The 72,089-nt window shown below is 42.6% G+C and overlaps 2 protein-coding genes across 3 annotated transcripts in view; both read left to right on the top strand.

The window, feature by feature from the left end:
* ndp (norrin cystine knot growth factor NDP) overlaps positions 1–1,204 on the top strand; it is a 35,312-nt gene extending 34,108 nt beyond the window's left edge. Inside the window, exon 3 of the mRNA XM_084083951.1 lies at positions 1–1,204. This exon is cut by the window's left edge and continues 1,456 nt beyond it. The gene's annotated coding sequence lies outside the window, so the exon portion shown is untranslated.
* A 24,254-nt stretch (positions 1,205–25,458) lies between these two features.
* mao (monoamine oxidase) lies at positions 25,459–57,713 on the top strand. 2 transcript variants are annotated; one of them, XM_084084654.1, is made up of 15 exons: positions 25,459–25,585; positions 36,427–36,521; positions 36,666–36,803; positions 43,846–43,950; positions 44,947–45,038; positions 45,416–45,557; positions 48,715–48,864; positions 49,408–49,567; positions 50,286–50,382; positions 50,545–50,598; positions 50,700–50,757; positions 51,033–51,130; positions 51,351–51,462; positions 54,378–54,440; positions 54,850–57,713. In XM_084084654.1, the coding sequence occupies exons 1-15, from the start codon at positions 25,531–25,533 to the stop codon at positions 55,003–55,005; spliced, it is 1,575 nt and encodes a 524-aa protein (XP_083940780.1). In that variant the 5' UTR covers positions 25,459–25,530; the 3' UTR covers positions 55,006–57,713. The 2 variants fall into 2 exon arrangements, with proteins under 2 accessions (XP_083940780.1, XP_083940781.1); XM_084084655.1 differs by lacking the exons at positions 36,427–36,521; positions 36,666–36,803 and having other exon boundaries at positions 25,576–25,585.
* The last annotated feature ends 14,376 nt before the right edge of the window (positions 57,714–72,089 follow it).

The raw sequence follows: 72,089 nt of genomic DNA, 5'->3' as shown, positions 1-72,089 counted from the left end.
TAGTGCTCTGGTTCATACTGTAAGCTCTGTAACCAGCCTCTTCAAACATCATTCTATTAGCCAACTGTATTACAGTCCACTATAATAAGTACAGTTCTTGAGATTGGTTCATAATGCAGTCTCTTTGCATGTTCAGCTTTAATGTTCTACACTAGGCCATTAGCCCAAAGGCCAGCAAGACTTAAGTGAATGGTTCATTGGAATTTTTAAATGTCATATAGAGAAAAACAAATCTGCCTGTTTGAGCTTGTTTTGAAATCTGACTCATTTCAGTTTCAAACCCAATGTAAAGGTATTCACAACGGATCGTTTTGGAATAGAAATGAATTTGTTAAAGTTATACTGTCGCTTTCAGCAGAAATCTTGTATCCACATTTTCACAAATTAATGCCCTATTTTCTATTGGAACGCAGGTTATTTTTTCCAATTCCTGAAAAGTAATGGTTTTGGACATGCAAGTTTTCTGCCCGACAGCGACAATATATAGAACAATTCCGAAATGCGCAGGGAATGCTTGAGACAATAAAGCCCTATAGGCCGACTGATCACAAATACAAATATTAATAACTTGATTATTTGGTCCTGATCTTTTTGCAGTACTTGCTGCCACTGAGGGTTTTTCCTAGGCATCATGATGATGATCGGGATGATTGCATCCTGACAGCCCAACAGGGTAAAACACCACATTGTGACATTGTGGTTTTTTTTCTCATAAACTTTTCCACATATCTTACCGTCTCTTTCTTTCATCCCTTATGTCACTCATCTCTGTGTGCTCTGACAACAAAGGAGACATCTCATGAAAGGATTTGTTTTAGAAATGTAAATGGGTGGTATTGTCAAACAAATGGGAAATCCCTAAGTAACAAATCTGCTGATTACTCTGCTGCAGTATTTTGAGCTTATATCGATCACAGAGATTCTGTTCAAACACACACGCACGCACGCACGCACTCACACACGCGCACACACGCACACACACGCACGCACGCACGCACGCACACACACACACACACACACACACACACACACACACACACACACACACACACACACACACAGTGTACAGATGCCTTTGTTCTGTTCAGGGCTGAAATATTACCCTCCGGTGTGAAATGGCACAATTTCTGGTTTGAGGACATTTCAATTCAGAATACAACTGACAGCATGGCTGGCTGCTTCACACGTGAACCTAATAAACGGTTTTCGCCCCGACTCTGGAGATTAATCTGCTTTTCTCCGCTGTCTCCTTTTACTGTGTCGCTCCTTCATCAACACACACACACACGCATGCACGCACACACGCACGCACGCACACACACACACACACACACACACACACACACACACACACACACACACACACACACACACACACACACACACACACACACACAGAGAGAGCAGAGAAGAGGCATTTTGTGACATGCAGCAAGGGGTATAATTATCTGCGGGACCAGTGTGACAGAATGATAGAGGAGCAGTATAATGGCTGTCAGATTGATGCTAACTGTGCTCTCTTATGACTGTCCTAACACTGAATGATAAAGGAGTCATGGTACATTTCATCGCCATTTCTCTTTCTCTCTCACTCATTCAAATTGAAGAATTGCACTTATGTCGACATCAAATATTCATTCCTTATCCCCTGTCTGTCTGTCTGTCTGTCTGTGTGTGCGTGAGTGAGTGCGTGCGTGCGTGCGTGCGTGCGTGCGTGTGTGTGTGTGTGTGTGTGTGTGTGTGTGTGTGTTTCACTGTAAGAATTTTCCAGGTGTGAGGCAGGCACATGTGGTCTTTGCAAAACTCTTCTCATGATCCATATTACTAAACATCACATGCATTTCCTCGCCCTCACTCATAATCATAACCATTCAGTATGGGTCGTAGAAAAGAAACAATGTTGTTGAACTATACCACATGTGCTCTGACAAAGGGAAGTGTTTTGCATGTTTCTCATCTCAATGGTTACAACCATACTTTTCTCAGCTAATCATATATATATATATATATATATATATATATATATATATATATATATATATATATATATATATATATATATATATATATATATATATATATTTATTTATTTATTTATTTATTTATTTTATATATAAATTTGCTGAAATTGTGAGTGAGGTCATCCACTAAGGTAATTTGGAGTGTAAACTTTGTCCATGTTTATGGTGGTCAATTAGCATACATTATGCATATTATGCACATTCAGACACTACACAGTTCACCATTAATTATAAAATGTAGACCTTAAAAAATGTACCTTAAAAAAACATCTTAACAACAGAGAAGCAAAATCCGATGCTGTCCTTCAAGCAACACATAGAAGAAATATGGCCACGGTGACACCAAGGGTCTCGCTTATCTGACATCACAACATCTGGAACCCAGGAGATGGCGTAAAAGGTGAAAACCTGCCACGCTGGAAATGGACCCTGCTGAGCATTGGACATACTGGGGTCAGCCGCTTCAAATCATCTATGAAGAAGTGGGGCTTGGCAGTCAACGCCGCATGCGAGTGCTACGAAACATAATTACCACCTTCCCCTAAACAGACCACCTTCAGAAGCCGGCCTCTTCGACCTAGGACCAGAGACGAGGGCATTGCGACACAACACTGAGCTGGCCATCTGATGATACAAGAAAGAATCACTAGTACAGTTTATAGTGAGTAGGGAGTGATTTCTGATATGGTCATGGTAATTGTAGTTTCCAAGTTGTTGTTGTTGTTATAACAAATATTTCCTGTACAACTAATCACTAGAGGCAGTATAAATACCTCAAAATGTGATTTTATTCCCCCCATGTAATAAGATTATATGGCCGTAAAATAATAAAATATAAATATGCCTGGCAAGGAAGGGAGACAGAAATGTATGTTCTACTTTCCTTAAAACTAATGAATATCAAAATAGATACGTAACACTAGAACAAACATGTCAAATACTTTTATGTTACTACTATATTTAACCTGTTTAGAAGTGTTTGGAGTGTGTATGGAACAAATTGCTGCTGCCAGCCATTGTCCTCTGGTGTGCAAAAATCTGGCTTAAGACATTGTTTCCAGATGTAGGTTAGACCTCTTCAAATGTTCCTGCCAGCTATGTTTGTTTGTTTGTTTGAAGAAGACCCTAACTTAATTTGACCTTCTGTTGACACAGCGATACAGCAATCCATTCATTGCAATGAGACAGGCCCACTGTAAACCACTCTGAGCACTATCCCGGGGTTGATCCAACCTGGTTGAAGACCACATCACTGTTGAATTGAATTGAATAATTTATTGATAATTCTGTCCTGTTCTCGCTCGTTGTAGGTTGTGTGGGTCGAGGGGTTCAGGGGATATCGCAATTCCCATCCGTCACTGTAACTGCATTGCCATTGCTGCAAAGTCCTGCACGAACTGGCGATAATAAGATAACAGGCCCAGGAAGCTGCAAGGCTCCCCAATTTTCCAGGCGACTGACCTGTCTTTTACGACTTTGGTTACACACTATGTGCCTCGATTCTCCACACCGGAAGAACCCTGAGCGTTGGCCTTTCCTTTGTGTTTTTGGCATCTATTGTGACTGGCTAGACTAGAGACTAAAGACATCCACTGTACTGGCTCTTCACTGTCCCCGTCATCGTCCTCCCACTTTGCTTGTCTAATGTAGGCATGGTCAGTCCAAGCCTGGTTGGTGACACATACAGCAGTGTGAGTTCAACGCATTCTGCTTCTTTGAGGGCATTGTGGGCTGGACACGCAGATATATTCTCTATTGGTCAGGAGGGGTTCTTGAACAAAGGCTTGTAGCACCAAAAGCTCCTTGATATGACCCAGTAAGGTGTGATAGCTGCGTTGGATTAGTCCATGCAGCTTGGTGGGATAGGCTGCTATGCTTTCCTTTTCTTCTTTCCATCTGGTGGACAATTGTTTCCTTGCTTCATCCTCGAGGGCAGACTGGCCAAATTTCTGCTCCAGCACGCCTATATATAAGAACATTAGCTCTGGTCTGTGGCTCCTCAGTGGCTGTAGCGCCTGTACTTCCCATGCCAATGCAAGGTGGGCAGCTGTTTCACTGTCAGACCAGCCATTGAGTTGAGCCACTATTTCAACCTTGACGTCAATAGGTCCATCACCATTGTACCACCTCTTCTACAGTATATGTGTTGCACTACCTGTGGAAACCAGCAACAGGTAGTGGTGGCTGTTGGAGACCCCTGATTGTGGCGGAAATAAATGGAACCTTGTCGGTGAAGCTGAGCAGTGAGGCCTGGGGAAGGCCAATAACCGGTATTGAGGAATACGCTTAGTGTTTCCCCAGTACCAAGACTTTGAAGTTGAGGGTCTGCATTGCTGCCTATAGGCCGTTCTTGCCTGTGTGCTTGGGCTGCATGGCACCTTCTGTACAGTAGAAGTGTGACGGTGGCCAGGTTGTCACATGTAACTTGCCACTTCTTTTTAGAATGCTGACACTCTTTACTTTGTCTCAATAATAAATAAATAACAATACACATTAAACTCACAACAATAAAATATCAGTTGCACGGTAAAGTGCGGGGTGCGTAATTACTGTGAGAATAATACTGTTTGTTAGGTACTGCAAGACTACGCCACCTTTTTATTTAAGAGGTAGGGTCCTCTGTAACACTCTTTCTTAGGCTATTCACAGGTTCGAGTTTACCCAGGTAAGTACAATACTTTTAAATGAGAACAACACTTCAACACATATCCCTTGGAGAAAGCTGGACGGAAACAGGTTTGTATAAAAAGGTAATCTATTTTATTAAGCTAATACAGTGGCGTCTATAAGCCATAAAATATTGAAAAGCATAAACAAAATATAACACTAATTCTAAAACCTCAACCTCCTAATGCGCCCACTAACTAACTAAAATACAGGAATACAGACAGTCACCAAACACTAAAAACAGACAGGGCTTGTGCAAACTATAGCAAATAAATAATGAATTTAGCGTTAAAGTGCCAACTATTACTGAAGCAGTAAAGTGCCAAGTGCCAATTCAATTGCTATATGTCATATACTCATCACGGTTCAATGCAAAAGGTGGGAATGTCCTTATATGGGGTTTAACTGGAGCGGGGGTTTAGGCCAGGAATCACTGTCTCTTCTTGTCTTCGTGCGTATTGCCTGCAATCATAGAAACTAGAACCAGTTCATCTGTTCAGGTATATTTCACATATGAGGTTTAGGACCGTGGGTTTATAAAGGTAACGTTGCATAGAAGGACACTTACTCGCCCGCCAGACTGTACGTCTGGCTTTGAGGGTGTGAAGCGCGCAACGTTATCGCCACTGGACCTCTCCTCCGTTCCTTGGTTCGTCTGTCTGTCCTCCCCGTCTCTGCTGCTACTGCGCCGTCTGCTCACCGTCCGCTGCTGGTGGCTTGGTACGTGCCGCGATCACTGTATTCCCCACCTCTGCTCCGTGGTATGTCTGCTCCTCCTGTGCACAACCGTCCCTTCTGGCTGTCACTTCCACACTGCCCTGTATGCCTGTCTCTCTCCTGTCCAAGTGGCTCGCGCTCACTTTTGAATAAGGTGGGCCACACCCTACTCCGCCCTCATTCGCTCTGCCACCAGCGTGACCTGGGGACATTGGCCGTCCGCTGTCACAAGGCCAATGTCACACAGCCTATAGGGGAGTCCAATGTCAAGTGGCTCGGGGACCGGGGGGAAATACATTGTCAACCATAAAACATGCAGTGCAGAAATATAGTTAAGAGAATGATGTTTTTAAGTGCGTAATACAGGTTTTTCATCATCAATAAAAAATGTTACAATTTGGTTTCACCCCCCTGCTTTGACCCTGTCACATCCCCCCCCACTTTTCCGTTGCCAGTCCCTGCAACTGTCCCTAATCATGTCCATACCTCTGGGGTGGCTGGCCTATATTTGCTCTTCCCGAGCGCCGTGGCTCATCTGGTGCTCTCGGGACGGAGAGAAACCCATAATACTGCGGCGTTGTTGCTTCTACCTGCTCGGGCTGCACTACAGCTGGGGGGTCCTCGTGGGGCGACCTGGGGGCTACACACACTTTCAACGCATTTCTATGTATGGTCTTTTCTCGCCCCCCCTTCTCGGGTCTGACTCGGTACACCAACCCCGTAGCTCCCACCTGTTCCATCACTGCGTAAGGCTCGGGGTCCCACCACGTACTCAATTTCCCCTGGCCATCTCTCTTCCTATTTCGAATCCACACTCTCTCTCCTGGTAATAGGGGTGTAATACCGGCCCTACGGTCATAAACCTGCTTTCTCCTCTTGGCCGTTTCTCCCATCCTCTCCCCTGCGGTCCTATAAGCTGTCGCCATTCTCTGTTGGTGGTCCTGTACCCAGCCACCCACTCCCATGCGCTCTTGCGCTGACTGCACTCCTAACTGGACATCTATAGGGCGCCTCAAATGTCGGCCAAACATTAAGTAGGCGGGGGCATAACCCGTAGCACTATGGATCGTGTTGTTATAAGCATGAACTAACTCGGGTAAGTGCTCATTCCATCTTCCTTGTTTATCAGTGTCTAGTGATCGCAACATGTTCAGTAATGTCTGATTAAATCGTTCCACTCCACCGTTCCCAGCCGGGTGGTACGGAGTGGTGCGACTTTTTGCAATACCATAAGTCTGACATAAATGGTGCATTAACTCGGACTCGAAGTTGGGGCCTCGATCTGAGTGGAACCGGGCCGGACAGCCGAACGGCTGGATAATATGCGTCCATAACGCACGGACAGTGGTGTGCGCAGTCTGGTCTCGGGTGGCAATAGCCCAACTATAACGGGTGAATAAGTCAGTAGCTACCAGAATGTTTTGCCACGCATCAGCAGGCCTACCTAATGTGAGGAAATCAATGGCTATTACTTCTAGTGGATATGAGACTTCAAAGGGTTGTAAGGGGGCCCGAGGCTCTGACCTGTTCCTCTGCAGGCTGCAGGCGACACAACCCTGTTGTAACTGACGCACCGCTCCCTCCATGCCTGGCCAATAGAACCGACGTCGCAGCTGGGCCAAGGTCCTCTCCAACCCAGCATGCGCCGCGGCCGTGTGGATTCCTCTCCATACCTCCTCTCTGCGTGAACCTGGACAAATGATCTGTGAGTATTGTTCTTTGGTATAAGGATCGGTCACCTTCCTATATAACACATGATTTCGTATAATCAGTTTGTTCCACTGGCGTAACAGTTGCCGCGCTCCCCGAGTCCAATTCTTCCTCTCCACCATATTAGGGGCTCTCCCCCGTTCCACGCACCTCTTCACCACCTGCACATCTGGATCCCGATCCTGCGTCTCTCTCCACTCATCCTCCCGGGCTGCTGGCGTCGATTGTACAGCCGCCACATCTACAGGCTGCACTGGGAACCGCGATAGGGCATCAGCGTTGGCGTTGTTTTTGCCCGGTCGATACTTGATGTCGAAAGTAAACGACGCAAGTTGAGCAGCCCACCGTTGTTCCACAGCTCCCAATCTAGCCGTTTGGAGATGCGCAACAGGGTTATTGTCCGTGAATATTGTGAATCGAGCGCCAGTGAGATAATCTTTAAACTTCTCGGTCACGGCCCATTTAAGGGCCAAAAGCTCCAATTTGAACGAGCTATAATTTGCGTCATTCTGCTCGGTCGGGTGGAGACTGCGGCTTGCATAAGCTATTACACGTTCGTGACCGTCTTGGACCTGGGCTAGAACCGCTCCCAACCCACGGCCACTCGCATCAGTGTAAACCACAAAAGGCTGTGTATAATCCGCATACGCTAACACCGGGGCTTGTGTGAGGGCACTCTTTAACGCATCAAACGCCCGCTGGCACTCCGAAGTCCACTCGACTTTACACTGGTGGGATTTTACGTCATTTGGGATTCCTATCAATAAGTTGTTTAAGGGTCGTGCTATAGCAGCAAAAGAGGACACGAAACGCCTATAGTAACCCGCTAGACCTAGAAACGCGCGGACCTCGCGGACCGTTGAGGGTGGTGTCCAGTCCCGCACTGCCACCACTTTCTCCGGATCGGGCCGCACTCCCTCTTTGTCCACGACATGGCCCAGAAATTGCACTTCCCTCCGCAGAAGGTTGCATTTGTCTAACCGCAGCTTCAGTCCATGTCTCCACAGGCGTTGGAAGACGAGCTCGAGGTGCTGTAGATGAGAGGAGAAGTCAGGTGAATATACTATAATGTCATCAAGATATACCAGCAAGGATTCTGTCACCTGACCACTCAGACACTGCTGCATCAGCCTCTGGAACGTCGCGGGCGCATTACAAAGCCCGAACGGCATGCGTTGAAACTCGAACAGGCCCAGCGGGGTCGTAAAGGCGGTCTTCTCCCGGTCCCGGGGATCCATTCCTACTTGCCGATACCCGCTGGCCAGGTCTAACGTGGAGAACCATTGCGCCTTCGTCAGGCTGGTGAGCGTCTCTTCTATCCTGGGTAGGGGGAAGGCGTCCTTGTGCGTCACGGCGTTAAGTTTCCTGTAGTCGACGCAGAACCTCCAGCTGCCATCTTTCTTCTTGACCAGTACGATAGGTGCCGCCCACGGACTGCAACTCTCCTTGATGACTCCCTTCTCCAGCATCTCATTCAGGAGGGTCTTCATCTCCCGGTACATGGAGGGCGGCAACGGCCGGTGTCGCTCTCGTATGGGTGCCGCGTCTCCGGTCGGTATCTGGTGTTGCACGACGTCCGTCCGTCCGAAATCCTCGTCATGGATGGCGAACACCTTCTTCCACCGACACAACATCTCGTGTAACTCTCTCTTCTGCGCCTCCGGCAGGTCATCACGCTCCGTCAACACTTCCATCTCTTCGGGCAGGGTCTTCAGTGGTCCATCATCTTCCACACTGATTACGGCCACTTCCACCTCTCCGTCGGTCCCCAGGGACAGGCTCAGGTCCCTGCCGCCTCGGACATCCGCTTCTTCCACCGGGTACAGCCTCCCCAGCTTCTGGTGGCGGTCCAGGACCAGACTATATGCGTGTGGGTTGCACACTCGTATGGGAACACGTCCGTGGCGCACCGTGACGAGGGCACGGGCCACTCCCAAATCTTTTCCATCCGGCAAGGCTTCCATCAAGGCCTCGTAGTCCGCTCCATTTGGTCCTCTCCAAGCGCGGCCCCAGATCATCACTTCACTCTGCGCGGGGATTCGAATCTTCCGCCGGCCGACCGGCCACACATAACCGATGGACCCATCTTCGTTCGTCACTGCCTCCACCCTCCTACAGGTGGCGAATGCGTCCTTCCACAGCGTCCTTCCCTGCTGACATGGAAACACAGGCCTCCCAGGCCATTTAAAGAGGGCATGCCATACAGCGTTCACGACATTCATCCCAATAATCAGCGGTTGAGTACAATGTTCATCTTTCACGATTACAACTCCTCTCCCTGGGATCTTCATTCCCTCCAGCTCTAGGTCCAATATGGCATAGCCAGTGTACGGTAAGTCAAGACCATTAGCGGCGCGTAATTTAAAAACAAGGGGCCCATTTCCCAACGTTAGGTGTGAGAATTTTTCCTCAAATAAGCTTTGCTGCATTAATGTGACTTGTGACCCAGTATCCAGTAACCCCCTTAAGTGGACTCCTCCCATAGTGATCCCAATAGTCGGACAGTCCCCAATAAACACTTCATTAGCCCTTGATCTGGCGAGTGCGCGCTGCACCCCTGTCTCCCGGACCTCGGCGACAGGGCGTACTAGTTTAAATGATTGGGGTCAGATTTACAAAAGCGAGCAATGTGCCCAGACTGCCTACAGCTCCTACAGATCGGCCTACCTCCCTCATCCCACTCGTTGCGTTGGTACGGCTCCCGGCGTCGTTCAGATGGAGGCGAACCGCGAGGTCGTGTATCGGTGGTGTTGGGTCGAAGGAGCGGTCTGATCTCTTTCATGAGCTCCTGCGTAAACCCCTGCATTTGCGATTTGACGTCTTCCATAATCTCCTGTTTCAGTTTCTCTCTCCATTCAGATTCCTGTGAGGGTGTTGGGATAGAGACAGGTTTAACAGCATGGCACAAGATTTCAGCAGTCCCTTCTCTTCTATGTTCAGTGTCTAGTAGGAAGGCCTCATTTTTTAGGGCGGCGAAGTCTTCTGTGGGGTTTCGACGGGCATATATTCTTAAGGCTTGACCCAGAGGGCCTTCAGACAGTCCTACAAGTAACTGCTCTCGCAGAATGGCATCGGAGGGAGCGGTGTCTGGGTCGAGCCGCCGCAGCCCGCAGAACAACTCTCTAAGCCTCAAAATATAAGCCTGCACACTTTCGCCTGCGCGTTGCGCACAGCCATAGAACAAGGCACGAGCTTGGGAAGCAGAAACAGATGTTTTATACAACGTGTCTAAACATTTAAAGACTTTGGCCACTGTATTGCGATCTTCCTTGTCAATTACACTAATTTGTCGCTTAGCTTCCTCAGTAAGGGTCTGTACTACAAAAGCAACTTTTTTCTCCTCTGTTAAATCCTGAGTGCCCAATAATCCTTTAATCTGTTCTCTCCATTCCCTGTATTTCTCCTCACCTTCTATGCCCGAAAACTTAGGTAGCCACGGTGCCCCTGGATACACTGGCATCATCATCATTACTTTCTTGATTCAACCAAACAAAACAAAACAAAAAGCAGCAAAACAGCAAAATTTCAATACAGTTTCTCTTAGGGATTTTGTGTTGTTCTCTACCCAGTCCTGCCGCGCTACGCCAAATATGTGACGGTGGCCAGGTTGTCACATGTAACTTGCCACTTCTTTTTAGAATGCTGACACTCTTTACTTTGTCTCAATAATAAATAAATAACAATACACATTAAACTCACAACAATAAAATATCAGTTGCACGGTAAAGTGCGGGGTGCGTAATTACTGTGAGAATAATACTGTTTGTTAGGTACTGCAAGACTACGCCACCTTTTTATTTAAGAGGTAGGGTCCTCTGTAACACTCTTTCTTAGGCTATTCACAGGTTCGAGTTTACCCAGGTAAGTACAATACTTTTAAATGAGAACAACACTTCAACACATATCCCTTGGAGAAAGCTGGACGGAAACAGGTTTGTATAAAAAGGTAATCTATTTTATTAAGCTAATACAGTGGCGTCTATAAGCCATAAAATATTGAAAAGCATAAACAAAATATAACACTAATTCTAAAACCTCAACCTCCTAATGCGCCCACTAACTAACTAAAATACAGGAATACAGACAGTCACCAAACACTAAAAACAGACAGGGCTTGTGCAAACTATAGCAAATAAATAATGAATTTAGCGTTAAAGTGCCAACTATTACTGAAGCAGTAAAGTGCCAAGTGCCAATTCAATTGCTATATGTCATATACTCATCACGGTTCAATGCAAAAGGTGGGAATGTCCTTATATGGGGTTTAACTGGAGCGGGGGTTTAGGCCAGGAATCACTGTCTCTTCTTGTCTTCGTGCGTATTGCCTGCAATCATAGAAACTAGAACCAGTTCATCTGTTCAGGTATATTTCACATATGAGGTTTAGGACCGTGGGTTTATAAAGGTAACGTTGCATAGAAGGACACTTACTCGCCCGCCAGACTGTACGTCTGGCTTTGAGGGTGTGAAGCGCGCAACGTTATCGCCACTGGACCTCTCCTCCGTTCCTTGGTTCGTCTGTCTGTCCTCCCCGTCTCTGCTGCTACTGCGCCGTCTGCTCACCGTCCGCTGCTGGTGGCTTGGTACGTGCCGCGATCACTGTATTCCCCACCTCTGCTCCGTGGTATGTCTGCTCCTCCTGTGCACAACCGTCCCTTCTGGCTGTCACTTCCACACTGCCCTGTATGCCTGTCTCTCTCCTGTCCAAGTGGCTCGCGCTCACTTTTGAATAAGGTGGGCCACACCCTACTCCGCCCTCATTCGCTCTGCCACCAGCGTGACCTGGGGACATTGGCCGTCCGCTGTCACAAGGCCAATGTCACACAGCCTATAGGGGAGTCCAATGTCAAGTGGCTCGGGGACCGGGGGGAAATACATTGTCAACCATAAAACATGCAGTGCAGAAATATAGTTAAGAGAATGATGTTTTTAAGTGCGTAATACAGGTTTTTCATCATCAATAAAAAATGTTACAATTTGGTTTCACCCCCCTGCTTTGACCCTGTCACAGAAGCATCTTCTGTGATATAATCCCGTACCGTCACCCGGCTGTGAGTGTCTGCTCCTCTCTCTCTCAACCTCTTCCCCGAGACTTTAGCCCTGATGAAGACCGCTTGTGGTCGAAACATGTTGGTTTAATAAAGGCTGCTCCCTCTTTTAACTCTGCCCGGAGCTCCCATTTTTTATCTGATGTCTTATCCCGTCTGATCCAGGAGCACCTTTTACTATTTTATCTTTGTTGAATTTTGTGTCTCCAGTGAGCACCTGGTTGTCTCGTTCTCTCACTTTTCCCGGAGACGTTGGCCAAGACGTTTGAGGACAACAGTGATTTCTTTCATCAATGACTTCCCACTGCTGACAATGTAATGGCCAATGGAACACTCTCATAGGAACACTCTTTTATGTGTGGTGCACACAGGTCCCCGATGTCACAACCCCTGTCACTAAGGGTATCTCCCTGCACTCACATATACATAAAATAAATGTTGAATATATGATACAACATACCACAACAGAACAATAGACATGTGTGCGCCAAGGCATTCTGAGAAGTCCCTCTTCTGTCCAATGCACACCCTGGGACGCTACGATATTTAGGCTAATTTAGTAAAAACAACGTTTTCTGGGGAAACCCGATAGCCTAGTCATCAGTGAGTCTCCGGCTCAATTGCCGGCCGACAGGACCATTTGCTGAATGTCACACCCCTGCTAAGTCTAGTCTCTACTGTCACTGTCAATAGAGGCAAAACAATTCAAGAAATGTCTTTAAAAAAACAACATTCGCTTTGCTATGATGTTCTTATAAAGAAGAACTCATGCATTAATAATAAACAAAAACATGTACCTAATTTGTATAATTTCTCTGCTAAATCTAATCAAAAAAACTAATTTATAATTAACACATATTTAATAACAATTTGAATATGTTGTGCGAATTTGTGCCCTAAAGACATTACTCTGTCTACCTACAGCCAATTGTCAACATGTATTTATTATATAAGTGCCACTAATCTGTTCACTAATAATCTGTCCACTAATATACAAATCATCTCATTAAATATGCACAATACAAAAATGTCCCTGGCATAAATGTATTCTATTGCAAAAATTACCTTAAAAGCCTACCTAGAATTAACTTTTCAGAAAAATCATAAATTATAATACAGAAATTAGGATTTTGTATGGGGGTAGGTTTGTTTATAGCGTTAATATACTGTGTATGTATGTATGTATGTATGTATGTATGTATGTATGTATGTATGTATGTATGTATGTATGTATGTATGTATGTATGTATGTATGTATGTATGTATGTATGTATGTATGTATGTATGTATGTATGTATGCATGCATGCATGCATGTATGTATGTATGTATGTATGTATGTATGTATGTATGTATGTATGTATGTATGTATGTATCTCTATGTACTGTATGTATGTATGTATGTATGTATGTATGTATGTATGTATGTAATGTAATGTAACTGGCCAGTTAGCCCTTCACTCAGCCCCTGCTGAATGAAGGTAAGATCAGGCTTTTAGAGTATTGCTGCCCTCTGTTGGTTAGTTGAAATACACACACTTGTTGCTCATCTACAATCAATAGGCTACTATACTGTACCATAGAAAAATAAATACAAAATAAAAGAACTGAGTAGCCCAGGGCTAATGTTGAAAACAGAAACCTCTGCGGAAACAAATGTATAAGACATTGCCCCCTCCAGTACATGATTGATTGATTGATTGATTGAATACTTTATGTAGAAGTTTGCAGAAAAAAGCACATGAAAGTACAGTTTGAATTCAAGGTCAACTAAACAGGATTAAAAAGCAAATTAAAGCCTAATGGCTTGTTTCAAATGGGGTCCCAGTTTGTACTCAATTCATAGTGAACATGAGTTCTCATTATGGTTTGTAGCTATGGTGTCTGTTTCTAGGTTAACAGCAACTTGCATCTACATTGCCCTTGCATTTAGACAGTATATCATACAGTATGCAGGACATACTTTATAAGCTCATTTGTCTAACTACTAACTAACTACTAGGAGCAGTGGGGGCCATTGAGCAGTGCCTGTGGACCAGATGTAGCTCTAAAATGCCAACTTTTGCCAACCATATTACCAGCCTGTTGCAGTCTGTTGTAGTCTGAAGTAGTGTGAAGTAGTCTGTTTGGTGGAGAGTCACCTTTAGGCCAGTGTCTCGGTCAAACATCAGGGGTGAAAAGTAACTGCTTTACATAAGTACTCTTGTTAGTGTAATTGAGCAGCTTTTCAAGGCATGGCTCTACAGGAGGCCAAGCCATCTAGGGTTGGTCTGTCTTATATTTTCTGAAATATGTAACAATAGTTTTATAATGGAAGTCAATGCAGCTCGGGTCAAGGTTGAAACCGGGTCAAGGTTGCTCAAATTTGGTCACAGCCTGGCTGCAGGCTGTGGAAGTCTGAGATCCACAATCTATCCAAGCTGTTTCCATGTGGATCCAGAGATCTACAATTACATTTGTCATGTACTTGTAGCCTACTCTGCAGGAGGCTAAGTCTATAAGAGTGCTCACAAACTCCTGCACCATTCAGTGCCAAACTTCATATGTACTCTGCCAGTAGGCCAGTTTAGTAGCTTGATGCATTTTTTCAGCATATGTTTTATATTTTCTGAATTAAGCAACTTTAATGTAATGTAATGGAAGTCAAAGGGGGTCAGATCGGGCTACAATCATGCCATACATTATATGACATAGATACCTCATAGATGATACGGCTGGCCACATTAAGTCCAGGATCCACATTGGAGCCATGTCGTTCCCATGTGGATCCAGAAATCCATGTGATTTGATTATTGTTTTTGGTACATTTTAAAACCAATAGCCTAACTCTACCGTTGTGATAATGTTTTGAACTCAACTTTTTTGGAAAGGCAAGAATTGTAGACTAGCCTACAGTTATGACACAATCAGAAGGATATTTCATTGAAGTTTGCTTTGAACCTCTTTTCCCTCATGAGGGTGGGTGGTCATATAGCTGAATTGTCAGCAGAAGGTCCCAGGTTTGATTCCCGGTGCTGAGGTGTCCCCGAGTAAGACACTTAACACCTAACTCTGCTCCCCTCTGTGCTCACTTGAGAAGCACTCTGGGTGAAGCTGAAAACGTAATTTCCTCTGTGGGATGAAATAGGTCTAATTGTTATTATTAGGAAGCTTTCTGGTAAAGAAAACGTACTCACCGCTTTGGAGAGCATAATTGCAATGGAGAGGGATTGTTTGGTAGAATGTATTCATATTGAAATGGGTACAGTCATGATGCCACATTGGCCATTTCACAGTGACATAGGCTTCTATACTGTATACAAGTAGCTTGAGGGTAATGTGTAACACATTAAATAATATTACTTTTGTGTGTAACATTGCTATATGAAGCAATGGTTTTAGATACAAACGAATTCATGCACACTAACAGATTGTCTACCATTCACCATTCAGAATTGTATAAAACTTTATAAATATGCATAGAAATATGCATATCCATGCACTGATAGAGGGTGCTACAACTTCTGGGTTGTGTTTCATTTAGGCTTCTATAATAACATTTTAATACAATAACATCACTGTGGCATTCTTCTCTATTACATTTAGCCAACCCTCTTCCGTTTAATATTATAGAACTTTTTAATTTGAGGATGTTTTGTGAAAGTAATGCAAAAGTAACACAAAGGTAACAAAAAGTACAAAAGTATTGGCATCAAAATATACTTAAAGCACCAAAAGAAAAAGCATTGCTCATTGTGCAGAATGTCCATTTCACAAGTTCAAAATGTATGCAAACCTTTTGAAAATAGCAGATCTACAAGCTCACAATGCGTCGCATTGCGACACATCGTTTTTTGTTTTGCCCACTCTTTCGATAATGAAATCTTGTCTGGCTCATGGACTACTTTTGGTGAGATTCACTCACAATTACCTGCAGATCCAAATGTGTGTTTGGACAGCCCCACCCCCACCCCATGGCAATTACAGCCAGGTGGGCACTCCTACTAATCAGGAGGGATCAGTTAGACAGGAGGGATTTCAGAAAAAAATAGGTATTTGGGGGTATACGTTGGGAGGTTGAACAAAAAAACATGGCACAAACACTGGTCAGGGATCTGCCATGACAATAGTCACACAAAAATGTAAATCATTTGCACACATATGTGGCACTACACTGCAGCAGTGTTATAGCAGTGTCAAACATTTCAAATGGCCATAACTCTGTGACCATTGCTCTGATCAGCGCGATAGGACTCGATTTGAGCGCCACAAAGCAGGGTGAAAATCGAGTCATCTATATTTTCCAATCCTGAATGGTTTGGTAAAGCGCTGACATTTTTTTTTACCATTGAGCTAATATAGCCTGCCGGCTTGCTCAGGGGATAAATTTAATCTTGACTAGCAGGTCAAAATTCGTGTCTAGGTGAGCCATGACCTTTTGTCTCAATAGAAGAGCAGGGAGACAAAATACAACCACCCCAATTGTATAAGTTATATTGTATTAACATACTCTACCATACAGATTGGACAGAATTGCATTCTATTCATTAAAAAAAGTTACATAGTGCCGCTTTAACATACAAACTGCTAGCCAGATACCTAGATAGTAATAAAAATTGTAAAAAATAAATACATCTGGCCACAGGAGCTTTGCAAATAGACATCACAACCTTACTAATATCTATGAAATCCACAATTTTACAGTGTTACGTTAGAAAACGTGCAACATCATTTTTGTTCATGCAAGAGACTTGAATAATATCACCCCCTCCAACCCCCCAAAATAAAGCTGTAATCCCACGTTTTATGTCCTCTCCTGATGTGGAAACAACTTAAACCATATCCTTATTTGACCAATTCCCCAGGGCTCTATAATTGGCCCTCCTGTTTTCTCTGAACACCAAATAACCGAAAATGGACGATCTACAAGCTCACAACATGCATGATAACGTTACTTGTGACACGTTGAGACACGTTGTGAACTTGTAGATCAGATGTTCACTATTTGCTCCTGAATAGGAATGCTAAGATTCAAGTGGTTATTACAACTGTAAGACCCAGGATTTGAACCTGGGTCTTCCGCATGGGAGCCAAGAGGGAATCCCCACTTGGCAGGGGAGATATTGGGCGTAGGAGCTTCAGGAAAGGCTACTTGTCAACCTGTTAGTTGTCCTACCTAACACCAGGGAAAAAACACTATTATAAAGCCCCAAGGGCCTCCGGTCAACCATGTAGAGTTTAAGTGGTTAAACATAGTTCACTTTATATAGAATATCCGTTCCCATTATGTGTCAAAAGACATGGCTTTCAGATCAGTCTTTCAACCCTGCTTCCCTTAACCTTGGGTACCTTGGATCCCTTATGGCAAATCCCAGGCCAGGGCAGGTGATAATGGTCTCCATGTCTGCCTATTAGGCCTACTATACGATGGTCAAAGAAGAGAAGAATTAATAGGAAAGAGTAAAGCACAGCGGGGATCATAAACCTTGCTTATAAGCTTACAATAATGAAGAATGAATCAAATCACTTTACTGAATAATGCTGTGTGAGTAAAGCTCCCCAAACATCTTGGGGACAGGATGTTACTGCAATACAACACACAAAAAGTTACTGGTTACTGGACGCGAAAGTTACCTCATATGACACAGGAGATGTCTACAGTACTGGTCACTCAGTGGCAAACAGGATGAAGAAATGAAGAAATAGATGAGTACAGTACATACTGTACATTGGGCTGGAGAAAGCAGATTACAACACACACAGGCATACGCACACACAAAGATTGCTTTGGGTGTGGGGGCACGACGCTGCTGCAATACACACAGGCACACGCACACACATAGATTGGGTGTGAGGCACGAATGCTGTGATACAGACACACACGCATATGGGAAAAGTACTGGGCCATTACAAAACCACAGGGGGGTCAAGAAAGAGGATCTTGACTGAAATGAAGCAGAGTGGCAGATCTAATGCTGGACATGATGACAATTATGATTATTTGAATAATGTAATTTAATCAACAGTATCGATCATGCTGAAGTATCTGAACTAACTAAAAGATATGTATGTGAACAACATCTGATAATTAAATGGAGGAAATCTGATGCTTATAATATGAGTGATGGAATTAATTGTTTATTATAATAGAAACAAATCCACTGTGAGGCCTTTTAGGAGTAACCTGACTCCGCCAGAAAGAAGAAGCCTGCGTCACATACTTTCCCCATCTGGCGGAGTCAGGTTATTTTAGCAGTTGCATCCATTTGATGTATTCTTTATAGAAATGTGGAATTAATCATGACTGATTGTTTTATGTTAACAAAGGACATCTGCATTTCAGTTTGGTTGAAACATTACCCTTTAGTTTAGAGTGATGATGGGAGATAACTAGACTAAAGGTCACCTGGACATGGGGTCAGCTCAAAAAGATTGACAAACAACAATTGAGGAACCAAGCTCATATTGATTTGTAACTTATGTATTAGTGAGCAGACACACCCTATTACATGGGCACATTTCCTAATAATGATAACTAAGGCAATCTGCTACTACACTTGCGATTCTATTCCCTTTTCTGTGGAAGTTCTTTACCTCCTACTTCCCAGTAACTGCTGTCAACTACATCGACGTGTCATCTTAGGTCACCAAGTCATTGAGTGAACTGTTTTTCATACTCCTAAATATTTGCATATTTAGGAGTAGGCTTACCACTAATTACATTACAAATACCGTACACACATTGTCTGACCGTCAGAACATAGATATAGACACTTTATTTTTCAGTTTTGCTTGCCTTGTTGAAATTGTTCAACATTGGCAGCCATTTTTATGCAAATTGGAAGAATAAAAAAATAATAATTTGTATGGGAACCATATTATTCAGATTCAGCAGCCTTGAATTATGTAAAATAGTCAGCTTCCCAACTTTTACCCCCAAATAAAAAAAAATCTGAAATCCCTCCTGTCTAACTGATCAGTGGCAGTGCCCACCTGGCTGTAATTGCCATGGAGTGGGGGTGGGGCAGTACAAGCAGGTGTGGATCTGCAGGTATGTGTGAGTGAATCTCACCAAAAGAGAGTGAAGCTTGTCTCAAAACTGAATACGCGTGATGGTGTACTCACAAATGCATATTCAACAATTCACACGCAGAATTGATGATACAGATGATATTTTATGATGCGCCTGCAAGTATAAATTATTAGTCATATATTTGTACAAATCATAGCACATGTATTTAAATGCCAAGTTACAAGTTACAAGTAAGTTTGCAGATAGGAAAATACATTTGTAAAAATGTTCTTAAAAAGCGTGACGTTTGTCTCAAAATGATGTAATAGGGAAAAGAAATGCATGCGTGTGTTGGTCTACTCACAAATGCGGACTCAACAATTGACACGCAGAATTGATGATTTGTAAATGATATTTTATGATAAATGCACACACAAGTATAATACATTTGTGTAAAAATTACAAATTCATATTTACAAAAGTCACAAATAAATAATTTGTGTTTGCATATTTCAAAACACATTTGTGAATCATGGAAACACATTTGTAAATCATGGAATATTTGTGCATCTTGACAAATCTCTCCCCATACTTTACACCACTGCACATAGGTTGTGTGCCCCCTTAATAGGGAATAACCGATTACTTGGCACAGAAAGTAATATTGTAGCATAACATACTTTTAAATTTTTTGGGGGGGCTTTTATGCCTTTATTGACAGGACAGTAGGCTGACAGGAAATGGGGAGAGAGAGATGGGAAGTGACATGCAGCAAAGGCCGTTAGGAACGGGACTTGAACCCGCAAAACACGCGGTCAGGCTACACTTAGCCCAGGTGCCTGGGCCGCTACGCCAGCGGTCCAGTCCGTAACAAATTACTTTTAATTGAAAGTTGTAAGTAATACTAGAACTGGGCCTTTTGGGAATTGGGTCTGGGTTAGAACTGGGCATTTTTATATATCTGTAGTAGGCCTATGTATTGTTAGCCAGGTAAACCATCCCGGTCACGTGAATTCACATTATCTTGAGTCCAGTCTGGTCCCAAGCGCTAGGTGGACGTTTTGTAGTAACCAAAAAGTGGAAGAGCCAACAAGCGTCTGCGCCCTGGGCCCTGTGATTGACAGACGCTGATTGGCTGTTGTGAATTCCCGCAATCGGGGTGGTTTACCAGGCTAATGTATTATTGTCTTAAAGATTACATTTAATTATTGAATTAAAGTCTAATTGCATCCAATTCTCAAGGCCTCACTGTAAATACTTTTCATAGGACTGAGGCAACTTGGCCTGTTGGTTGTATGTTTTTCATAGATGCCATATAATTAAAGACTTATTGGTGATTAATAGACAAGCCGTAGTCAGGTTAAAACCCAGGAACTTCTTGCTTTAAGTCAATCTCTTATGTCATAAATGTAAAACTCTGAAATGCTGTCCTAGCAGGAAACTTAAAGTAGGTCAACACCATTCCAGCATTCATTCCCAATAAACATGATTGGAGACTACCTTGGTATGTTGTAATTATGACCAAATGAAATTTGTAGGCATATCAGGATGCAATGTAATGTGAAGCGATGCAAGAGTGCTGACTAGCCGACATCATCTTGGGACTCCTGGCTCGCTGCCCTCCACTCCCTCCTATCCAGCATTAGGTCTGGAGCACGCTGCAGTGTGTCTACATAACATCACCCCTCCTAGCTGTGCCTTGGGTCGGCTCCAACAGTGTCAGTTTACTCACCACCAGTTCCGGGTGCTTGACACAGTGCCCAGCCAGCCTCATCCTTCTCTCCCTGACCTTGTCTGTGACCCGGGGAGGCCTCCATAGAGGTCCACGTTCTTATGGCCGACGGTCGACCCATGTGACATCAATCAAGTGCCGTTCATAGCATTCTTGTGTAGACGAGAAGGGACTTTTCCTGCTGTACTGTGAACATCCATGTCTCTGCCCTGTACAGTAGTACTGGTTCTACTGTAGCCGCGAACAGCTGCCTCTTGAGCTCATCTACCATGTCAGATTTCCACACTCTCTTCGTGGCTAGGCCTATCGTAGATTCACTGCCAACAATAACCATATCTGCACTGAAGACAGATATATGGCCTTCAATCAGTACAGACTACCCACTCCAGCCCCCACCCGTCCATTTCCTCAGTTTTTTTCAGTCAGAGAAGACAAGAGTGTGCTACTATCATGGACTTTATTAGCTTACCTAATAAATTAGATCAAAGCAGGATTATTATTACTACTGTGCGTATGTATTGTTGTGACACATTTGCAAGTTATCACTATTTCATTGAAATACTCCCTAAACTGGTGATGTCTAGTAGTAAGAACACAGTTCTTATACACATTACACTCTGCCCAAGCCTATTATTTTTTTTGCTGTTTCTCACCATCCACAAGGGGGCAACAGAAACTGCAAAATGCTTATTGGAATTATATATGTCTTTTAGGTAACCCATTCATAATGCACGCCTGTTTAATTTGTAGACCTTGTCAATTCTGCATAGACTATAAACCTGACACCGTCATTACCAACATTATGCTGGAGAGTTGATTGATTGATTTGTTTTTATTGACCTATCTGTTAAAAGGATACAACACAAAAAGCTCAAGAGCTTATTTCCATTGTGGTTCTTTAAAGCAGAGCTGGCCTGTTTTCTGTGGTAATGTTTGGTGTTCGTTTGATATGTAGCCTGGTAGTGAAGACTTTTTTTATTGACAAGAGAAAGGCTCGAGGTCTTTAAGTGGTGTATTGTAATGTGTAGCTAATCTAACAGTGGAGCCTTTGGAGGTCGTACATCCTTGTGACAATAATCTCTTGAATATCTGAGCGGTAAGAATGATTAAGAATAATATATGGCACATTAACGGCTGGACTTCTACGTCCAGACTTTGATGTAGTACCATTCTTCAAGCCAAATAGGTACAAAGTCCAATAAAAAGTAGACCAGTCACGGTGTCATGTTGATTATATTTTATAAGCCCCCATGACCAAGAAATTCTATAGGCGGAGTCTAGAGGACAGTCAATAGGGGCCTAGACAGATCCCATTGCCCGGATCGACGGATGTGCTGTGATTGGCTATAGGTTGTCAGGCAACCGCTGGTTTTCGTTTCACACATAAAGTGGTGGTGGAGTTATTACTGCAAAATGAGCAGTTAATTGCATATGCACAAATTTGATATATGATATGCCTACATTAGGGCCTCGTAGAAACAAACATTATCAGGTTGGCAATAGTTGGCTTGTGCAAACATCTATGTGCAATCTATGTTTTTTTATAGAAGATTCTATAGATTTTATAGAAGGACACCCAAAAGTCGAAATCCCAGTTGACTCATTTTAGTACAAATGTGCTTACTTCAGGCAGAACACATATATAAGAATATCTGGCAACAGCTGACATAGAGGTTTACTGTACATTTGCACTATTGATATATTTGAGAAAATATAATATTGATGCAATCAAAAATTCATAACAATTCATAATACAAAGAAGCTACAGAATTGACACCACAACAAGAGAGAAATAAAGAAGGCTAGAAAGAAACTTTCTCATGACATAGTATCTCAAAATAATTATACACTTTTTATGATCAGCCTCCAGAACAACATTTGTTTGACTGTATGTAAGCTAGGCTGTGTGTGTTCCAACAAACATAGACTACACCAATCACAGTCACCACAAAAGTAGCTTGGTTTATTTAAGCAAACAATCTCTTTTTTTCCGCATATAGAAAACAATTGAACTTTTACGGATTTCGAAGAGACCATATGCATCATGGCGTAAGAGCCACCAGGGATCTCCATATATATGAGCATAATTGGGACACAGGCAGACAGACAGACGGGTACAAAAGATAAGATATAGATAATAAGATAAATCCACACATCTCCATAGTATGGAGTACCCTGATGTCCTCAATATGACTACTATCATAATACTGGCCTGGAATATTGGCCTGGACTCTATTTGGGCATGCCTGACATGGAACTCCATATAGTCCTATGGGCATAAAAGGGACACAGACAGACAGATGCAGAAATATCCATATATGGGCATAAAAGAGGCACAGACAAACAGACGGGTACTCTGACAACGGGTATTGCATAACTGGTTGGAGGCTGCATTTCCAACTTTAATCGTTCTCGACTTGCATCGTTCCCAAGTAGGCCGGTGCCTAGTATCATGAATGCAACATTTCATACCCAAGTTGGATTTGCATGTTATGGGGCTTCTAGCGTACCTCCAAAACCGCTTCCACTTCAAACACGACCAGTTGCACCGTCTGTTGTACAAACTCTATTTCCCCTGCAGCTTCCTCGTGTCCAGACAGCTGCATCCCACAACTGACACAGCCCTGGGTTGGTAACCTGTCCGGGTGGGGATTTGCGCTCTCAGAAGCGCGCTTTTCTAATTGGACCCTGAGCTGGGTGTGGCAGGAACACCATAGACATATAAAGGTAGACGCCTCCTCTGGCTCTGAAGCGCCTGTATGACGGGCACGCTTCCGGTTCCGGGGGGGCAGCTGGAAATTTCCGTGTGCGTCACAGAAGGGGCGTTCAGTAGGCCAATCAGAGGCAGGTGGGGGCGGGACAACTAGATTCTGACAAGTCCTGGAAAAGACGCGCTGTGATTGGCCAGTAGTCAACATGTTGTGATTGGCCAGTGCCCGTGCCCCCCGGAAATATGGCGGCCACCATACGAAACAGGTCGCTCCAATGAACTGCAGAGGCCAATGAGGTATCTAGGTTTCTATATCTATGAGGAACACACCTGTTGTGCATCAAACTAATCAATGCACACACAGGATAAGGGCATGGTCATACAATTGACTTGAGCACAGTAAGAACGGGCCACACATGCGTGACAGATGCATCCTGTTCACTTCCATTCTATGCGAGTGAAGGAGTGTAGCTTCTGGTTGCAGCGCGTTGACATGTCATGTGCCGTCCCGTGGAGTTAAACAATGTTGAAGTTGAAGTCAACGCAGCAGTGTGACATATGCCTTGACCTGTGTTGACTACTCCCCTCAGTCCAGCATGTGTGACCGTACCCTAAATCAGCCATCGCCATAGTATACAGTCACACCCAGAGCCTCTGCCATGACAGATTGTTTCATCTGTTTGTTTGCATCTTATTTGGGCGTGACAACTACTATCGATATTACTACCCAAGGCATGGCAAGCATGGTGAATGTATGTTTCTGGTGCAGTACAGACATAAAGAGATCTTTGAAGGAAAACCTGCAATCATCCTTCCCCTGCTATTGAGACTGTTACATAGACCAATCACTGTGAACTACACAGTTCAGCTGACACAACATTGACACTGTTACACCAATCATTCAATCACAGCTCAGCAACATAAATGTCTTTTAGGCAGAGGCTTAATAAAGGGACAGAATCGGACAGATCGCTGACACAAAATGGTGTGGAAGTGGCTGTAAGAATATACTTGACAGCAGGTAGTGAAGTAGAACAAAACCGAGAAAGGAGAGACAGAAAACTAGGTGCAGTCCAATCAATGGAATTTAAGCCTATAGATTTATTGATCCCACAAGGGAAATGTTGTTGTCACGGCAGTACTGTTGTATGAAACACAGGACAGAAAGCCCCCACAGAAAAAAGAGATACAATACAACTAAAATAATAATAATTATTATTATTATCATACGAGGAGTAAACAGGTTAAGTAACATATGGGATTAGGAATAAAGTACTAAAAACCAAAGGAGATTTAGGGTTCCTGCTTGGCTCTCCACACTTGGACCACCTGGGATTCGCATGTTATGAGCTTATTTAATATAAATGTGTAGTAATATACTACAGTAGTATAGATGTACAGTAAATGTAAATAGGTTTATGAATGTATACGTGTGTACATAAACAATCAGATCAGCCAGATTATTGTATATGGTAGCTATCCACACAGGTCTGTCTGTGTGTGTGTGTGTGTGTGTGTGTGTGTGTGTGTGTGTGTGTGTGTGTGTGTGTGTGTGTGTGTGCGTGCGTGCTTGCGCGCACGTGCGTGTGTTGCATAAATAGCCTACGGACATTAAAGCTACTGTGAGTAAATTAATTGTACAAATAAAATGATAACCAGTCAAGTCACTCACATATGCCCTGACATGACACTCGCTCTGATGTACGTTGTACCACACCTGTGTGTACAGGTATATTATGTGAAATATGCTGTCAATCACCAGCGGTTGCCTGACAGCCAACTAACCAATCACACTCCGCTCGTCCTTTCCGCCTATGGGATATATTGTCTATCTTTTGGTACCAGATGAGACCCTGTGCGTTGCGTTGCGTTCAGCGGCAAGTGAAGCTAGGCGAGCGGACAGGACAGCAGCCAGGGAAGACCCGAGAGCAACACCATGACAGACCTCAACAACACGTACGACGTGATAGTGGTCGGGGGAGGAATATCAGGTAGGTACATTTGCAAAACACCCATATATATATTTATTTTAATATGTTAGTGCCAAAGGGCTATTCTCCCAGAAGCCAATACAAAAAAACTTAAATTAGGGGTGCAGTGCCGTTGCCAAAGCATTTAAATGCTTCACACAGGGCTGAGGCAAATTATTGAAGTGAATATTGCTATTGTGAGGATTTATAGTGGCCTGTCAGTGCTGCTGCTACAGTGAGCACTAGCAGCTGATGCTCTTTATATAAGGTGACAACTGTTGCCCGGTGTGCACGATATTTGTAACATTGTTGCTCGCAAATGATACACATACGCTCTGTATCATTTGCGCGCCACAATGTTACTATCAGACAGACTTCTGCATGAAATGGAAGAGGTTTATTATTGTTATGTCCCATGAGACTAAATAAGTATTTTACTTAACGAAGGAGGTTACGCCTGCCTTCCCCACGCTGTGTTTGCGTTGCACGTCCCTTCCGTGAAACCATATCTCACGAGAAGCCTGTAAGTCACGAGTGTCAGTCAGTGTAACTAACATCTGACTTCTGTCAGGCGATAATTTTATTTGTCGCACCTGTAGGTGACTGACTGATGTTGACCTTTTACAAAAAAAAACTATTATGTCATAATATATATAATTATATATCCTTCCTCAAACTTGTAATGCTAGACAATAAGATCTGGCCTATTATGAGAGGTGGTGGCCAGTTCCTAATGAGTGAACATTGTGGAACAGGTCAAATATTTTTGCACTGTTTCTCTCAATATATAGATGTATATAGATATATAAATATGATGGCTGCAATGTCTTCCAATTTGTTGCAAAATAGTGGGTGCATTCGTTTTTCATTTATTGCTTAGTGTTTACCTATCATACCTATCATATTTCCTTCAATCACATAAATAGACTGCACAGAAAAATAGACAGACACATTTAACATGACCATTTGACTGCTACCTCCTGGTTGCTATGGAATGGCATATGGCATCAAGGTGAAAGCATAGACTTAAAGGGATAGTTCACCCAAAAAAAAAACGTTTTCTATCGATTAGTCACTCCATGGATGGAGACTTGAATTCATGGATATTGTTTTGGTTTTGTCGCATTCCTAAGCCAATAAATTGATGACCAGCAGACCGGTAGGCAGCAGTTCCGGTATCAAAGGAGACTCTTTGTGTCTCCTACCGGCAGTGTTGCTATGCTCATTTGGGAAGTGGTTGCACTGTATTTTAATGACGTGACGTGCATGTCGCTTAACACCTACAGTACAGGCCACACAATGGACAATTGATATGCATATAGGCTAATTCCTATGTTAATGTACCTGGTGTGAGTCGGGAGCCTTTGTAAACTTTGATGAAGTGTGAATTTAAAGTAGTTTTAAATCTATGCGTGTGCCTGTGGGTCCCCCTTGTCAAATAAGTGGTTGCAACCCCGTCCACTGAGCATTGCACCCCTGCCTACCGGAACAGCTGCCGGTCATCAAATTATTGGTTAGGAATGCGACACAAACAAAAAAATATCCATGATTTCAAGTCTCCATGGGGTGACTAATCGATAGGAAAAAAAGTCATTTTGGGGCTGAACTATCCCTTTAATGTTGGTTAAAACGCTTCCTGGGCCGAGGGAAGTACAGCATTCCTGGAAAGGGAGAAGTAAACAGACTGAGCACTGAGAACATATATCTGACCTCTGTACCCAGGAAGACTGTTTATATCTCACAGCGCGTCCCTCGAAAGACCTCACATTCAAGTAATCTCAGTTAGTCTTGCGTTGCAAGACGATCGGAGATCTCTGTCTACTCTATACTGAGCCTAATGGTTCTGCAATCTTTTTTTTATACTCTGTAACTGTTTCCATCTAGTTTTAACAACACAAGCTGGGAGATTGTCCTCAGTCTCTAGTTGAGCGAAGCGTTTAGAGACTGACTTGTGAGTCTCATAGAGTACTGACTTATATGACTATTGTAAAGAACAAAGTGTACATTTTGGAAAGAACACATGATTATACATATCAAATATAAGAGGAGAATATGCAAATCCCTTGGCAAGTGATGGGGTACATGAACTACATGAACTAATCCACTGAACTATTTTTGGCAACCAAAGACCAAAGACGAATGCAAAGATTACGGTGAAGTTGCACTCTGGTGAGAAAGAAAAGTCACTGTATGCATAGTACAGCCTTTTCTTTACCTTGACCCTGTAATATTACAGTTTCCACATAGACAAGTTGGCTACCAGTATGACGCTTTTTATACATGAAGGGATGGGCGTTCAGGTGAAAGGTGTGTAGAATGAATGTAGGTGCCTTTCAGGGTTGACTGCTATTCTTTCACCTTATGTGATGCCTGACAGCGGTTGAACTCCTGGGACGCAGCCCTAAGACAAGACACTTCCATTGACCCTCTGGTTGTCTGCCTGTCACACAGTCAGTAAAATAGGTCAGTGCCAGCTTGAATTTCAGTCAGATGGCCAAACACATGATGTTACCCAATAAATGATAATTCTATATATAATGTCCTGAAAACACGCATCACCCCCTGCCTTGTCCCCGCCCCGTCCCACACCGTCCTATGTCCTGCCATGAGTGTCACATTAGGACGTTGTAATTACACCATTTGACCAAACAGGTGCCCTTTACTGGGTGACGATGAGGTCCACATATTACATTTACTGTCGTCCAATCAAATGACAGATGAGAAACGTTGGCAGGGATGAGGGGGGTCTATCTCTCCCTTCCTTTCTCTGTTACTCTGTTATTCTCTCTCTCTCTCTCTCTCTCTCTCTCTCTCTCTCTCTCTCTCTCTCTCTCTCTCTCTCTCTCTCTCTCGCTCGCTCTCTCTCTCTGTCCCTCTCTCTCTTTTCTGCAGAGAGATGTTGCTCTATTCTTGTTTGCTAATGCAATTGTCAACTCAGCCAGTCACCAGCCAGTAGGGCTGCCATGGCCTTAAGGGCGAGCCACCACTTTCCCAGAACACTAAACACTTCTGACAGCCCGTTACCAAACACCGGCAGGGAAGAAGGAGGGATGCTGAAGGAGGAGGGGGTAGTAGAGGAAAAAGGGAGAAGAGTGCAAAACAAGATATAATAAGAAGTGGAACGGCAGTGGAGTGGAGGAGAAACCCTATCTTCCTGTTCTGTCTCAATAACTGTGACGGTGGAAACTCTTCAGAGAAATGGTGTATGTGTTGGGGAGCTGAGAATGGAGAAGTGAGAAGTGAGGGAGGGAAATAAGTGGTTGGAGTGATATTGAATGGTGAGTCAGCAGAGGCTGTGGAAAGAGAAGGGAAGAGATAGTAATAACAAACACAAGTAGGGAGGTTACACTTCCATCACTTGACTTGTGGGAAGGTCTCCCCCCCCCCCCCCCCCACACACACACACACACACACACACACACACACACACACACACACACACACACACACACACACACACACACACACACACACACACACACACACACACACACACACACACACACACACACACACACACACACACACACACACACACACACACACACACACACACACACACACACACACACACACACAATTGTTTGTGATACATTTCCCCCCCTTGCCTTGGTGCCGAGTTAAACGGCAAAACACAGAAGTTGAATTTAATAAGGAAGGCTCGCAACTCTTGTTGAATGCTCCGTACAAATTAGATTTAAACATAACCAGGTTTGATCCCTCTTGGATCTTCGTCAGGTTTTTTTTGCCTCATGAAGATGTGAGAGGGATCGGTACGTGGTTATGTTTAAATCAAATTTGCATGGAGTATTCAGCAAGAGTTGCGAGCCCTCCTTTCTGCACTCAGAAACACACTTTTACTGGTGGAAAAGCATTCTACATGGCAAAATCCCGAGTGTTAATTTAACTCTGAGTTAACTCAAAGTTAAATGAACACCCAGAATTTTACAGCGTACAGATGTTTGCGATTGTGCAACATAGTTCACATCAATCCACCGTAGCAGCAGGAGATGATTGAGGGTAGTTGGCTGCACTCAACTGGGCCACGGGTCTATAAACGCAGCTGGATTCCTCTTCTCCAAAGACCTTTACCCAGTTGAAATCTGTATTAAAGTTAAATGACTATGTAATTGCAACATGCTCAATAGAAACTGCAGGTCGGCACGGCTGAATGCATTTTCCAACACGTCGACTTTGCCAAATACCCATTTGTGTTTCCGCTAGCAGAGGGAAAGTGAGGCCAGATTTTTGGACCAGCACCGTGTTGCCCACTTTTGTGTACTCAAGCATGTTTGTAGAGGGGGGAAAAACAGTAATAGATTACATGCACTGGGTAATATAACATTTGGAAATGGTTTAAGCATTTATACTTTGTTGTACGATGGTGTCCCATGGCAAAAAAAATAGCTGATCCACAAGCTCACAATGTGTCATGATGTGATGCGTTGTGAGCTTGTAGATCTATTTTCTGAAATCCTTGAAAATGTTCGCCTATTATTATGACTTGCCCAAAACAAAGACGCCAGGTTGAAAGTGGTTAACTTTGTGGTTTCTGCTGTGTGTGTAGATTGCGGTCGTCTGGGCTAATGCTTCTCCGGGTGTGTTTATGTGCATACCTGTGTGTCACCGCCGTAGTGCCAGTGTCGTGTACGTTCCTGTTCTTCAAAGCACTAGTATTTAGAAGCCTGGAAAGAAGTCAGGGAGCGCTGACACGCACGCACAAACGCACGCACACCTTTACTATGTTGTGGGTACATCAAAAACACATTTTCATTTAAAATGCAATTGTTACCGAGCATGCATCCAACCTAACTCTGTAGCTTTAACCTAGAAAAAAAAACTAACCTGACAATGTCCTCATAAGGTCAATATGTCTGGTTTAATATTCAAACGGGACCATTGCTCCAAACAAGACAGTACACACACGCTTTCAGTCATTGAGTTGAACTATTAATGCTCCAACATTTGACCTGTAAACGCCTGTGAGCCCATTGAGTCTTGTGTACACACTCTCACCTCTCTGCCTCAAGAGAAGGTGAACTCAGCCTCATTGGGGATTTTCTGGCAGCCAGCCTAATTACCACCAGCCAGGCAGTGACCCTGAAATAGAGCTTTCTCTGTCCAGCTGTTTAAACAAGAACAACTACCAGCTTAATGCCATAATATACTCATTAGATGTGTTTGTTTGAGTTTTCTGAATGCATGCATACGTGTCTATGTCTAGATGCCAATGACTGTGTTTGTGTCTTTGTGCATGTTAAATGGAGCTGTGGGAAATGTCAGATTGTATTCAGCTTTCACAATACTCATAATGCTAATATTGGTTTGCTTGAAAGGCACAGGTAGCTGGTAGATATGTGCACAACTTGCATCATAAAAGGCTTCATTGCTGTCCATGTGGGATGTGTTTTGATTTGAAACAGGTGTTAGGTGATAACCGTTGGCTCTGTTTATCTCTGCTCCCTGCCAGCTAGCCTGTCCATCAAAGGTACTTTGTCTGTACACTCATTTAAACATAGATCCTGTGTGCTCCACATTGTAATGTTGGCATGTCCCAGATGTTGGTGCGTACGCAGTCTGCACACAACTATTATATTTGGTTTGATTTAATTTTATTTGATCATGGAGGAGCAGAGAAATTTTGCATCGATCCAGTATGATGCCAAGTCAATAAAACAGCATATTCATTTTTACAAAACTATTTCCTCAAGATCCTGGAAATTACACCCTGAGAAAGCTGTTTTACTCTCCCTCTCCTTGTCTCTCTCATTGTCTCCCTGTATTTTTCTTACGCTGAATTGCAAGCCATGTAATTGTTTTTCAGCTGCGCTGTTTCGTTTGTTGCCTCTAAGCAGCCAATCAGTGTCTCCATCCTGACAACATGAGGCTGGGTAAATGTGATTGCAGTGGCGCTTGTAAATGTCTCACCCTCTGGATCAATAAGCAGCCTTTTAGGGCCCTGATTCTTTTCAATTGTCTGATGTTTCTTGTGTCCCTGTCATGTGTGTGTCCTGCAAGGGGAAGAACTCTTCTCATACACCGAGACCCTAATGCTTGTCCCTTCCCTCTTTTCTTGGTTATGTCTTGTGTTTTTCCTATATATGTGCACTCACTGCACATGCGTTTTTGTGAGGTATGGGTTAGGCATAGTTTTGTTATCATGCACCATGTTTGAACATAAGGATGCTCATAAGTAGGGATGTCCGATATTATCGGCTGATATTAACATAACAATGTAACATGTGAGCTTACCATAATCACAGTAACCCTTAATCATATTCCATCATATTCAAGCGCTTTTGCAGAGAAATGAGACAGACCAGTCACTTTCAAATTAGCTAGCACTGAAGAAGGCAGGTGTGTGTGTCTGTGTCCAGCTGACGCTCGTTGACGCTCGTTAATGTTATAGGCATCAAAGCAATTATGCTTCTGCACTGTCAAATAGGCCAACATCTAATAATCTAAGATTAGTGGGACTCATTCATATGACCATCAGTGAGCCCCGGGACTCACTTTATTGAAAACCTAACAACATCACTGTATTATATTAGATTTATTATATATTATATTGATATTATAGCTATTTTATTTTATTAGATATGTGATGTTGTTACCTGACAATTAGTTGACTTTTGGTGAAAAAGCCGCATATATCGGTATCGGTTGATATCGGTATCGGAAATTAGGAGTTGGACAATATCGGTATATCGGTTATCGGTACAAAAGTCAATATCGAACATCCCTAAAGTGTACATGGTACCAGAGCAACCTAGGCTGAAGGTCAATGATCGATTTTGTAATTGTATCATCTGATTTGAGGCCCCATGTTTTGGACGCTCGGGTGGAGAGAGGGGCTGAACTGTCAAATGATCACCTTCTGGTGGTGAGTTGAGTTAGATGGCAGGGGAAATGTAAATGTGTGAATGTCAAAAGATTATTTTGTCTCAAAAGTGCTGGTGTAGCAGGCGTGATTTGTGGGTGTTGTTTGAACGACTAGCCAAGAGTGACGGCATTCCCCACATGCTGATCGACACAGCTAAAGATGCAAGTCACATCTCACCTGGCTGCTGAGTTGGGTACCTGTTGTTAAGTATGAACAATAAGGCATTCAAGGGTAAAAGAGACACAGGAGTGAAACCAGTGAGAGACAGATTGGAAAAATGGATGATGTAAGTCAGAGATTGAAGAACAGGGAATGATGGTTGACAGTGGGGAGACAGGTAGTAGATGGCTTGTATCACAACACTTAGATAGGTCAGTGTTAAAAAAAATCTCCTATGTCTACACTTACTGTTGGGAGAGAGAGAGAGTTACAACACTCCCATATTCATATAATGTTATTATTCAATAATGTATTGCCAAAACCAATTTACAGTTGATTTGGAATTAGTCTTGGTGTGTTCAGACATTATAAAAAGAACAAGAATAATGCAGTAACAATAGTTTCAAACATTGAATCCTTTTTAGAACATTGAACATTTAAAAACAATTTTCATTCTCTGCACTGTATTTAATCTTTTCTTGATACACTGCCATTTGTTATATAATGCGTCCAATACAATACATGCACAGGGGGAAAATATTCCGGTTGTAAACTGCTTTATTTATTGGTTAGACTCTCTCTCATAGGCGTTAGACAATTGCCATAGCTGTAAAATGAAATTGTGTTTCTTTTTGAGGATATTGAAAATAGGTGGGGAATTCCAGATCAATAATAATTAATGTTTGTGGTCTGAGATTAACTGCGGTAATGCCAAATGTCACTATAGGCACAGGCTCTAGTAGAGATTATCTGCCTTTTCACACTGAAGAAATTTAAATCTGAAAACAAAGAGCACATGCTGTGTCTTGAGTCCTGATGCACACAAACATACGTACACGTATATCTGGCACACATACTCACAAATGCACACGCACAGTTGGTCTCAGACTCCCTGCCAAGTGACTGCATCTTAGCAATTACTGTTGTCAGGGAAACAACATCACTGTTGTGATTGTCCTCCCTATCTGTATTTTCTAGTAATGAACACAAAACACCAAAAGGCACAGGATGTCAGGATTGTGTGCGCGTGTGTGTGTGTGTGTGTGTGTGTGCGTGCGTGCGTGCGTGCGTGCGTGCGTGCGTGCGTGCGTGCGTGCGTGCGTATGCGCGTGTGTGCGCATGTGCGTGTGTGTGTGTGAAGAAGATGCAGACGGGGCAATCTGTTTTCTTTTCTCCTATTTTCAAATATCTCAGAGAAACAACACAATTGAATTAGGTCAACCACAGCCCCAAGGTGCTGCGTTGGAGAGAAGCAGCGATGGGGACCGTGGGGGTGCTTTTGGGGGGTATCAGGAGAGAAATAAAGGAGAAAGAGAAGAACAGCTGGGATGGTGAGAACAAGTGATTTCAAGGAATTTGGATGGATGGTTGTTGTAAATGGGCGGTGGAAAAGGACATGGAGAAGGAGTGAGTGAGGAGAGAGGAGGATGAACATCCGCATTTGTCCAGAATAGGTCTTTGACCATGCACAGTTGCAACAAGAGGATGGTTGACCTTTTCCTCATACTGTGGTAATGCCTTCAGGGGAGGAACAGTATCAATCTCAACTGAGATCTACACAGCACACTTCGTCTTAGTCTCAACCCACACAAACAGGTATTCCAGATGGCCATCAAATGAAACAAGGATTTTAAGTCCACGGAAAGGATTAATTTAATTATTATAAATAAGCTGTTTGTTGCATAAAATAATGTATTGGTGTTTACCAATTACCAATATCTGTAGAAACTACTGAGGCCAAACTGAGGGGGCCTGCTGTGGTACAGATGATATACTGTAAATCCTACAGATTTTTCTTTCCCCCAGTGTTCTTTCTTTAGTTTCTTTCTTGAAGGAACTGTCTGTACATTTAACAGGTACTGGTAATGTTTCTGTCAGTGATGATCCGTTTTTCTTCCGATATTCTAACATTAAATATGACAAATGTAGTTACCACGGGCACAGTCCAATACTTTCATATTACTCTCTGAACTTTAGCTCCAATCCACTTTGTTTATGAGCCTCCCTTGATAAAAATAAATAGATAATAATAATTAACACTCGCATGCCCCAGCCAAACTGTCTCTGTGATTTATCTTCTTTGAGTCAGTGTAGACTGAGCTGAACTGAATAGCAATTCCCTCTGCCAGTTCACCTCAGCTCAACTTTGGAACTGAAACAGTCTCTGCATGCTGATTTTACCCGATGTTTGACTTAGGCATGTACCTCATACTTCCCCTCATCTTGTGATAGGGACGAAATGGAGGCAAACAACAAAGGAAGGCCTCTGCATCCTTTGAACTGGCAATTGCTTCAAATTCACCCTTTGTCATATTAAATTATGTTTGCTTTAAGCAAAATGATACCTCTATATAATCAGTGTCTTTGATCAAAGCTACATCCCAGTGTGCAGTCACTTTGTTTGTTTGTTCCAAGGTGAGTGCTGTCGGGCATAAACAGGAGATGGAGACAGTTGAAAGCAGGCTTTTGTGTCGGACGACAGAGAGTCTGACCTTTGAGTTGCGCACAACTAATAGCATCAATTTAGTGAGGGAGAAGATGTGCGGGGGCCTCCTGACCAGGACCTAATGCTTTCTCCAGAACCTGGTGGGGTGGGTGTGTTTGTACATGAGGGGACGGCTAAAGTTGGGTAATACATGACAATGTGAGCTTAAACTAATATCAATCCTGCCAGACTTCATCTGCAAGGGGAGAAAATGGGTGGTGGTGGGGGACAGGGGTACCAGCGGGGAAGCAGAATGCGAAAACATTTGTACAGATGTGAGCTCCTGTTGAGAGAGAGAGTAGCTCCAAGTGTGGAGGAGAATACTGTGCCTTTCTTTTCTTTGGCTTCTCTCTCTCTCTCACCCTCACTATTTTTTGCCATCTGTGCCATCTTTCCTACAAATGACCGCTGTGTTCTGTTTGTGTTTCAAATTGTTCCACGGTTGGTCTTTGGAGACAAATTTATTATAAACAACATGGTGTGCGTGCTGTAAGCAGTATACTGATACGTAAACAGCCCTCCCTCTGTCTCATTTTGGCACACTGAAGGGGGCTCTTGAATGACTTCTGGACTGACAAAAAACAGAACCACTCTTACGATGCTAATCTCGTGTGTGTGTGTGTGTGTGTGTGTGTGTGTGTGTGTGTGTGTGTGTGTGTGTGTGTGCGTGTGCGCGTGTGCGTGTGCGTGCACGTGCGTATGCGCGTGTGTAGTGCAGGTGCGGGTCGGGTTGCACACACAGTGGTGTGTGTTTGTGTAGCGTCTTATTGAATTAAAGTTAAGAAGGGATTGCCTGAAGTCAGTGTGTGGACAATATGTCAGACCACCAGTCTTTCAGTCAGTCAGTGAAGATGTGAAAGCCCTGGCCTAGACTTTGCATTGCTCTCTCTCTCCTCACATGATAAGCAGGTCAGCTGGTCTGCTTGTGTGCCTCTCGTGCCTGAGAGTACTGCAGTCTACACTGCATACTCCCTCCCATTCATTTCATCTCATCTCTCCCACACATTACTTCAATCTTCCCCAATCTTGTTAGCCAGTAGTTTAGTATTATTTTGGCCATGTTACACTTCTATTCTATCACAAGCTCAGCACCACCAGGCTAACACAAAGGACATAGCCTAAAATAAGCACACAATGAAAGAAAACGTCTCCATCTTTTGTCTTTTAATCCCCCATTTTCCTTTGCTCAGCCGGGAGCCCTGAAGACAAATCAAGGCAAGGTCACAGAAAGAAAGATAGAGGGAAATAAAGAAAAAAAGAAAGAAAGAATATATAACAATATACAGTATGTGACAAATATACTGTTGTAATTCGCATCTGATTCTCTGTCTGCAGGTTTGAGTGCAGCCAAGCTGTTGAAGGCCAAAGGGCTGAATCCTGTAGTTCTGGAGGCTAGGGATCGGGTTGGTGGACGGACCTTCACTGTAAAGGTAACAGCCAGCAGCCATTGTATTCATAAAGCAGTTGCTGTGTTCCTTTGTCCAGAACTCTACACTATTATTTTCCAGCTTTCTATAAGACACACATTTTTATGTTGTATTTTTGTTTTCTGTCCTGGCTATGTTTTGATGCAGAATAAACAGACAAAGTGGGTCGATCTGGGCGGGGCCTATATCGGGCCCACACAGAACCGCATCCTCCGATTGGCCAAAGAGTATGGCGTCCAGACCTACAAGGTCAATGAGCAGGAGAACCTTCTGCATTACGTTAATGTGAGTACGTCGTTTTGGATGATATGCAACATTTGACCATCTCCTTTGTCGGTTGCACATGACATAACAGGGCAACCTCCTTGTGATTTTTAAAGTGATTTTGCCTTTCCCAAAGCCAATACCAATGAATAATGACTCATATGTCAGACCTTGACAGATCCCTGAGCCTTGGGCGTTGCGTACTCGTCACTACTGACTATCTTCTGCAGATAACACACAGCTTCCTGAACTGGCTGCTTGTCATCATGGCCATGTTCAGGAAATACACATGTTAGGGTCTTTTATGCTCACCTGCATGCTAGGAAGGACATATGAATTTATCAACCATGCCTGACTCCTTAAACTCTGAATGATAGTATTTTAATACTACATGTAAAACCTTTAGTTATGAACAAATTATTCATGTATCCAGCATGTTACTGTAGCTACTGCAAGAGCATGAAATGCCTGTATCTGTTACTCTGTGACACATACTGTACTTGTTTTCTTAGCACTCTAAGTCCTCGACCCCTTGGTGTTGGTTAATTCGGGTTTATGGCGCTCACCCTGACTTTGCACTTTGTAAGTCGCTCTGGATAAGAGTGACAGCTAAATGCCCAAATTGTTGACTCTCCAATACATTTTCTCCAAGCATACATTATAAGTCAGTAATAGTTTGAATTCTAAAATTAACTGTTGGTAGAAATGATACCTGCTTCATCAGCAAATGTACCCATTAAGTTCAATTAAAAAAGGAGGCACTCCCACTGCTCTGATCACCTCAGTAAAGCTTACAAGAGGACAAGATACCAAGTGAAACTCATCAGCACATATCTTTCCATGATTGTAGTTCTCTGTATAGTATGGACACGACAGTGGCTGACTATAGTATGCCTCTTCACCAGTCTTACCCTCCCCTCCCCCTTTTCCACAGCATTAGCACAGGGTGCTAGCAACTGGAGATGTCAATCTTTGCCTGGGGGAAGCTTGTCTAATGTTGTTTCTCCTCTTCTGAGTGGTTGAGAGGAGAGGGAAAGGGAACAGGAGGGCAACAAGAAGATCTTTCTTTATGGCTCTTTTTCTTCCCTCCATATCTTATTAGGGTGGGCGAACCACTGTCCTTTACACAGGCACCTGATTCAATTTCCTTACTGTTGCTGCCATGTACCCTAGCCAACCTGCTCCCACTGTAAATCACTGGGCTGGTTAGTGGCGCCAGCTGTTTCCTGTGTCTGTATGTGTGCACGTTCATGTTTCTGTGTGTGTGTGTGTGTGTGTGTGTGTGTGTGTGTGTGTGTGTGTGTGTGTGTGTGTGTGTGTGTGTGTGTGTGTGGGGGTGGGTGTGTGTGTGTGTGTGTGTGTGTGTGTGTGTGTGTGTGTGTGTGTGTGTGTGTGTGTGTGTGTGTGTGTGTATGTGTACATGAGTGAAGGGCAAAATGTACTTACTTTATTATACTTTAGGTTGCTTCCTAACTGTATTTCACAGAACTTGCACAAACAAGTCTAGTCTTAGACTATGAACTATAACACACGTCAGATGTGGATTGTTTTGTGTTTGTGCTACTGTGGGGTATTAATATTGTACATGCAGACAAAATACACACATTCCTTTGAGCCATACATGTACAAAAAATAAACTACAATACTAAATCTAGTATACAGTATTAAGGTAGGTTGAGTGGCTGTATAATGGCTATTATATGTGTGTGTGTGTGTGTGCCTGCGTGCTTGAGTGCGTGCTTGCATGCGTGCATCTGACGTTCATAGTGACAGAACACTATGCAACGTGATTGTCTTGAATGTGCCCCACCGGAAGTCTCACTAGACGAGATTTCATTCTCGAGATTTTTCCGACAACTGCAGACCATTGTTTTGCCGAAAAAGTGTAGTTTTGGACCGTGACGGAGGTGTGCCGTCTGAAGTGACCTTGAGCCACGAGAGGCACCGCCGAGCGAGATAAAACGAGCGAGTCGTTGTGCTGAACGTTGCGAATTTTGCTTGAGCCGACTCAGCACCGTCCGAGTTTTGTACCAATAGGCACAGAATCGTAAATCTTGTTTTGGGGTGAGCGTTTTCCCCAACTGCCACTCAAAGTGACTACTGGCCAATCACAGCACGTCTTTTCCGGGACTTGTCAGAATCTAGTTGTATAAATGTTCTGCCTTTTCTGTGCTTTGCCTTTGAATCACCTTTGATCGTGGACATGAAGCAGTCAGGCTAGCCTCAACTTCATGGGGAGGGTTAAGTGCTGCAGTCAATGCTCTGCGGTCAGTGCTCTCCACTCAGTGCTCTGCACTCTAACATCAGTGTGCTACTGACTTGACCTACTTCCGCAGTACACTGAAATGCCACCCGCAGGGAAGCTGATGCTGCGAACGAACTGTTAAAGCAGCAAAAATATTTGTTTTGGCAATGGACTTGATGGGACAGCAAGCACAGTGTACTGTGAGTTGGCTAGGTACATTTTTAACTAGGGGGAGGCTATTTTAATGACGTCACATACATACACGCACACACATGCATGCGTGCGGATGCACACAGACACGCTCTGACCAGCATTATGAAATATTGATTTATATTTATGTTTGATTCATTTTAGTTTTTTGTTTAGTTTTTGGCATTTTCCTTTTCCAAGGAATGCAGATTTATAGAAGCTTAGAAAGAAAGGTAGGATAATAGAACGCATAATGAGGTGATGGTGGAAAAACAAAAATGAAGATGCATGGTTTTATATGCAATTCTAGCTAGTTTTGCATTGTTATTTTGAGTGTGTGTCAGTGCGATGCTGATCAGATTAGCCTATCCTGACTATGGCTTTTGAAACGTGTTTGATCTGGCACCAACACATTCTACTGAATGGAGAGAACAGAGGGGTTGGGTTGCGCATCTGATGGGGTGTGAAGTGCTTAATGCTGGCTATTGATTGATTGATTGATATCTTTATCAATAAAATCATATGTCACATGTAACATACATCTGACACACCATAAATCAAAAGGACAACGCAAAAAAGCTTACAGCTTGTTTTCATTGCGGTCCTTAGTATGGGGAGTGTATGATGTCATGTAGTGTGGTGCTGTTGGGTGCATGAAATGCTATTTTCTTAAGTAACTACCCCACCAACAACTCATCTGCGTGCTAGGCTACAACAGTGGCATTGGGTACTACAGTAGTAGCAGTGTGTGACCATAGTATGGGAACGCATGCCTGTGGGCACGCAAGTGCTCGCCGGTGCATGTGCGATTGTGCGTGTGCATGATCCTGCAAAAAAACAACTGGTGGAAGTGGAACGCCATGGTGTCCCGTGAAGCGACCAGTGCACCCCTGGTTACTTAATATCTCTCAAATCCCAGCAAAGACACATACACATACACACAAATACACACTAACATGCTTCCCTTGTAGCTTACTGGCTGGTTTCCATGGCAGTGTGCCTCATCAAAAGCTGCCCACCTTTATCAGTGTCTGATTGTCAGTATGTAATTGCGTGTACAGTATTTTTTGTGTGCATCTAATGTGTATGTATCTGTTCATGTGTATGTGTGTGTATTTTGTTTGTGTAGTGTATGTTTGTGTATTGGGGTATTATCTCTGCCAGGCTGGAAGGCCGGGACCGGGAGGTGGACATTATGATTTTGCCCCCGTCTGTGTGTGTGCACGTTCATGTTTCTGTGTGTGTGTGTGTGTGTGTGTGTGTGTGCGTGTGCGTCAAATGTTTCGTAGACCAAGGAAGACACTCCACCCCAAATTTTTCAAATCGACCTTATGGTGGCTATACAGTAGTATACTAGGCTACTACTAATTGGCTTCCAAAATTAGTGGGAGGGGCCTATTTCTTACAGAAAACACCATATATCATGAATGCAACATCCAATCAACCCCAAATTGGAATCCTATGTTGAGAGGCTTTTAGCTATAGAACACACCTACAATATCATAGATGCTATTTATACCCCCCCCCCCCCCCCCCCGCCGCACACTGCTCAGTGCCAAAAGTAGGTCAAAACTGATGAATGAATTTCATTTTGGAAATCACTAAAGCACTTGGTTTCTATTTTAATCATTTCACTGTCATTCGGTTGGCTTGATCAAAATCTGGTCTGATGATGACCTTCACAGGCCTATATTTAGCATCCTTTGTGTGATGTGAAGTTAGTATAGTTTTAGTTTAGCAAGAACACATTAGAAACACATTACATAGATACTTACAGAGAGACTGCCACCAACCAATTTCATCATCAAAATATCCACAATTTATTTGTTTTAGATCTGAAGACACTTATCCAGAGTGCAAAGTGCAAGTTGAGTAAGCAGCATGAACTCTAGTCAAACAACAGCATTCAATCATTCATTTCTCCACCATTTCTTATGGCAGCCTTTGATGTCCTTTTCTAACAGTATGTTGTGGCAAACTATAACCTGTAACTACAATTCACTACACTGATTTGTGTTTCCTTAATGAGCCCGTGTTTTATTGTGATATTGGAGTATAACTTGTGTGTATTTAGAGTTTTAAGTAGCTTTGGATTAGCCAAAACCTTACTCAGATGAATAAAATCAAGATAGGCCTTAGTCTGTGAATTAACTTTCTAACAACAGTGCTAATCCCCACATGTGGCACGAAGACATTCTATCTGTGAACTGGAATTGTAGAGGCTGAAGTGTGCACTTAAATAGCTTGACCCCTGCATTTCATTTCACACACATTTCACAAAACAAGCCCAAAGTCGCTGAGCGGACATGGAAAAACTGCTTCTGAATTGCATTCCATTGCACACGGGAGCCTTGCACGTTTTCGTGAGACGTCGGTTAAAATGAATTGGAATAAAAACATATGTATGTATATATGAATCGGGTCTGGATCACATCCTAGTGAACTCTTGCAGTGTGTGATCCCTTGTCGGCGATCAATCGGATAGTGTGAAAACCACAACGATATATGATCTGATGACCCCCCCGACCACTTTAAAAGTCGTACAGTGTGTAGCAGCCTTAAGGGCCCACACGTGTGATAAGGCATTGTGTAATTAGAGTTAGCATACAAGCAAGCCACATGGCTAATCAGCTTTTCTATAGCAGATTGTAATCCAAAAGGCCAGCCCTGGTTTCCCTTATCAGCAAACCACTGTCCTAACAGGCAGCTCCAGCCCTCTCAGCACTGAATTTATTAATTCGCTATCAGGAATGGAGAAAGTCATTGATTAATACTGGATGTGTTTATCAGAGATTGAGAAAGATTGGCAGAGGTTGCGGCATGGCTGACTTGGCAACCGTACGGATGTCATGTAGTTAAACATGTCCACACTCCACAGGATTTTTGAAAGTGGTTTTGCTTATAAGTTGTGTGGTCCAAGTATCCTCAGGTTAGCAAAGAACCCTTCTCACAGCAGACATTTTATTGCATCAGTTGACCTTTTGTCCCTCAGAAATATGATTTGCCCTGAGGCCACACATGCACCGCCCAAACTGTCCCAGTTGATTTTACCATTTTCTCCTGTGCCTCTTCCCTGTCAATACAGTTTTTAAACGTCTGTCTTTTTTTGAGATTGTGAATTCTTAATTCCCCATCCTGATCTTCAAATGAATCCAGTGACTCTGTTTAGTCCAGGGCTGAGCCTGTATGAAGTCTTTACTTTGTGTTCTTTTTTCCCTCTTCACCAAATCTCTGTGCCTAAATAAATCTCTTTGCCAAAAATAGCAGACAAGCTCAAGCTCATAACACGTTGCGTTGCGATGCATTGTGACCCTCCAGAATAGAATATGAATAGAATAGAAAACTGGGGTTCAAGTTGCTAAACACACAAAGGTATGGCTTGCCTCTCCACCTAAACCAGAACAAACTAGAGCAGCGACCTGCGTGATGGATGACTGGACAGCATTATGAATGCCAGTGTCATTACACCTATATAATGTGCTATATTGTATACCTTATCGTTGTTAATTTCCTTCTCTTCTGATTATCTGCCATTTTCAGATAACTGCCTAATGTTGGTTACTACCACTCCATTTTTGCAACTGTTAGCATTAGTGTGTTATATTAATGACCATTTTACAGTCGTTACACAATGAGTCAGCATAATGAATATTGTGATATGGTTAGGGAATCAACAAATGGGATGTGTGTGTGTTTGGGGGGGGGGGGGTGAGACTATTAAAAGAGATTGTTAATATAGATGGTTTTCTTTACTGTATAGATATACCAGTTATATCTCTTCTAGAAATGCCAGTTCAATTAGTGTAAGGTTGACCTGCTACTCACTGGCAATGTCATAACAGATGCTGTCATGCCCCCCCCTCCCTCCTCTCCTTGTATACACTTCAATTGCATGCATCACCATGGCAACAGACCTATTGCTCTATAGCCATGAACAGAACTGGGCAGTGTAGCAGGGACTCTGTCGTGTAAGATGGTCCATCTCTACCTATCTGTGAGATCCATAAGAACACTGCAGAAATTGCACCATGACCCCATTTCAATCCTGCTCACCTCACTTTATATGTACTATAAATATAAATACATCTGTAAATCTGTTATCTGAGTTCAAGTGTGAATGAATGAGGCGTGGGTTGTGAACATTTGTACACCCAGACTTGCTGTGTGTGCAGTTATCGGTTGTCTTTGATCAACTGTAAAACATTAAGCAACTGCCATTACCAGAAAGCAGTGTCCCTACTTTATTTGAAGAGAGAATCAGACCGCAGGCCTATTTTGAAAGTCAATAAAGTCATTCAATATTCATTCTGACTCAGCAGTAGTCGGTTAAAACTATATCTATGTAGTATTAATGGGTTTGAAGGCATATCATTTTGGGCATTACGCCTGATCTAGTCTGTGTGGAAAAAATAGACACAGCCCCAAGGTGACCATTTTGGAATAATGAAAAAATACTTTCATAGCGATTTTGGCGACATGATTGTAAATGCTTCTTACTCTGACAACATATCCTGAACGGTGGTTGTGGTGACAATGATGATGATGACGACGATGATGATGATGATGATGATGGTGATGATGATGGTGATGATGATGATGATGATGATGATGGTGGTGTGCTTCCTACAGGGAAAGTCTTACCCTTTCAAAGGCTCCTTCCCTCCCATGTGGAACCCCTTTGCCCTGATGGACTTCAACAACTTGTTTAGAACGATGGATGAGATGGGCGAGGAGGTAAGGAAAGACTCATCATCAACTAGCTATTCTCTCTCTCTCTTTTTCTCACACACACACACACACACACACACACACACACACACACACACACACACACACACACACACACACACACATGCCTACACATCTTTGTCTTACTGTCTTTGTGGGTTCGTCAAAACCAACTTTTCATGAAGTCTCTGGCTATAAGTGTCATTTTGTAGAATTAAAAAAATGTTGTAATTTGCCACAAATATCAGGGCAGGTTCTGACCAGCATACTGTATGATGCAGGCAGGGATGCCTTGGTCGGTCAACATACTTACTTGCTCCTGCATTGTAGTAACGAGTGGGCTGATGACAACGCAGCCCATCTTTCCTTTCTTTTAAAAGTGAGCATACTATATTGGGCCAAGCTTGATTGATAACTTTCAAAAATAAATCTATCAAACAACTTGTCTGTTAGCTCCATGTTTTTGTATTCTTGGAACCACAAATAAGCCTGCATTCTTGGAGCACAGAGTTCTAGTGAGCTAATAGGACACAATGAGCTCTTTAAGACATGATGGTGCCTGACCATTAGACGACTTTCAAATTATATTCTGGATTTTACAGGGAGCCAGTGCAGAGAAGCTACAGTAATATGAAAGAAATATGAACTATTTTCCTACAGTAGTTCTTGTCAGCACATGCACAACAGCATTGTGGAACAGCTGGGGAGTCTTTAGAGATTTGCTGGGGCTGCCTAATTGTAAGAAATTGCAATAATCCAGCCTGGAGGTAACAAATGTGTGGACTATTTTCCTTTTTGAAAATAAGCCTGTGGGAGTTAAAGGGCATATCATTACAGGGTTTATTTATGCGGTCATGGAAAACTTCCATGCCACTCTAATCCCAACTAGAATTCTTTCATAACGTATCTAGCTCTAAAGACATTTTGTCATAAAAAAAATGATCTTTTCCTTGTGGGGACACGCACACAAACTTTCAGCCTCATTTTCTCTTTGTTTTGTAGATCCCTAGAGAGGCCCCATGGAGGGCCCCCCATGCTGAGGAGTGGGACAGGATGACCATGCAACAGCTCTTCGACAAACTACTGTGGACCAGGTAGCGCGTGGCACCCTGACGTCACCAATCTCAGTCTGCTTCTTATTTGAATTAACTGGGTACATCAAAATACATCAGAATACATGGACATACTCATCTGTGGCACATATCGTTGTTGTCGGGCAGAAACCCTGTATCTCCATATTTCAACTTGATATGTATTTTTGTAAATGAATGCCCTACTTTGTCGTACAAGAGTGTCTTGCAAAGTAATGGTCATACTGGCAAATGGCAATGGCACATACTAGGTTTCCACCCAACAGCGACGTAATACATAAAGTAATGTATACACAACTGTGTACGTGTTATGGTGTTGCTGATGGGTATTACAGATAGAGTGTTGTAACTCTTCGTCCACCCTCTTCACTGCCTCCCAGTACGACCCGTCGCTTCGCCAAGTCGTTTCTCAACGTGAACGTGACCTCTGAACCTCATGAGGTGTCTGCTCTCTGGTTCCTCTGGTACGTCAAACAGTGTGGAGGCACCATGAGGATCTTCTCCACCACTAATGGAGGACAGGTGGGTCCGTATGCTTGCTGTATGTATGCAGGCTTATAATAAATACGTGTGTATTTATTTATTATGTGTTGGCAAGGGGTGCATGTCTACATGAGTTTTTTTCCCGTGTTTTCTGTTCTTCTTGACCATATGTACAGACCACAAACACATTCATTAATTTACTCACAGTAGTAGGATAAGCATTAGAGACGGCCCAAAGCCAGATCTTTGGTTCCGATGCCATTTCCGATTTTGGAGAGCACTAGACCACCGATTTCCAATGTTTTAACTGATATTTTTTCAAAAACATATTGAAAAATGTTGATTTTGATGTTAGATGTTAGTTTCTTTTTGAGAACAGTTAACTTATAATAAACACGAATAACTTTTGGATAGATAAAAATTTGCCGGCAGGCAGACCTCTGACGGTACATTCATGTCACCATGACTCAGCCATAACCATATAAGGAGTTCCCAATGCAGATACGCCCAAATATGGAATGTGTTGTCTAATCTCAATGTGTCATCATGCCATCAGGCGCAAACAAATCACTCAGCTCCATATATGGGCACAAAAGGGGGCATGCCCATATATGGGCATATACTGATGACATCAGGGATCTCCATATATGGGCATAAAAGGGACAAGGACTGACAGATAAAGAGAGCTCCATATATGGGCATAAAAGGGACATGGACTGACAGATACAGATATCTCCATATATGGGCATATCAGTCGGATTAGCTGTGCGACGTAGGTGTGAGGGCTCTAGTTCTTTTTGCCAGACCCCTTGGGTCTGGCAAAAAGATGAGGCTTTGTACCTGTTTTCTCCATACATGGGCATGCCCCCTTTGTCCTTAGGCCCCAGCCATAAAGTCTGTCCCCCTTTCGTTCATACATGGGCATACACAGTCTGACACGTCATGTGAAGTCCGGCTTAGCCGTGACGTAGTGCTCTGATCTTAGTACTTATTCCGGGTCTGGCAGAACCAGGTCTCCTGGTCTTGTTTCTCTTTAAAAGTCGATCTACAAGCTCACAGTGTGTTGCATTGTGACTCGTTGTGAGCTTGCGGATCTGATATCATTGAAAACTTTTGAAAACTTTGAAAATGTTCACCAATAATTACATGGCCAAAATAGGGATGGCAGGTGGTTAACAATCAAGAAACATCAGCTGTATATTTGCTGATGCCGAAAGAAAGACAAATAATGGTCGGTCTATAATGAGCATTACTGAGAGACTGCCCCCAGTCCCCAAACTAACACTGATCCCTGTCCTTAGTTGCTCCAGATCAGCTCAACGTAATTACTACAATCACAAAGCCGTTTTCTTGGAGTCCTGGGAGAGACCAGTCTGTTCCCTGATTTTGTACGGCTGAGTGGCCCTGTTGCTATGGCCACAGAGGAACGTGTTTGGGTAATTAGAGGATGTTGTCGTGGGCTCCATTGTCATTTCCTGTCAGATAGAACTCCCTGTTTCAAATAGAAGACATGCATGCCATGCACACACATGCTCAATGTGTTCCACCCAAGCCCCCAGAACTACGGTACAACAGTGAAGCGGCCAAGCCTGGTGGTCAAATCTGAGAATGCACTTAAATGCTACTGCGCATGCGTCTCCCGTTTTGTGCGCATGCTCACGACGCGTCACGACCAATGGATCCATTCCATTGGTTCATATTGGTTCTATATTGGTTCCTATGCTTACTTCCGGGTGCTTCAAAACACCACTGAGCACATTCATTGAAATGATAGCTGGGGGCGGGGCAATCCGCCCTCTAGTTATATTATACCTCTATGGTTCCACCGAGCTGAGATGGTTTAGATTATAGAGGTTGTTTAGACTATCTGACGTGAATTATGTTAATTTGTTCAGTTCAGTTCAAACCTTGGTAATGCTTGTGAATATGTTTAGATGGTATCCACACACAGCATTCAGCTCTAACTAGGAAACCTTTCATTTCTAACTAAACTCAATAGTAAAAACGTCTTTGCACAAAGAAAAAAGGTCTTGTCTTTGAGCCAGAAAGATAAACATAGCATTGCCCTGGCCTATATAACCCAGTCTGTAGACAATTTTGATGAAGGTTTTTTTTTTTTCTTGACCTAAAGGCAGCCAACGTGTTATAGCAGAATGCCCACAATGTGTTTGTGATCATGGAGAGAACATTTTTAAGTATACTGTACTTGTACAATGTGAAAAAGGTCATATTCTAATTTTACTCAGTTTAACTTGGCAAGTTCTAATCCCTCTCTCAACCCTCTCTTCTCTCTCACGGTGCGTCTCTCATGCACCCATTTTGTCATTCAGTACTACTACTTATAGACCAAACAAATTAAAGGTCATTTCCCGCACGCACGCACGCACGCACGCACGCACGCACGCACGCACGCACGCACGCACACACACACACACACACACACACACACACACACACACACACACACACACACACACACACACACACACAGACAGACAGATTGACAGATAGACGGATAGATGGATAGATGGATAGATGGATAGATAGATAGATAGATATAGTATGGACAGAATCTGCTGTTACCTTTCATTTCTGTGCTGATTCTGTGTGATTATGAGGCATGTTTCTAGTAGAATCACTACTTCTGGTTCCTCGAGCACAGAAGCAACGGATAAAGATAATGGACAATATCTTATATCATGCAAAGTTACAGTAAGTATACAACCCCCGCCTTGACCACCCTCCCTGTTGACAATATTCCATTTTAGCCATAGTATTCAAGAAGTTTGTCAAGGAGAAAAAAGGCTAGACTAAGGTCACTGACAACACCATCATCAATCAAACAAGCGGTTACTTTATAGTGAGGCTAAAGCATTTCTTATAAGGCACAGAGTGACTTAGCACACCCTGCAGTCCTGTCTCATAAATCTACATTTTATGTGAGTGGGACATTTTCCATGGTCAAGATCGAGCCTGTGGAGACAACTTTGTCTGACAAAAGTATGTGGTTTGGCTGAAGCTCCTACTATGGTAATTAGTATTACAATTTGCACAACCCATGTGTTTTGCTTCAGTAGAAATGCCAGTAGAATTGCCCGTAGAATGGAGGGAGCAGGGATACAACAAAAGTTGAAAATGTGTTCATTGTAGCCTCAGTATCTAGCCAGTGACACCATTTCTTTCTGTGTTCCTGCAGGAAAGGAAATTTGTTGGCGGCTCCAACCAGATCAGTGAGTACATGGCCAAAGAGCTGGGTGATGAAGTCAAACTGGACTCCCCAGTGTACAGAATTGACCAGACTGGAGACATAGTGGTGGTGGAGACAGTTGACAAACAAACTTACATGGTGAGTGACCACAGCACAAATTATAGCCTGCTGGATTATCTTTGCTCGGCCTTCTACTCTCAAACACCCCATTCCCTTCTGAATAATCAGGTTTTATGTAGACTACTTAAAGAATTAAAAAATGTTTAGGCATAAAGTAACATGAAAGAAAGCCAAAGAAAGAGAAAGATGCATAAATATTGGTTCAGAGGCCTTGTAAGTATATGTTGAGTCTACACAGGTAAAGGGGTATTATGATCTCACTCTGACCCTTCCCCAATCCCATCCATTCCAATCATCTAAAACAGATGCTGATACCAGCTTTGCTCTGTGCTGCCATCTAGGGGCCACCTGAAAGTCTGTTCCATGTACCGTAACTATATTTGACTCACTCTCCATCCTGCACTGTGTGTGTGTGTCTGTGTGTGTGTGTGTGTGTGTGTGTGTGTGTGTGTGTGTGTGTGTGTGTGTGTGTGTGTGTGTGTGTGTGTGTGTGTGTGTGTGTGTGTGTGTGTGTGTGTGTGTGTGTGTGCGCGCGTGTGTGCGTGTGCGTGTCTTTCTCAGGCAAAGTATGTGATTGTGGCCACGCCTCCCGGTCTGAACCTGAAGATACACTTTAAGCCTGAGTTGCCCCCTCTCAGGAACCAGTTGATCCACCGTGTCCCCATGGGTTCTGTCATCAAATGCATGGTGTACTACCGAGAGAACTTCTGGAGGAAGAAAGGTAAGGATGGCAAGAGAGAAAAGCGAGTTGACAGTATAAATCACATGCACCTGTCACTGAGCTGGGAAACAACATAGAATTGAGTCTCTGTCTCTCTCTGTGCGTTTGCATCTAGGGCTACAACTATCGATTCTTTTCTTAGCGATTATTCTATCGATATTTTTTTAAATTAACTGAATAATCGAGATGCGTGTTTTTTAGATATATTTATTATTTTTAATATATCAATGAATTGATTAACCACTTAAAGGAGTATTTCACATTAAAACAGTTACAGCTATGGGGCTATGGGGTCTTCTTTTGTGTGCACCCTAGACAGTTTTTCAGTTGCTTCATTCAATATTTAGAAATGTATTATTGATTTTATCAGACCCATGAGGGGGCCGTGTTTTTATAACTTATTTCGTTTATTTATTTTTCTAATTCTTTTATTAAAAAATAAAATAATCAAGTAATTGAAAAAACACGGCCGATGTACAAGCTCACAATGCACCCCGATAACACGTGTGAGAGTGTAGATCGGCTCTTTTCACTATTTCATTTATTTGTTTTTACGTTTTAACTTTGTAACCTTTCTGACATGCTCAAAATAGGGATAGATTATTAACAGATACTTTTATTACATTCTTGATTATTGATTTTCTTTCTTATAGCCAATCATTATAATTATTCATTACTATAGTTTGATTAACTGTTGCACCCCTATTTGTATCAACAGGTTACTGTGGTAGCATGGTGATTGAGGAGGAGGGTGCTCCCATTGGCCTGACACTGGATGACACAAAGCCTGATGGGAGTGCGCCGTGTATTATGGGGTACATTTTGGAAGGGAATCTCCCATCCCCTCTGCAGCTGCAAATTACAAAAATTACACAATTATTGGTCGGGTGGTTTGAGAGTCTGACTGAAAGTGTGTGTGGCCTCGTTATTATAACCAGATTTGTCAGTAATTTGGGTTTCTCTTGGCCTCGTTTCAGTTTCATCCTTGCTCGCAAATGCAGAAAGCTGTGTGGACTGACCAAAGAGGAGAGGTAGCTGTTGTGTACTTGTGACACGACCCGCAGTGTCTCAAGATGAATACAAGTATGCTACAGAATATGTTTAAGCCTAACCGTTGTCTGTTGTGGTGTAGGTTGAACAGGATCTGTGAGATCTACTCCAGAGTGCTGGGCACTGAGGAGGCGCTGCATGTGAGTTAACCACTTAAAGCCTATATACTTTGTTGAACGTCAACTAGCAAAAATAGCCGACCTACAAGCTCACAAAGCATCACAATGAGCATGTGTTATGAGCTGATAGATCTACTGTTCCCGCCAAATGTTTGCTATATTCATGTGGTTAAGGCACAGACTAATGGCATAATGAATGCCTAACATTACTATAACTGTAGTAGAATTGAAATTCATCAGGTACAAGTTAAGCCACTATTGACTCCCATCACTCCCTCTGCATCTCTTTGCCACAGCCTGTGCACTATGAAGAGAAGAACTGGTGTGAGGAGGAGTATTCTGGGGGATGCTACACTGCCTATTTCCCCCCAGGTATTCTCACTCAGTTTGGAAAGTAAGTCAAACTCACACACACACTCACTCTCTCTCACACACACACACACACACACACACACACACACACACACACACACACACACACACACACACACACACACACACACACACACACTTGATTTGGACCAAAAAGCCCCCCGATATTGACGAAACCATGGTTGTCCACCCCAGCCATAACTCATCTCTGTCTCTCCGTTTCTGTTTTTCCACATCTCCAGGGTCCTGAGGGAACCTATTGACAAGCTGTACTTTGCAGGCACAGAGACTGCGACAGAGTGGAGTGGCTACATGGAGGGGGCTGTTCAGGCTGGGGAGCGGGCAGCCAGAGAGGTCAGTGGCCTATCACAAAACAGGAATCAGTCAAAGTTGGTTGAAGTCATTGTTTTACGTTAAGACATAAACGAAAGCTAAAGCAAAAGCGAATGCAACAATGGAAACGTGTTGCAAGAGAAAAAACCTACTACAACGTGCCAAAGCAAATATAAAAAGGTAACATGCTTGAAAATTCAAAATATGCACAACTAGAGAAGTGCGGTACCAGTGTTGTCCAATGTAAACTCAAGTCAATTCCTGACTTGTCTACGTCATTAAGATATGAGTGAAATAGGAGGCTGGCCAGACTGATAAGCGAAGTGAGAAAAAATAATCAGCCGAACGTAGTGAATCAGGCTGGATCCCAGGCTAAAGAAATCATGTTTCTGCATTAAACGGTGACATTTGTAGAATTTGCTAAGAGAGGTCGTGGTATATCGTGATTACATCATGGCTACGGTACAGACAGTATACGCCTGTAGCCTCAGTGTAATTGATTGTATCACACCTCGCATTTTATTGCTTATTAGTTGATAGCATAACTCAAATTACTGTTGCTACTATGTATGAAGTGATGGCTAGCAATTATATGTATCAAATTAAAATGTATACAAAACAAAATATTGAAATATTTATATGAGTAAGGGACCAGTCAAAATTTACAGAAGGGGGTCCCTGGAGGAAAATAGGGGAGGGTCATGCCTATCTAATTTTAGTACAAGGGAGGGTCAGCTAATTTTACTTTGAATCCAAGCGAGGGTCATGCAATTTTGAATTGATAAAATAGTCAGTTTTTTATATACATTTTTAGTAGCCTACAGCAGAACAGTGGTCAATGACCCCTCTCTATTGATACAAAGGATTCAAATCCAGTAACACCTTGGTCTATTAGAATCAATGACGGTCGTTAACAAGCCATCAACGCACAGCAAGTGTGAACGACCCATTCAAATCTATTCAGCGTCTTAACGATGGTGGTTGAACAATTAAGCAACACATCAACAGGTGTTAGGCATATTAGAGAGATGCATTATCCCAATTTCCAACACAGAGATATCCTCTTTTAAGTGTGTTTTTGGTGCTCATAGAATTAAATACACCAGGTAGTTTACGATGACCAATTTATAACTGGATATTCATAATCATTTGAAGTAATTCTGTGCATGTGATTAATTTGGATCTATATGGACAGTCGTGCATAGATGCCAGCCTAGCTCCACAAGTAAAACCAGAATCATCAGGCCATAATTGATAGCCTAATTGTTAAGATGAGCCATTTTCGAATTGCACATGTACAAGCAAGCACATGCGATTGATATGGGCACATTTCCTACTAATAATGACTCAACCAAGTAAACCGGTACAGTTTCCCTTGAAATTCTAACTCCCATTTCTGTGGAAGTATTTAAGGGAGGTTTTAGTACATCAAGGTAAATACAGGCTTTTATTTGATGTATGATGACGCATCAATGTTGTCAATTACTTGGAAGTCGGAGTACATCAAGGTAAATACAGGCTTTTATTTGATGTATGATGATGCATCACTGTTGTCAATGTTATCATCAACATTGGCCATCATCTTTAGTTTAAAATAACAATTATAAAGCACTTTAAAAAACAATTACAAAGTGCTTTGTACACACAAATAAATACATTTGTGCAAGCTTAAGGGAGAAGTGAAGTTCTCACTAACTATAAACCCATTGTTTCAGAGGACAGATAGACACTAATATGACTAATATAATATAATATAATATAACACTGCATAACTATAAATTCCACAAACCTCATATTTCTGTCATCTGGACTTTACAAACCAAGTGCAGCCTAGTTATTTCCAACAGCTCAAAAACATAATATAACTAGAAAATGTGCTCCTCGGAGCACAGGTCTCCGCCAGGCGAGGTGGTAAAACTGTTCCTGATTAATTCTGTCTTACCTATTTATATTACAATATTGTGATGTCACGTGAAGCTTGACCAATGTTAGGTGTTCACAGACGGACGGACACACACACGGACGGACAAAGTGAAAACATACTCTCGACCATGCCTTCGGCCTGGCGGAGACAATAACTATAATACCAGATACAGTATAATACCATGTAAACAATCTTAGATTAGATGTAGGCCTATTTGAGAGTGCAGACTGGCATAACTGCTTTGACGCATGTCACATTAACAAGCGTCAACGAGCATCAGCTGACACACAACACCTCCCCTCTGCAGTGCTTTAAATTGAAAGTTTAATTTCTCTCCAAAATATCTTGAATATGATGGAAGACATGATTAATAATTACTGTGATTATGATAAGCTTTACATTTCGTATCATACACCATACAGTAAGAACTCTATAACTCTATAACTATAACTTTCACCGGCAAAAAAAATAAAGAAAATACAAATAATTTAAAAAAATATTATGATACAGTATGACATAATGACAATACCTATCGTCACATTTTAATACCACGATAGGCTATATCGTGGGACAATATATCGTGACACTCCTATAGGCGGGGAGGGTTAATCTTTTTTTTTTTTTATCACTTTTAGTCAAAGGGAGGGTCATGGCATTTTAGATCAGGGCACATACATTTTCTCCAGGGGTACCCTTCTTTAAAAGTTGACCTGTCCCTAATATAATATAAGGATTTATATAAAATATTGATGTCAGTAAGTAGAATTGCCTGAGGAGGAACTTTATCCCTCCCAAGTGCATGTGATAGGCATCCCACCACAGTAAGTATCTTATTTACATCCTTTTCTCTTGCAGCACATTTCTTTTGTCTCTTTAGTTTTATATATAGTTTACATTGTTTCTGAATTTGGAGTGTTTCTCTTAATGTATTGCACAGTTATTTCCAATAATAAGGTATTACCATATTATGTGCAAAATAAATCCATAGTTCTATACATGTGTTGTTTTTCAGGTGTTGTGTGCAATGGGAAAGATCAGCCAGAGCCAGATCTGGCAGTCAGAGCCGGAGTCTGTGGTAAGGATTACTGATTTAAAAACAGCAGGAGTGGAAGTACTCAGATTCTGTTGGAAGTAAAAGGCCTGTATTCAAAATATGACTTGAGAAATGTATTGGCTTTCTTTTTTTCTTCCAAAAGTTTTCCAAAATTGTCAAAATCTTCAATTTAAAAAAATAAATAGCAGATCTACAAGCTCAAAATATACTGCATCGCAACACGTTGTGAGCTTGTAGATCGGTGGGTTTAATTGCTTAATCTACTGTATGTTTTGTAATAATAATCTACATAGTAAATTGTAACTAAAGTTTTCAAATAATTGTAGTGGAGTAAAAAGTACAATATTTGCCTCTGAGTTGTGGTGAGTAGCCTAGAAGTGTAAAGTATAAAATTGTACTTAAGTACAGAACTATATTCTCTCTCTTTCAGGATGTCCCAGCTCTCCCCTTTGTCACTACTTTTTGGGAGCGAAACTTACCTTCAGTTGGAGGTTTCCTCAATTTCATGGGAGTCTCCACATTCCTGTCTGTTGCCGCGGCAGCGAGCCTGGTGGTCTATCGGAAGGGGCTCCTTCCCCGGAGTTAAACACAACACCCACCCACTCACAGCCGTCATCTCTCTCCTCTGCATCTCAAAGGGGCAACTCTCGATGGACACCGTACTCTTGTACTTCCTGTTCACTACTGTCTGACCCGCACTACAAAGTAGTGAACTATGTCAGGTATAGGATGTCATTTGAGACACACCCTACACTGTACACACCCTACAGTCTGGCATGTAAAGGGATGAAGACTGTTAAGTTCGCTCACTACACCACAATATAATCACTCTATATACTGTCTAATCACAATAGTGAGAAATAGAGAGTAATAGGCTGATAAAAGGGAGAAAGAGAGATGCTCGTTGGACAGAGGAGTGGAGACCTGGCGCCATGATAATTACAGTGTAACCAAAATAAGTCTGAGATTCAGATTGTCAAACCAATGAAGGAAAAAAAAAAACAGTAATTGATAAAGTTAAGTATTGATACGACCATTAACATTACATACATTGCCAATGCATTCACACTGTGTGTTTAAATTAACTTTTCACGTTCATTATTTGCATATGATTATGTGTTTGTACTGTGTGTGTGTGTGTGTGTGTGTGTGTGTGTGTGTGTGTGTGTGTGTGTGTGTGTGTGTGTGTGTGTGTGTGTGTGTGCGTGCGTGCGTGCGTGCGTGCGTGCGTGCGTGCGTGCGTGCGTGCGTGCGTGCGTGCGTGCGTGTGTGCGTGTGTTAAATTGTGTGCTAAGGTATGTGCAGCTGCTTAAAATGTGTGATAAAATGTCTGCGCATACATACAGTAATGTCTAATTACCTCTGGAGATTTTAGGTGCTGATTTATTCTGGCCAAGCAGCTGTAGCCAGCGTTGAAGTCTACTAGTGTCAGAATAGTATAGTACTGTGCCACTGTCTATTACTAAGTCATTAAGTGGTTTGAATGAAAACTGCATTCCGGGGTTTTACATCTCCACTAAGCTGCTGTGTGTGGTAAAAGATTGCTTGTTTGTAAAGGTAATGGAGGTGTTTGAATGTATTTTCTTATGATTAGCTGACACTACCTTATTTGTCATTGTTTTATTTTAAACTTATATTTGAATATATTTGAAATATGCATTTATTTTTTCATCACAATCATTTTACGTGCAGACAGGGTATAATACCATAGAACCTATACTAGAAGCTAATCGCATCTGCGTTAATTTGTGTGAAGACACACCAAGCGTACCATGTATTCCCACCCATACTTTCCAAACCCACAGGGCAATATTTACTTTCCTCTGTTGTTTTACATTGCATCAATTACATTTTAATTCATTACTTTTAGAGAGTCCTAATTCTACATATATATATATATATATACACACACACACACACACACACACACACACACACACACATATGTAGAGAGAGAGAGGAAGAGAGCTGATCAGTCCGTCCATCGTTGGCGGGGTTATTGTGTTGGCAGCTCAAGTGTCCAATCCATATTTGGGCATATTTGTACACCCACCACAGACAGACACACAAGTTTTAACTTTATATAGTACAAGCACGGCGTGAAGATGCCCGGTGTCCCTGGGGTTATTGCACTGACAACGTAACGTAAAGTCCATACACTGTATGGGCATATCTGTCCGCCTGCCACAGACAGACACACATGTGGACAAGACATGCAACTTAGTTTACAGAGCACATGTCAAGCATTCATTTTGGTACAAGAAAGTCGACCTGAAACAACAGCTTACAATTAAAATGAACTGTTTAAAAGTGTCTACATCCTCTATTGGTTGTCACTGTAAGCCAATATCATTCATTGAAATCTTTAGTAACATTCCACATTAAGCTGACTTTACTTTTATGTCAGCAATAAATTGTGGGTATCACCTTCATCACAAGGTGCAAGAAGGAAATAAACCCTTCACATTTGATGACCACAGTAGTTACCACAGTACTGTAAGTCCATCTGTGTTGAAGTGTTGTACACTATACAGTATACAGTATGTCCCTCAAGTAGATCATGGTGTTGTTTGTCCCAAAGACAAGTGTGTTTAAGTGTAGTCTCTGTTGTGCCTTAATGGAAATCATGGTGTTTTGTCATTTCTCTTAAGTGCCTGTGTGACTATGACACTTCTGCGAATATTGTCCCCACTCCCACACTCTTGCCCCCCCCCCTGCTTGTAATGGAGTTGAGAGGTTAGATGCACCAGGTTATTGTAGTAAGGGGGCACCAATAACTCCATCCCTCTTAACATGCCCATAGAGTGTTATGGACACATAACACTCTATGGACACACAATGGCTAATCTGAGTCCGAATGAGTTATATAGCCCACAAAGCCAAACTGTGTTCCCTGACTCATGTCTGATACCTTGATCTAGGACCTAGGTCAACCAAGCTTCTCATATCCAGCAAAGCAAGGGGGGTGTGTGTGTATTAGCCTTTCATAAATGTGAATGCAGTGCTTGATTGTCTGTCTACTGTACATTTGTGGCACCTGTAAGTATGCTCTCCCTTAACATCTTTCAACCCCCCCCCCCCCCCCACTCTGAAGGGTAGGGGTGGTATTGTCTGACAAAAATCTGACAATCTGACAAAACTACAACACTGTGTTTTCCCCCCTTCAAACCTGCATCACTGATCCATGAATAACCAGTGTATTACTGTATCTCTATGGCTCTCTGTAGACCCCGTCTTCTCCATTTCTTTAACATACTTGTAGCTGATACTTTTGATGTCCTTGTACAGTATGAGTCCCCTACAAAACTGATGATTTGCAAATGTGAAATAAATCTTTTACTCATACTGAAATGTTTTTGTGTTTGTGTTTATTACACAGGTGGGTTGTGTAGGGGATACTAGGTGCATGGGTTCACTTTCGGTATGTGGAGGATCATCATTTAGACTAGAGCATGGGTCTTCAACAGGGGGTCCGGGACCCCTAGGGGGTCCTCAGAGTTACTACAGGGGGGCCACCAAGTCTTTGTGTGATAGGATTTGTTTTCTTTTTACATTGACCACTTTAACCCTATAGCGTCCCTATTCTGTGGGGAACATTTGCCGTAACTAAACTATCAGATCTGCTGCGGCACGGTGTGATCGACTGTTTTCGGCAAATAGGTTTGGTGTTCAGGGACAAAAAGAGCATGCCAAGTACAGAGCCAAAGGTCAAGTTTACTAAGTATTGAGGGTTTAAGTATATAATGATGTGTAAACAAATACAACTAGAAAAAGTGCTCCTCGGAGCACAACTCTCCGCTGTTGGGAATGTTGGGAATGTTCTATCTGTATAAGTGTCCTATCCGTCCTGTCTGTATAAGTGTCCTATCCCTCCTGTCTGTATAAGTGTCCTATCCGTCCTGTCTATGTAAGTGTCCTATCCGTCCTGTCTGTGTAAGTGTCCTATCCGTCCTGTCTGTGTAAGTGTCCTATTCAATTGTTACAGTATCCGCCATTTCTCAACCATTTCGTGATTGTTCCTGTCTTACCTCACTCTTACCAGACTTGTGTTGGGAATGTTGGGAATGTTCTAATTCTTATGTTCTAACTGTCCTATCCATCCTGTCTGTATAAGTGTCCGATCCGTCCTGTCTGTATAAGTGTCCTATCCGTCTGTATAAGTGTCCTATCCGTCTTGTCTGTATAAGTGTCCTATCCGTCCTGTCTATGTAAGTGTCCTATCCCTCCTGTCTGTGTAAGTGTCCTATCCCTCCTGTCTGTATAAGTGTCCTATCCGTCCTGTCTGTATACTGTAAGTGTCCTATACGTCCTGTCTGTATACTGTAAGTGTCCTATCCGTCCTGTCTGTGTAAGTGTCATATCCCTCCTGTCTATGTAAGTGTCCTATCCGTCCTGTCTGTGTAAGTGTTCTATCCGTCCTGTCTGTATAAGTGTCCTATCCGTCCTGTCTGTATAAGTGTCCTATCCGTCCTGTCTGTATAAGTGTCCTATCCGTCCTGTCTGTGTACTGTAAGTGTCCTATCCGTCTGTGTAAGTGTCATATCCCTCCTGTCTATCAGTGGCGTACCCACCATAGAGGCAGGGCAGGCGGCCGCCTGCCCAACTAAAATCTAGCCTCCCCTAGAAAATAAAGTAAAAGACTGAAAAACAGGCAGTGAAAAAAATCCAAAGAGAATAGTGGCCGTCGGACCTCGTCCATTCACGCGGGCAGGCAGCTAATCACTACCGTATCCAAACAGCAGAGCGCCGTCACCTATACTATAGTGATGCAAATGTTTGCCTTTATCTTCATGGGGTGCCAGGAGTGCCAGGTGTGGGGGTCTCTGGGCCATCACCTGTACTCACCAGGCATGAAAGGGGCTCTGAGTATGAGAGCAGCTTGAACCATTAACATGAAGAGACCACTGCTGAATAATTGATTGATTGATTATACTGGCATATTGTTTTTATTAACGTTTTTCAGTTTTGTAGTCAGTGTTGCGTTGTTGACTTGTTTCCCCCGAGATTTTTTCCCCGAGTACCCCCCCGCCCCTTCGGAGGGGGGGGGGGGGGGGGGGGGGGGGGGCGGGTAGGTAGAGAAAAAAAATTCGCCTGCCCTAAATGTAATTTCTGGGAACGCCACTGCTGTCTATATAAGTGTCCTATCTGTCCTATCTGCCAATTATGTATCAGCCATGCAGCCATTTCGTGATGGTTCCTGTCTTACCTCACTTTGACAGTGGCAAAGACACTGTCAAAGTGGCGCCATGTATTTATACAGTATTTCACCGTATTGTCACGTGTCACGTGAGGCTCCAATACCTTGGCACGTCAGAGCCAAGGTATTGGACATGCCCACCTGAGGCCCCTGAAACGTGCTCTATCCCATCCTAGCCCTGAGGTTAACCTTAACATGGTCTTATTTAACACCAGATCAATCAAATATAAAACCTTTATTTTAAATGACCTTTTTACTTCACGCAATTTGGATTTTATGTTTTTAACTGAAACCTGGACCCAGGCTGGAGAGTGTGTATCCTTCTCCGAATTGCTTCCCCCCAACTGCACCTTCTTCAGCTCCCCACGTACCACTGGCATTGGTGGTGGCCTAGCCTCAGTTTTCAAAGCTAGTCACAACTGTCTACCGATTCAATCTGAAGCTAGCTACTCCAGCTTTGGACTGCAGTCCTTTGAACTGAAATTATCATCCCCTGTTTTTTGTGCTGTGATATACCGCCCTCCCAAATACAACAAGGACTTCATAACTGATTTCAATGACTTTCTCTCTGGAGCTATGATGCATTATGACCATATACTTATTTCAGGTGACTTTAACGTCCACGTTTGTTGCGAGTCTAAGCCTTTAGTCAAAGACTTCCTAAATCTACTAGATTGTTATAATCTCACCCAGTCAGTCACTGTCCCGACTCACAATAAGGGTCACATATTAGACCTTGTTCTGTCCCATGGACTCACTGTTTCCCCCATTGTACTGTGCCCCTTATCCTCAACCTCGGATCATATTCCCATTTCATTCACTGTTTCTATTCCCTGCTCTGAGCCTATTTCTACTGCCCCCACACGTCGCTCGCGTGCGATTAACCCTTCAACTCCATCACAGTTCTCTGCTATTTTTAATGCCTCATCACCTCACCCTCCTGACGACAGTGGTGCTTGCAGTGCAGAGACACTAATTTCTAGGTTCAACCTCATATGCACTGATATTCTTAACTCCGTTGCCCCCTTTAGGAATTCACGCACTAAAGCTCTTTCTGAGCCGTGGCTCAACGACTCAACCCGTGCTCTTAGACGCTTATGCAGGCAAGCCGAGAGAAAATGGCAAAAAGATAAACTTCACGTCTCATTAGAGATCCTACGGGACCGCTTCTCTGACTACCAAATAGCCGTCAAACGTGCCAAAACGGACTATATCTCCACCATAGTTTCGAACAATTGCCATAAACCCCAAGTTCTTTTTAATGTTTTTAATACCCTCGTAAACCCACGCACCTTACCCTCCTTTGTGCCTTCATCCACCCTTTGTGAGAATTTTTAAACATTTTTTATTGATAAAATCAATACCCTCAGGTCTGCTCATACACCTGCCTTCCATGTCCCTGACCCTCCGCTACGTCATGCATCCTTCGACAAATTCGATCCCATATCCCTCTCTGCACTGTCAGATATAGTCAGTCACCTACGGCCCACAAACTGCCCATCTGACAGCATTCCCTCTCGCCTCCTAAAAAATGTTTTTAGCTCAGTCGGGCCTTCAATTTTAACAATCATTAATACATGTCTCAACACAGGGTGTGTCCCAGCAGTTTTTAAACACGCTGTGGTACAGCCTTTAATAAAAAAGAAAAATCTTGACCCCTCCATTTTATCAAATTTTAGACCCATTTCCCAGCTGCCATTCATGTCCAAGGTCCTGGAAAAGACAGTTTATGCTCAACTGCAACTGTTTTTAAATACCCACGACCTCTATGAAAAATTTCAGTCAGGTTTTAGATCAGGTCACAGCACAGAATCGGCACTCTTAAGAGTTTTTAATGACCTTCTTTTAACTGTAGACTCTGGCAGCCCAGCTGTCCTGGTTCTGCTCGACTTGACAGCTGCTTTTGACACGGTAGACCACAATATTTTATTAGCGCGTCTCGAACATCATGTAGGCATTACTGGCACCGCCTTACATTGGTTTAAATCCTATCTCACAAACAGGAGTTTTTCCATCAAACTTGGGGAATTCTCATCCTCTATGGCCCCTCTGACCTGTGGAGTCCCTCAAGGCTCAATCCTTGGCCCCATACTCTTTTTATTATATATACTGCCCCTAGGTGAAATCATAGCCAAACATAACATATCTTTTCATTGCTTCGCCGACGACATCCAAATTTACCTGCCCCTTAAGCCAAAAGATAATAACCCAGATCATAACCCATCACAATTACTACAGGACTGCCTAGCAGACATCAAATCTTGGATGAGCTCAAATTTTCTTAACTTAAATGACAGCAAGACAGAAATAATAATTTTCGGCCCCGATTCTCCCATTCCTCCATCCGTCATCCTTGGTCCCCTTAGCACCTATAATCACTCCTCTGTAAAAAACCTTGGTGTCACTCTAGATTCAGCACTTAAATTAGATAAACAGGTAAGCTCGGTCGTTAAAACCAGCTTCTTTCACCTCAGACTCCTAGCTAAGATTAAGCCCTATCTCTCGCAACATGATCTAGAGAGGGTCATCCATGCCTTTATTTCGTCAAGGCTGGATTACTGTAATTCTTTATATATAGGCATCGACCAATCACTGCTGAGGCGCCTGCAGCTGGTCCAAAACGCTGCTGCCCGTCTCCTCACCGGGACAAAGAAGCGTGACCACATCACTCCAGTCTTAGCCTCGCTCCATTGGCTCCCTGTCCGTTTTCGAATAGATTTTAAGATTTTAATGTTCGTTTTTAAAATTCGAAATGGGTTGGCACCCCCGTCCCTTGCCGATCTAATTTCGAATCATTCTCCACCCAGAGCCTTGAGGTCAGCTGACCAGCTACTGCTGGAGGTGCCGGCAACACCCACTAAAAAAACCAGGGGTGACCGGGCCTTCGCAGTGGCTGCCCCCAGGCTCTGGAATATTCTGCCCCTGCATATCAAAGCGTCCCAGTCGCTAGCTACCTTCAAATCACAACTAAAGACTCATTTCTTCTCCCTGGCTTATATTGCCAGTTGATGTATCTCTGCCTCTCCATCGACTGGTGCTAATAGCTGATTTGTTTTTATTTACACTTAATCTTTGTATTTTTGTATGCTATGTCTGTTTATTTTGCATTGTTGTGTGTTTTTACCTGTACAGCACTTTGTTTGATTTTATCATGTGAAATGTGCTATATAAATAAACTTTGATTTGATTTGATTTGATTTGATTTGACCAATCGGTGTGTCATTGCGACCGTAGGTCGCACTTACTACAGAAAGCTGCTCCAGGTGTCCGTCCGTCACTCCGTCACTCCGTCACACACGTCACACTTTTGCCCTGCTCATATCTCCGCACCCATTGCCCCGATCCATGCCACATTTTGCACACACACTCCTTACCTGCCAAACTACACCCTCCAAGGACCCCCGGAGCTCCAGGGACCCCCAGCTGCCTCGGGGACCCCCAAGTGTAAACAATGAGCACATGTGGACAAATTACCAAATGACCACCCCAACGGGGCTGCTCACGGGGCATTCCCGGGGACCACCCACTCCTGGTGCTCCAGAACGGATGCAAAAGTGGTGGCGCCCCCAGTGGAGGACCCCCTGCCACTGCAGCTCACATAAAATGCCGTAACTCGGGGGCTTGCCCCCCACAAACAATCCCTCCTTTCCCCTATAAACACACTCTCTCTCCCACACCACACACACACACACCAACAGCTCTTGCCTGCACACCTTTGCTTTTGGTCTGCCATACGACTGCTGAAACCTTCCCGCAGCTTTTCTTTCTTTCAGGACTTCAGACAAACATTCCTGGTAAGACACTGCCGCCTCCTTCTATACCTCATTTCTACCACACTCTTGCACGTGTTAACCCCACATTTAGACCACCAAACAAAACTATCCATTGCCCACACAACTAGGAACCAATCGCCGTTACAGCCCTCTTCTGTATACATGTGACCTACGGTCGCTTATCTCCCGATTAGGGAGTCTTACTGGTATTTAGAAAGTGAAAACAATACTCTCCTGCGGAGAGTAATAATAATTACAACACTGATGATGATAGTGCTGTCTAACAAGTCTATGAAGCTATCTATGAAATCTATGAAAAGGTTTAATCGGCAAGACAATTTTATGCACTATGTAGTGGGGGCATAGAGTTAAAAATAAGAGTGGGGGCCTCTGCTTCATCTCTCTCAGCTAAGGGTCCTTGGCCTGAATAATGTTGAAGAAGACCCCTGATTTAGAGTAGCAGATATACAAGCTCACAAAGCTACGTTCTGTACTATTATATGCTTTATGTACAGTATATATATTTTGATTTTATTTGTTTGAAAATGGGTATGAGTGTGTATGAGTTTACACACACCAACTTTGTGTGTAAGCAAGTGCAGAAGGTCCTGTAATCTTTGCTGTAGGACAAATACAGATGCAATATCGCACTTTAACAGTCTCTATTCACAGCAAACGGAACACTTGGTGGGATGCAGCAGAGTTCTGCTCCCATAAGACAGATGGATCAGTGTGATCAGTTCTCATTAGTTCTAAAATGTTCAAAGCAGTCCTCTAGTTGTGTGCGTGTCCAGTGACCCAAGTCACAGGGAGCTGTCTGGCTTGGACCCAAGGTAAGACCATTTCATGGTAACACAACAGATGGTGCTAGTATTGTTGGCCACACAATAGTAGCAGTGAGGCACAAACAGCTCCCACTAAAGGAAGAACAAACAAGAAGGCTGCTGAAATGTACTAATACTAATGTAGCACTTCACTTTAGACATAATTAAATTGTTTTCCAAATAAGTATTTTGAGCCGAGAAATTGTGTAAATTATTATATTAAAAAAAACTATGATTGAGCAGAATTCTCAGCAGGCTCAGTTTTCGGATACAGAAATACTGTCTGCGGAAGTGATATCTAATTTTGTAGCGCTACTTTTTCGGTGGAAGAAACATTTTTAGTGTCAGTTAGCCTACACCATTTATAGACCCCTTAACAGACGACGTCACACTGATAAGAACCAGTATGCGTGCAACCAGTATGCGCGCAATGAAACCCATTCTATCAGGTCTCGCTAGGACGCGCCTCACCAGCCAACACACAAGAGGGGGTCGCAAAACAATAGGCTTAGAATTGATTGCGTGAAACAACCCAGTGAGCCATAGTCGAATATTAGACGTCCGTTTTTTTTAAGACCTAAATTAGCTGGTCTAGAATCGGTCTAAAATGTAGACCGAATTTAGCCGACTGAATTTAAAGCATTATTCCATAAATATCGATTAAAAAAACAACTGTAAGTTGCATAACTGATCACCAATTATTGGACAAAAACAATTTCAATAGCCATTGATCATTATACAGTATAGTTTAAATTTAGCCAAGATTTAGACGTTTAAATCAAAACCATATATAAACGTCTACATTTAGACCAGTTTTAAACCATGACATTTATTTTATTTTTTAGACATGTTTTTGAAAAAGATTTTTATTAGAACGCTAACAGTATGTTTAGAAGTGATAATATCTCACTATTATCGCTTAAATAATGGCAGTTTGCATTAATGGTGATAGGCCAGTACTGCAAATAGTCCTTTAAAATATGTTTCTATAACGGCAGTTCGCACTATTTGTGGTCGAGGACAGCCTAAATCAAAATAAACTCGACGTGACTGCACACTGCATACAATTAAACGTTATTTTAAAAAACACTGATTTGTGTATCAATGGTGAATTTGCAGAATTAACAGTCAACCTGTGAATATAAGCACAATGTCAGTCTGTGTGAGACAGTCTGTGAATAATAGATGCATTCCATTTTATTTTATTTTAGGCAGCTATCTCCTCTGTGCCTTAATTGTCTGAAATTGCACCCTTCTACCATAATGGTATTAATTTAATTATTCTACCATATGAATCTGTCAACCATATTTATTAATGTAATTCACATTTGAATCCTTTATTCTCAGTAAAATATTTTATATGTCAAAAATATGTAGGTATTTTTTTTACTTTACTGGAGTATTTGCAATTTTCAGTACTTTTACTTCTACTCCATTACATCTCAGAGGCAAATAACATCATTTTACTCCACTACAATTATTTAAGAACTTTATTGTAGTTAGGCCTACTTTGTAGATTTTGATTATTATCACTAACATACATTAACCACTTCAGCCCTATAAACATTTCTGCCATTTGAAAATAGCAGATCTACAAGCTCACAATGCGTTGCCACGCGACGCATTGTGAGCTTGTAGATCTGCTATGTTCAGTGGGCACTCTTCGTGACGTCACCGCGCGCGCCCACGCCCATTGCAGGCGGCTTTGCGGGTGAGATCAAAGGGAGAGCGCGCGCAGCGTTCAGCCCCGCCTCACCCCACACAGCGGCAGACACGAACCAGAATTGTGATACAGCTCTGTTTAATTGTTTGGACGTAGAAAAGAGTGTTAAAAAGTTAACTAAACAAGTCATAATGTAACATTATTCCACATGGACGTCGAGTAGGGAGGTGGTGGAGGTGGAACAAGCTGTTAAAACGCTAAAACAAGACAATTGTCTCCAAGCAGGTGAGGTTTTTTTTTAATGGAATTGCGAGTAATTTCACAATTGCAACTAGTAGGATGTGTGAAGTGAATATATAATATATGTGTTTTATTGAGCTGTGTTTTATTAGGCAAAACAATGTAAAACATCACAATTACATTTATAATACTTTGTCTAAAAGGCCTTGTTTCCATTGAGGTCCTTGGTATTCATTTCATGACAGGCCTAGGTCAGTGCTGGAAAGTAACAGATTACATGTACTCAAGTACTGTAGGCTACTTTGAGTACAATTTTGAGATTTTTTTTTTTACTTTACTCGAGTATTTCCAATTTGCAGTACGTTTACTTCTACTCCACTACATCTCAGAAAGAAATATTGTACTTTTACTACACTACAATTGTTTGAAAACTTTAGTTACTAGTTACTTTGTAAATTTTGATTATTATTACAAAACCTACAGTAACCACTTAAGCCCTATATATATATATATATATATATATATATATATATATATTGGCCATTTGAAAATAGCAGATCTACAAGCTCTTGTGAGCTTGTAGATCTGCTCATACAGTAGCAGCCTGAGATCAAAGGGACAGCAGGTGTTTGCCGCCTCGCGCGCTCGCTCTCTCTCTCTCTCTCTCTCTCTCTCTCTCTCTCTCTCTCTCTCTCTCTCTCTCTCTCTCACACACACACACACAGAGCAGAAAACACGACGTTTAATTGTTTGGCAGTAAAAAGACGGTTTAAAAGTGAACTTTAACAACTCCTAATGTAACATTAGTCCACATGGACATGGTTATGAGTAAAGTTATCAGTGTTAGGCTGGTGAAGAGCAGGCTGTTTAAAAACACAAGTGAATGAATTCTCCATCCAGACAACAGGTGAGCAGTGATTCTCAACCATTTTAATTTCAAGGACCCCCAGTTTGACATGCATTAGGCTACGGACCCCCATTTAATGGCATTTCAATCTCTGGGACCCCACAACTGTAAAATCTATGTTAATGTAACTCTGAGAGTGTACAAATGGAACCAAATGGACCCGTTAGGGTCCATTTGGTTCCATTTTTACCTCTCAGAGTTACAGACCCATAAGGGTCCATTTGGTTACATTTGTACACTCAGAGTTACAGACCCATAAGGGTCCATTTGGTTACATGTGTACACTGTCAGAGTTACAGACCAATAAGGGTCCATTTGTTCCTAATCTATCATTTAGCTGGGGACCCACTGGAACTCCCTCAAGGACCCCTGGGGGTCCCCGGACCCCACTTTGAGAACCAATACACTAGGCTGTGTATGTTGTGACAGTATACAATATACGTATATCTGGCTCTCGCTCACTTGAATTAATTCTTTCTTTCTGTCTTTCTTTGTTTCTTTCTGTCTTTCTTTCTTTTTCTCTTTCTTTTTTTCTCAGAGTGGAGACAGACTGTGCTGAGGTGGTTCTTGTGCCCAGAAGACTGAGGTTCTCACAGTATACTGTAACATCCTACCAGAACATCCAGCTCTAATGACTACACAGAGATTATCTGGTGAAGCTACCTAAGAATTCTCTGTGAGTTTTTTTCCTTTACTTATACTGTACATATATATATATATAATATTTCCAATTTGCAGTACTTTTACTTTACTCCACTACATCTAAGAGACAACTATTGTACTTTTACTCCACTACTATTTGCAAACTTAAGTTACTAGTTACTTTGTAGATTTTGATTATTACTAAACATATATTAAACACTTCAACCATTTCGGCCATTTGAAAATGGCAGATCTACAAGCTCACAATGCGTCGCGATGCGACACATTGTGAGCTTGTAGATCTGCTATTTTCAAAAGATTTATATCCATTTGAAAACTTGTGAAACAGGACATTCTGCATAATGAGTACATTCTACTTTTGGGACCCATTAAGACCTGAAGCCGATTCTACATGTCTCCTAAATCCCTATTCTATAATATTCTGAAAAACGTATATTTCTATGTCAGTGGTGCTCAATCTGTTTCATGTCAAGGACCCCCAAAATTATATGTATTTGGCCACGGACCCCCATCTCAAAATATTTTGTTTCAGGGGGTCCCAGAAGCAAAGATTTTTGTTAAAAATGTTAGCTTTTAAAAAATATATATTCAAAGATTTGCACACATTTTCACGATTTTTCAAAAATAGCAGATATACAAGCTCATAGCGCGGCACTCAGTGCCGCGCTATGAGCTTGTAGATCTGCTATTTTTGAATAGCCAAAGCGTAAAATAATGCTTTTTAGCTCAAATCTAAAAATGGTACAGATACGTTCCAGGTTTTAAAGGGTTTTAAAGTACATTTTGATGCCAACACCACACACACACACACACACACACACACACACACACACCCACCCACACACACACACACACACACAGCTGAGTCAAATGACTGATTGACATCACCACCTGGTTTGGAAGTGACAGATCAATTGTGTTGCAATGTTTCCTCTGTGTACATAATGACATTTTTAAAGCAACACACAAGGCCTAAAAGGGTTTTAAATATGTTTATTGAGGCTGTTGACCCTGTGAGGAAGTTAAATGATGTGTGGGTAACGTGTCTCTCCTCTGCAGAGCTGGTAGGGTAATCCTGTTGATTGGGAAAGCGCTGTAGAGCGTTGGTTCTCAAAGTGCGGGGGGTTCCAGGGGGTCCCCAGCAAAATGTGTTCATATAGAATCACAATCATTTTATTTGTAACCACTTTAACCTTTTATACTTTGGCTATTTTAGAAAAATCGTGAATATTTGTGCAAATCTTTGAATATAATATTTTATAAAGCAAACATTTGTAACTCAATTCTTTGCTTCTGGGGGTCCCTGGAACAAAATATTTTGAGATGGGGGTCCGCGGCCAAATACATATCATTTTGGGGGTCCTTGACATGAAAAAGTTTGAGAACCACTGCTGTAGAGGAGGAGGAGGAGGAGGGATGTTCATATTTGTATCATGTTTTGTCTTTTTATAATTTGTGAATGAACTGGGCCTGTGTGTGACATATAGTGGAATCTGTTTGGAAATTCCTTTATGATTAAGAGTCATTGTGTAGATAACATAATAGTTGAGTTAACCCATTCAATCCGGGAATGCATCTGTGTCATTTTAAGATTTCTTTGGCTATTCAAAAACAGCAGATCTACAAGCTCATAGCGCGGCACCGAGTGCCCCGCTATGAGCTTGTAGATCTGCTATTTTTGAAAAAGATATTGTGAAAATGTGTCAAATCTTTGAATATGTATATTTTTTAAAAGCGAAAAGTCAAATCTTTGCTTCTGGGGGGTCCCTGGAACAACACATTTTGAGATGGGGGGTCCGCTGGTTCCTATTTGTCTCTCAAGCAAGGTGGTTAAGATCATTGAAGGCTGGCTGAGCTCGTTCATTTGGAGCAAGAGACGGCCCAGGTTAAAATGTCTGGCCCTGAGGGTGGACTAGATCTTATAAAGTGGTATCAGGCAGCTGCACAATAGGCTCTATGCACAGCAGCCATATTGGGAATGAATTGGGCCCTTTCCTTACTTCCTTCACAGGTGTTGCCAATAATACTAATTAAGGCTCTGTTCCATTTAGTGTGGCACAGTAGTTGTCTTACTTTCAAGGACCCCCATAACTCTGAGAGTGTACAAATGGAACCAATTGGACCCTTACGAGTCCATTTGGTTAAATTTTTACACTCAGAGTTACACACAAGGGGCCATTTGGGAACCAAAATGGAGTGTTTCTAGTGAGCCAACATGCACAATATCAGCACCCTGACCAGAATGGAACAGAGCCTTCATTAGTATCATTGGTAACACCTGTGAAGGAAGTACGGAAGGGGCCCAATTCATTCCCAATATGGCTGCTGTGCATAGAGCCTATTGCGGTTCGTAGCGGCCTGGTTAAAGGGTGACCAGCCTTCAATTTGGCTAGATATTGAAACTGCACAGTGTGATTGTCCTCTCCGGCATCTCTTGTTTCTTACAGACCCTAAAACAGTGAAGAAACTTTGTAAAACCCCAATTGTTTCCAACACGCTTAGGGCGTGGAGGGTGGCGAGGCTCCTGGAGGGCAGAGCCAAAATAACATCACCTCTCACCTCAATTCGGGGGAACCCAGACTTCCCTCCTGGCCTTAATGACCCTGGGTTTAATTCTTGTAAAGATGGTGGTATAACAACATTAGGAAATTTTGTCTGAGGGTCCTATACTCATGTCGTTTGATCAAATACAACAAAAATATGGTCTATCTCGCAACATTTTTTTGTTCTCCAATGGACCCTTCGCTAAACCCCACCCCAAAAGCGATTGTCCAATGCCAGCTTAGCAACCGTTGTTAGCCTGGCATAGGTCTGGCAAGCTTTCGTCACCTGCCATAGCTGTCAATGTTATTTCGCCCGCCCGCCCGCACACACACGCAATCATTTGCAACATAACAGCAAGAATAGGAATACCACGATAACGCAATGGTGACTATGATCTATGTTAATGTAACTCTGAGTGTGTACAAATGGAACCAAATGGACCCGTTAGGGTCCATTTGGTTACATTTGTACACTCAGAGTTACAGACCCATAAGTGTCCATTTGTTCCTAATCTATCATTTAGCTGGGGACCCCCCATTTGAAAACTTGTGAAACAGGACATTCTGCATAATGAGTACATTCTACTTTTGGGACCCATTAAGACCTGAAGCCGATTCTACATGTCTCCTAAATCCCAATTCTATAATATTCTGAAAAATGTATGTTTCTATATCAGTGGTGCTCAATCTGTTTCATGTCAAGGACCCCCAAAAATTATATGTATTTGGCCACGGACCCCCATCTCAAAATATTTTGTTCCAGGGGGTCCCAGAAGCAAAGATTTGAGTTTAAAATGTTTGCTTTAAAAAAACATATATTCAAAGATTTGCACACATTTTCACGATTTTTTCAAAAATAGCAGATATACAAGCTCATAGCGCGGCACTCAGTGCCGCGCTATGAGCTTGTAGATCTGCTATTTTTGAATAGCCAAAGTGTAAAATAAAGCTTTTTAGCTCAAATCTAAAAATGGTACAGATGCCTTCCAGGTCTTAAAGGGTTTTAAAGTACATTTTGATGCCAACACCTTGTGGTGTGTGACACACACACACGCGCACACACACACACACACACACACACACACACACACACACACACACACACACACACACACACACACACACACACACACACACACACACACACACACACACACACACACACATTATGTTACAGTCATTTAGCAGACGCTTTTATCCGTTTAATACTGTCCACCACAGTACTGATCAGTCTCTCATTGTCTCCACGGTGTGTCTTCATGTCTCTCTGTCCTCCAGGCAAGCTGTGGCGCCGGACGTTTGGTGGTCCAGGCCCCTCAGGGGGGACGGCAGGCCGTGCCCCCCTCCCAGATGTAGCAGTGCAGATACCCTGTCGCGTCAAACCCTGCTACCGATGGTGCTACGAAGCCTGGTCCCTGTGCCGCTCAGAGGTTAGTCCCAAGTCCAACACTATAGTCTGACTCTATAGAATTCAGTGTAACGATAGTTCATGTAGACACGGAAGGCAGAATGTTGATATACTTCATTCACACTCTCCGGACCCCCCCCATTCGCTAACAAGTTATACAGTCGTACTCCTTTAAGTCAGTACGTTCAACCTCTTGTCATTCTCATTCGCTACAAGCTCATTTACTCATGCCCTGATACCCACAGTGCAACTCTGGCGGTTCATTTAAGCAGCCTCTGTTCTCTGTTCAGTCTATGTACTTCGCTGTCTAAGCTGGGTGTACAGCTGTTTGTTTTCAAATTCCCTCCACCTATCCGGCCTCCTCCCCATGGCTTTTAGTTCATATTGTTATAGGTTGATTCTGTGTTTGCACTGTGGTTCTATGATTCTGTGTATTGTACTGTCTTCTATGG

The sequence above is a fragment of the Gymnoscopelus microlampas genome (genome assembly GCF_963454915.1).
Source record: "Gymnoscopelus microlampas genome assembly, chromosome: 17".
Lineage (NCBI taxonomy): Eukaryota > Metazoa > Chordata > Actinopteri > Myctophiformes > Myctophidae > Gymnoscopelus > Gymnoscopelus microlampas.
The sequence above is the reverse complement of the archived record's forward strand: the minus strand, read 5'-3'. Positions and strand labels throughout refer to the sequence as shown.

Bases quoted from the DNA above. Each gene is read 5' to 3' on its own strand.
- mao (XM_084084654.1), top strand. From the start codon at position 25,531: ATGACAGACCTCAACAACACGTACGACGTGATAGTGGTCGGGGGAGGA. The intron at 51,131-51,350 runs GTAAGTCAAACT...CCACATCTCCAG, and splicing joins ATTCTCACTCAGTTTGGAAA to GGTCCTGAGGGAACCTATTG. The intron at 54,441-54,849 runs GTAAGGATTACT...TCTCTCTTTCAG, and splicing joins AGTCAGAGCCGGAGTCTGTG to GATGTCCCAGCTCTCCCCTT.